This window comes from Ranitomeya variabilis, chromosome 4, assembly GCF_051348905.1.
Source record: "Ranitomeya variabilis isolate aRanVar5 chromosome 4, aRanVar5.hap1, whole genome shotgun sequence".
Classification (NCBI taxonomy): domain Eukaryota; kingdom Metazoa; phylum Chordata; class Amphibia; order Anura; family Dendrobatidae; genus Ranitomeya; species Ranitomeya variabilis.
In genome coordinates, this window is record NC_135235.1 from 491,259,074 (window position 1) to 491,331,162 (window position 72,089).

A 72,089-nucleotide genomic window follows, 5' to 3' on the forward strand; every position below is an offset into this window, starting at 1 on the left:
AAACAATGCTTTATTGAAAACAGGTGATGACAGGGGTGACAGAACAATGATAAAACATGTTAAAATTGTACATAAAAACAGGCATGCACAACCAGGATTATAAATTCGTCCTGAAAAGAGAACCAGCAGGGCTAGCACAATGTAGCCATAATCATTTAAGGTACATAAGAATAGGCACAGTAAAGTGCATAACCAGATAACAACAATTATATATAAATTATATAGGGGTAGATAAAGTGCAAGTGCAATTGATGATGGTGTAAATCAGTATACATTAAACAAATGAAGAAAGGTCCATGTGCTGTAAGTTCAGAAGTAGCTTAAGAAATGTATGAAAACAGTGCTCATATTGTACTGTGAACCTATTGTAGTAAATCACCTTGCAGTGTAAGTCATGAGATAGTCAAGTAGTAGGAACAGTGGACTTAGGGTATGTGCACACGTCCGGATTTCTTGCAGAAATTTCCTGAAGAAAACCGGAAATTTTCTGCATGAAATCCGCATTTTTTTTGGCGTTTTTTTCGCGTTTTTTTTAGCATTTTGCAAGCGTAATTAGCTTGCAGAATGCTAAAGTTTTCCAAGCGATCTGTAGCATCGCTTGGAAAACTGACTGACAGGTTGGTCACACTTGTCAAACATACTGTTTGACAAGTGTGACCAACTTTTTACTATAGATGCTGCCTATGCAGCATCTATAGTAAAAGATAGAATGTTTAAAAATAATAAAAAAAATAAAAAAATGGTTATACTCACCCTCTGCAGCCTCCGTTCCTATAGATGCCGGTGTGGTTCAGGGCCTTTGGTGACGTCACGGCTTGTGATTGGTCGCGAGCGGTCACATGAGCGGTCACGCGACCAATCACAAGACAGTGACGTCACCGCAGGTCCTGAACCACACCATCTATAGGAACAGAAGCGGCAGCATGCAGCGGTGAGAGGCGGGAACACTCCGGGGACATCAAAGGTGAGTATATGACTATTTTTTATTTTAATTCTTTTGTTTTTGACCAATTATATGGTGCCCAGTCCGTGGAGGAGAGTCTCCTCTCCTCCACCCTGGGTACCAACCGCACATAATCTGCTTACTTCCCGCATGGTGTGCACAGCCCCGTGCGGGAAGTAAGCAGATCAATGGGCTCCTAGGTGTGCGGAATCCCCGCAATTCCGCATTTTTAATGAACATGTTGCTTCTTTTTCCGCAATGCGATTTTTTCGCAGAAAAAATCGCAACATTTGCACAAAAAATGCGGAATACACTGTAAATAATAGGAGGCATAGGTTAGCGTTTTTTTCGCGTTTTTAGCACGTTTTTATAGCGAAAAAAACGCGAAAAAAACGCGGAAAATCCTGAACGTGTACACATGGCCTTAGACTAGCAGAGGAGCTCCTTCATCCGAGTGACGTCCACCCCGACGTTTCGGCTTCCACCTTCGTCCTTTCAGGACGACTTTGTAATCCTGCGTGTGCGTCCCTGTTTTTATATACAATTTTAACATTTTTTATCATTGTTCTGTCAACCCTGTTATTACCTGATTTCAATAAAGTATTGTTTGCAATCACCATTTTATGTACTGAGACTTTTATGGTCGGTTCTTCTCCTTTTTTACTTATATTGATGGCTGGATCATACAATACAAGCACTTTTTACTATTTACCTTTCGTAATTCCCCTATTTTCTCATAAATTGTAAGCTTGTGAGCAGGATGACCCTCACTCCTGTATTGTGTTTATTGTCTGTACAAGTCCACACTAAAATGTAAAGTGCTGAAGAATATGTTGGCGATATAGAAATAAAAAAAATATTATTATTATTATAAAAAAAAGTTGTAGACACTTGGAATTTTTTCCTGATATGGTATTGTATAATGTATAGAGTGTGATAAGCATTGTTAGTATAATAGGCATAGTGTTCAGCACGGCTATGGGGAATGTAAAGTATAAGATAAGTTATATAATATTATTTGGTTTTAAGACATAAGGTGGTTACCATAGAATAAGATAAACTCTGGTACGCATTATATATAATATGTTTAATGTGTGTAAATTTAATGTATAACATTTGTGAAGTAATTCTGTCCAGCCACATGGTGTAGTGACAGACATACCGTATTTTTCGGACTATAAGACACACTTTTTTCCTACAAAAATGTGGAGGGAAATGGGGGGTGCATCTTATAGTCTGGATGTACCTGTTTGGCTGAGGTGGGGGAGCGGCAGCGGGGAGCAGCGGGTCACAGAAGGTAGGAGCTGGCGGCTGCGGCTAACTCCTGTGCCCACTGCTAAAGAGAAATGAATATTCACTGCATTCCATGCCCATGGACGTAGAGGGCAGTGAATATTAATTTCTCTTTAATGGTGGATACACTGTTAGCTGCCGGCTTCCTGCAGCTGCTGAGCTTTTGCATGTCCCCGCTATTTAAGGCAATGAATATTCATTGCTCTCCACTCCCATAAGCATGGAATGCAGTGAATATTCATTTCCTTTAGTAGCTACACACGTGAACGCCTGACAGATGCAGGAAGCCAGCGTCTGCGGTTAACACTGTCCTCACTATTAAAGAGCAATGAATACTCACTACCCTCCATGCACATAGTCCCGACATGGGGAGCAGTGAATATTCCAGCAGCTGTCCTCGCCTTGTAAGCAGCGCATGATGTCCCTGTCATGCACTGCCTACAAGCATTAAGCAGCTGCTGGCTTCAAAACAAGACACTGCGAGGGAGCACAGGAAAGGTAAGTAGAATGGTTTATGTTTTATTTTTGTTTTTCTGATGGGGGCCATGCATACCAAGATGGGGATGGGGGCCCTGCATACCAAGATAGGGATGATGGAGATGAGAGCCAATGGTACCAGGATAAGGATGGGGCCATGCATACCAGGATGGAGATATGGTACCTGCATACTAGGATAAGGAGGAGAGGGCCATGCATAACAGGATGGGGATGGGGGCCAATCATACCAGGATAGGAATGAGGACGATCATGCCTACCAGGATAGGGATGAGGGGGCCATGCATACCAGGATGGAGATATGGGGGCCATGCATACCAGGATGAGGATGAAGGGCCATGCATACAAGGATAGGGATGAGGGGACCATGCATACCAGGATGGAGATGAGGGGCCATGCATACCAGGATGAGGATGAGGGAGCCAGGCATACCAGGATAGGAATGAAGGAGCCATGCACACCAGGATAGGGATGATTGGGCCATGCATACCAGGATAGGAATGAGGGGACCATGCACACCAGGATAGGGATGAGGGGGCCATGCACACCAGGATAGGACATATTAAGTATATAATTGGCCACATTTTTTGCTTCAATTGCCTACAGGGGATATGGAATTGCATAAAGGGAAAGTAATGGATCCCAGGTGCACTGCTGGGCTGGACAGGAAATACCTGAGAGGAACAGGACCTGTAAATATAGGAATAGTCCAGGAAGAATGTTGAAGATGTCCTTTACTAAGGAAACAAGGACTAAGCATTTTTATGCCCTATACAATCTGAAGAACTTGAACTCTCCAGTAAACGTTTGCTTGTTGAAACAAACTGCGTGACCCCTGAGCTATGTGCAGCAGTTCCTGAAGATGGAGGCTGGAGAAAGCGGATGCCTGCGGCCTTCAAGTGCGTGTGATGCACCCCACACCTGGTAGCACATTGGAACTGGGACCCGATTTTCCTGTAATGTGCCAAGGTGTTTTGGAGCAGCAGGTTGTGCACAGCTAACACCCCCAGTCACTTTACACAAGGATGATCATTCTCTAAAAACTAGTTATCTCTTATCTGACAACAAAATATTTCCACTGTGCATTTTCCACTATAATTTAAATAGTGCTTATGCCATTTCTTTCAAAGCTGTCATGGTCTTCTTGAATTTGGGACCACAATGGTATCTTCATTTCAGGGGTTTATGGCAGCAGCCAACAGGGCTGCCAAATGTAATTGAGAGAAAATAGATCATGTTACACTCATTACTTTACAAATTCATCTAATAAATACACTGCTCAAAAAGCAGTGAATGAAATATTTCAGTTGCAAATCTTACATAGTGGAATGTGTTGAGAACAATAAAACCTAAAAATTATCAACATAAACTACAACTAATATTCCATGGAGGTCTGGAGTTGGAATCATGATCAAAATCAAAGTGGAAAATGAAGTTACAGGCTAATCCAACTTCAGAGAAAATGCCTAAAGACAGGGAAATGATGCCCAGTAGTGTGTGTGACCTCCACGTGCCTGTATGACCTCCCTACAATGCCTGGGCATATTCCTGATGAGGTGGCAGATGGTCTCCTGAGGGATCTCCTCCCAGACCTGGACTAAAGCATCTACCAACTCCTGGACAGTCTGTGGTGCAACGTGACGTTGGTGGATGGTGCGAGACATGATATCCCAGATGTGTTCAATCGGATTCAGGTCTGGGGAATGGGCGGGCCAGTCCATAGCTTCAATGCCTTCATCTTGCAGGAACTTCTGACACACTCCAGCCACAATAGGTCTGGCATTGTCCTGCATTAGGAGGAACCCAGGGCCAACTGCACCAGCATATGGTCTCACAAGGGGTCTGAGGATCTCATCTCGGTACCTAATGGAAGTCAGGCTACCTCTGTGCGGCCCTCCAAAGAAATGCCACCCCTCACCATTACTGACCCACTGCCAAACCAGTCATGCTAAAGGATGTTGCAGGCAGCAGATCACTCTCCACGGCATCTCCAGACTCTGTCATGTCTGTCACATGCGCTCAGTGTGAACCTGCTTTCATCTGTGAAGAGCACAAGGCGACAGTGGTGAATTTGCCAATCCTGGTGTTCTTTAGCAACTGCCAAGCGTCCTGCATGGTGTTGGGCTGTGAGCACAACTCCCATTTGTGGATGTCGGGCACTCAGACCATTCTCATGGATTTGGTTTCTAACTGTTTGTGCAGACACATGCACAATTGTGGCCTACTGGAGGTCATTTTGCTGGGCTCTGGCAGTGGTCCTCCTGTTCCTCCTTGCACAAAGGCTGAGGTAGCGGTCCTACTGCTGGGTTGTTGCCCTCCTACGGCCCCCTCCACGTCTCCTGGTGTACTGGCTTGTCTCCTGGTAGCGCCTCCAGCCTCTGGACACTACGCTGACAGACACATCAAACCTTTTTGCCACAGCTCGCATTGATGTGCCATCCTGGATGAGCTGCACTACGTGAGCCACTTGTGTGGGTTGTAGAGTCCGTCTCATGCTACCATGAGTGTGAAAGCACAACCAACATTCGAAAGTGACCAAAACATCAGCCAGAAAGCATTGGTACTGAGATGTGATCTGTGGTCCCCACCTGCAGAACCACTTCTTTATTGAGCCAATAATTTCCATCTGTTGTCTATTCCATTTGCACAGCAGCATATGAAATTGATTGTCAAACAGTGTTGCTTCCTAGGTGGAAAGTTTGATTTCACAGAAGTTTGATTTACTTGGAGTTATATTCTGTTGTTTAAGTGTTCCCTTTATTTTTTTGAGCAGTGTATATTTCATATGTAATTATTATAAGCTCCACCCTTGTTACTGAACAGAAAAATAACTAATAAATGAACACAAACAATCCACCTGGGTTGTCCTGCAAGCCAATGAAGGTCATCTTATTATAGTTTGCCCTTGACTTGGCCAGACATCATACCTGCCCATTCTGTCGCCATAATCAGTTCTGCCACAACCTGGAAGAGGAGATGCACTGTCTGAGTCTGAACATAATGATTTCTAAAACAATTCCCCTTCAAAAGTAGGAGATTGAATTTAAAAATTAGCCACAAAAATTAATTCCAATGCTGCATACCGCCTGACAGTAATGTTCCCAAGTACCAAACAATCTCTATTAATGGAAATTACAGCCATAGGTCCCACAAGGAGCTATATAGCAGAAAATAGATTAGGAAAATATACTGTTCTATACTATCTCTTTGTTCACTTATAGGTGGCAGTGAGTGACATTGAATGACCCTGTACAGCAGCAGCTGATAACAACCAAGCATTAAAATCAAATTGTGTAAAGTCGATTCGGTGGATACAGTCTAGCTGAAGCAGATGGAACTGTGTCCTGTACATGAACTCCAAGAGCTAGTAATAACTAGACACAAAAACGACAAAGATAGAAAACAAAAAGGTTATGAGGGCATATCAGGAAATGGAATAGATTCCAAGTTAGCATTGGCAGATAGGTTGTTATTTGCAAGGTGTAAAAGACAGAAAGTGGAAAATAACAGGCCTAACAGTCTGGATGCTATTGAGGAGGTAACCTGAGAGGCCAAATACAGATTAGGTGTTCCTCTATATAATACTTTCATATCAGGTCAGGTTTTTGGCATCATTTCATGCATCCGGTAGGCATAGTAACACTGTCTACAAGGAGTTAAGATGACGCACAGTCCCACTTATTTTGGTGTGCTGTAAACAGCTTGTTGTGTCTGTAGGGGTGAGAATCACAACGACCTTAGCTTCTAGGCTTCAAGGACACCGGGGATGAGCCATCTGTTAATGCTGCCCACCACTCCTACATGCTGCATGGCATATGCATATGGCAGAAGCCCAAGTACATGGGGGCAGAAAGATGGCCATTGTAACTCTTGCTGTCCTGGTCTTACTATATCATTACCTTTTCTTTTCTTCTATAATTAAAGCTAGATCACCAGCAATATGTGTCAACTTAAAACATAACTCTTAATCTATTTAGTTTAAAACTGTATGTAAGTAATACATTTCTGTAAGTAATGTTTCCATATAGATGTAAATACAGGAACAAAACTGAAAAAGAAGCCTTGCCTACACAAGCCATTAGTACACTAAAATGCAACCTGTCTGATATAAATGAAGCAAACTCAACAGTTTGGCCTTGTTTCAACTTGTCACATATGTAGGGTTCCAGGAATCACAATGGAGTGTAGAATTTTGTATCTTTTGCATCGACGTGTCTCGACGCTTGCTAGCCAGCAGGCAGGGACTTACCCTATTGTGCTTTTATAACTTGCAGGGGCGGACATATCATTAGTGCAACCAGTGCGGCCGCACACGGATCCAAGAGGTATGGGGGCCCATTTCTACATCGAAAGCAGGTGCAATTTAGCTATTTTGTATATACATACCATATATATAATAGCATATATTTTTGTTGCACAGGGGACCTTTTCTGTTTGTGCATACAAGTGACTTGCCCTACCCCTCAAATACCCCAGAAAATGTTTACACCCTGAATATGGCAGTATTACACTAAGGCCTCTTTCACACTTCCGTCTTTCTGTTTCCATCACAATGCGTCATTTTGTGAAAAAAACGGATCCAGCGAATTTGCCCGCTGGATCCGTCTTTTTCTCATAGACTTGTATTAGCGACGGATTACGATGGACGGCCACACGTTACGTCCGTCGTGCGCTGGATCCATCTGAATTTCTTTATCCGTCTTCTGGAAAAAACGAATAAAGAAACTTTTTTTTGTCTGTGTCGAAAAAACTTACAGCGATGGATTCTTTGGCGTCCGTCGCTTGACTAGAATGGAAGCCTATGGGCGCAGGATCCGTTGCTGTCCATCAAATGACGGAATCCAGCGACGGATTCTGTTTTTTTACACTGAGCATGCCTGGAAGAATTTCTATTCCTTTAATTTAACCCATTTTTCCTGCAGCTGCTGCATTGACAGATCCGTCAAAAAACAGGATCCAGTGCATCCATTTTTTACAATCTGCATAGGATCCGTCTTTTCAACATTTTGACGGATTGTGACTGATTCTAAAAGACGGTGTCCTTCCACATGTTCCTAACATGTTTTTGCCTTAATGGACAAAATACATAGTTGGAACATCAACCAGGATAGGAAATTATTAGACACTGGAGGTGGCCCGATTCGAACACATCGGGTATTCTAGAATAAGTATGTAGTTTATTTATGAAGATTTAAGAATAATGCAATGAATACACAGGATTTTCCGGGTAAAATATATACATTATCATTAAATTTTATTGCTCATAGAACTTAATACAACTGATCGAAATTATTAAACAGATCATCAAAATATATAAACCATTACATGAATATCTAACTGTTTTTAAATAAATCATCGGACGAAAGAAGTACATTGACACTATAATATATTTGTGCGTGGAACTGACAGAACTTGTTCAGTAAACGTAAGTGAACTATGTGGCACTGTGACTGACAGAACTTATTCAGTAAACGAGACTGAACTACGTGGCACTGTGACTAACAGAACATGTTCAGTAAATGTGAGTGAACTATGTGGCACTGTGACTGACAGAACTTATTCAGTAAACGTGACTGAACTACGTGGCACTGTGACTGACAGAACATGTTCAGTAAATGTGAGTGAACTATGTGGCACTGTGACTGACAGAACTTATTCAGTAAATGTGACTGAACTACGTGGCACTGTGACTGACAGAACTGCAGCTGTAACTGATTGGTCGAGGGCGGCTGGTGCGACCAATCAGCGACGCAGGATTTCCGTTACAGACAAACAGAGAGAATTAGATGATTATATAGTAGATGGGTTTAACCTACATTATATGCTCCCGGAGTGTCAGATAGCCTTGTACCTAATGGTCAGGGACATATTGTCTTTGGGCACATGATTGTCAGTGTAAAGCTATGTTCACACGTTGCATTTTTGTGGCTTTTTTATGCAAATTTTAAGCTGCGTTTTACAGTACCAGCAAAAGCTATGAAGTTTCAGAAATCTCATGCACATACATTGTTTTTTTTTTCTTGACTGAATTGGAAAATTGCTGCTTTTTCGCAGACTGCAGCATGTCACTTCTTTCAGCATTTTTTCATCGTTTTTACAGAGTTGTTACACCCATAGAAAGCAATGAGTAACTGAAAAATGGAGCAAAAAACGGAGGTATCATGTTTTGCTGCGTTTGAAGTACAAAAATCTAAGGAAGTTACATCATGCTTTTCTGGGGGGCACTAAACTTTATCAACATGCACAAGAGACATTAAAAATGCAGCAAAACCAGTAAGGCCATACTGGGCCCTGGCCTTGAAGGGAGGCCGACATGACAGGGTTGAGGTGGGAATATAGAGAGCGGGTGAAACATCTGGAAGTGTGGGGGTTAACTTAGTTGTACAGAGGTGGAGCTGGAGTTAGGTCTTGAGGGAGGAGGGGTCAGAGGTGGGGTTAAGGGGCAACAGTATAAAAGGGGTAGCTATTTTAATTGAGGTAGTCATTTTAGGTACCCCTTACAGTGGTAAGAAGCTTTATAGGGTATTTACATTATGGACATTGAGGCTCTGCTTCAGCAGTTGAGGAGCGCAGCAGGCCCGCATGGCACAGATTGGCTCCAGTCATCTGTGTATGACCTTCTGCAAGGGGTGGTGGCCGGAGTTTCCCAGACTCTGCAAGATGGACATCGGCCATGGCGAACTAGGCCTCCGGCATAGCTAAGTCCAGAGGTCACACCCCGGATCCACCGCCGAGTCAGGAGCCCCTCTGGGGACCCTCCTGTGAGGGTCGCAGGGCGGCTGCCCAGCGCTCAAGAGTTGAGAGGAATCCTACCATTCGGCGGGGCCTGCAGCAGGGAGATGAGTCTTCAGGGAAGCTTCCCTCTCTTCTATGGCAGCGCGGGAAGTACCGGGAGCAGGAGCAGCGGATGTCCTGACTGGAGCAGGACCCGCTCAGCAGAGACGATCGAAGAAGGTGAGGAGACGGGGGCTTTACCAGCCGGCCCCTCAGCGGGGAGTACATTGTGGGCAGCAGTCGGCCGGCTCTGCCCTAGTACATTGGAGGCGGCAGCGCAGGATGATGGCAGGCAGCGCCGGGTTGGCCTGGGAGACGCGACCGGGGAGGGGTTAATAGAGATGGATGGGCAGCAGGCGGCTGGCTCAGGCGGCGGAGTGGGGGATACAGCAGTAGGCACAAGGAAGGCGTCCCAACACAGCAGCAGATGTCTGGCCATGGTCAGAGCATCGCAGCAACAGCAGCGCAAAAGGTACCTGCACAGACGGCTAGCCTAGCTTAGCATCATAGTCAGCTGTCTGTGATGCAGGGAAGCCCAGGAGCTGCAGAAACAATGTCAGAACAGCACATGAGCGGATCGGGTTCTGGAACGCACCAGCAGGACTCCGGATTTCCAGCTGCTAGCATCACAGTGCCCAGGCAGATAGGTGAAACAGCTCATTTATTTCCTGCTAACCCTTTGTTATCCTCCCCTAAAATTAGGAGTCAGGATGAGTTTTCTGGGGAGTTAGCGGGGGCATGGGGATAATCTTACATGGTTTAAGAGATCTAGCCATGTTATGGGGGTCTGGACCTCTCAAGGAGGGGTTTCGCCATCCTCCGCATGGCTGAGGAATTATGGGGCAATTCTACGGTATCAGGGAGAAATTAGAATGCATGGTACCTCCGGTATGGGGGTAGGTGCTTCAGCATTCAATATGGGAAGTGGCGGGTCATTGGGTATTAGTATGACAGCTGAGAGGGCATCAAGGCCAGGACAATCTATGGGTGAAGTTGGGGAAAAAGAGGAGGATTAGGTACGCTTAGATGATGCTGCAATGAGGGAGGTGTATGTACAGTATGTTTTGAGGGTCCATTGGGGTCACATCTAAAGCAAGAATTAAGAGAAAACATTTGGAAGTGAGAATATGTGTTTCTTTGCTGCCATTGGAGCATTTTAATCTGGATAGGACAAGAAAAGAGGATTCTAAAAGGTAGGATTAGGAAAAGAGGAGGTATCAGTTAATTCCCAGAATCTTCTCTTATTGATTGCAAGTAGTGATGAGCGAACGTGCTCGCCACTACTCGGTACTCGCTCAAGTATCACTATGCTCGGTGCACTCGGCGAGCACCGAGTATTTCCGGGATTATTCATCGGGAGCTCGGGTCTCCGCCCTGCAATTTTGGTGCTCTTTAGAGTGCCAATGACCATGCAGGGATTGTCTGTAGTGATGAGCGAATATACTCATTACTCGAGATTTCCCTAGCACGCTCTGGTGTCCTCAGAGTATTTTTTACTGCTCGGAGATTTAGTTTTTTTCGCCGCAGCTGGATGATTTACAGCTACTAGCCTGCTTGATTACATGTGGGGATTCCCTAGCAACCAGGCAACCCCCACATGTACTTAGCCTGGCTAATAGCTGTAAATCATTCAGCTGAGGCAGTGAAAACGAAATCTCCGAGCACTAAAAAATACTCGGAGGACACCCAAATGTGCTTGGGAAATCTCGAGTAATGAGTATATTCGCTCATCATCACTAATCATCTGCCATGCACTGTAATGCAGCAGCCATCTTTGTTGTGGTATTACAGTGATTGGCTGGCCGCACAGCGTCATCAGGTCTATAAGAGACCTGGCGCCGCCCTGTTCGCCGCATTCTGCTCCAGAGTCAGCTAGTGTAGGGAGAGCTGCTGCTGAGATAGGGTCAGATTCGTTCTTTTAATAGTTAGTGTGGGTCTGCTAGTGTTCAGTCAACAAATCCTGATAAACCAACAGTCCTTTTTAGATATAATTCGGCGGTACAAAGATTGCATGCCTCAAAAAGCTCCATTACTGTCTGCTGCTGCTTATTTTATATGTACCTAGCTGCAGTTATCCGTGGCAATTTTTTATTTTTTTGCAGCTTATACCTGCTCATTTTAATTATACAGCAATCCATAGCCCCTTTTTTCTACATTTATTTGCTTGGTCACGCTGCAGACTACAGCCAGGTCATTGCAATACAAGAACGTGCAAATCTAAGAATTTAGAAATAAAAATTTTGTCTCAGGTATCAGATGTGAGTGCATCTAAGAATCTGTCCTTGTTTTTGGTACTTTCTAATATTTTGTAATATTATGTACATGTTCATACATACTTACAACATTTTGGACACCATTTTGCTGCAAAAATATTTAGCTACAGTTGTTATATTTATCACCGTGAGTTGTACGCCACACGCATCGTATATCATTGCGCTAAATATTTTACAATTTTAGTACTCCAATTTTTTTTTAGTGTCATAGCCAATTTATTGACACAATTTTGGTGTGCCCAAAAAATTAAGGCCACATTTTGATCAGTCGTTATCTCTGGCTGACGCCTGGTGTATCTGTGGTGTCAAAATCCTTGCTTTGCAGGCATACATTGCACTGTTCTGTCTGCTAGCCTTAGTCTACTCAGTATTTACTGTAGTGTTTTCAAAAATTACTAAAAAATTACAAAAATGTATACAGTCTGTTATCTGTCAGACGCCTGATGTATCTGTGGTGTAAAACTCTTCGCTTTGCAGGCATACTTTGCATTGTTCTGTCTGCTAGCCTTGGTCTACTCAGTATTTAGTGTTTTCAAAAATTACAAAAAAATAAATAAAATTTATAGTCTGTTATCTCCGTCAGACACCTGGTGTATCTCTGGTGTAAAAATCTTCGCTTTGCAGGCATACATTGCATTGTTCTGTCTGCTAGCCTTGGTCTACTCAGTATTTAGTGTTTTCAAAAATTACAAAAAAATTAATAAAATTTTTACAGTCTGTTATCTCCGTCAGACGCCTGGTGTATCTTTGGTGTCAAAATCTTCCCTTCGTATGCATACGTTACATTGTTCTGTCTGCTAGCCTTTGTCTACTCAGTATTTAGTGTTTTCAAAAATTACAAAAAACATTAAAAAAGTATGCAGTCTGTTATCTCCGTCAGATGCCTGGTGTATCTGTGGTGTAAAAATCTTTGCTTCACAGGCATACGTTGCATTGTTTTATCTGCTAGCCTTGATCTACTCCTTATTTAGTGTTTTCAAAAATTACAAAAAAATTAAATAAAATGTATAGTCTGTTATCTCCGTCAGACACCTGGTGTATCTGTGGTGTCAAAATCTTCCCTTCGTATGCATACGTTGCATTGTTCTGTCTGCTAGCTTTGGTCTACTCAGTATTTAGTGTTTTCAAAAATTACAAAAAATGTAAAAAAATGTATACAGTCTGTTATCTCCGTCAGACATCTGGTGTATCTGTGGTGTCAAAATCTTCGTTTCGCAGGCATACGTTGCATTGTTCTGTCTGCTAGCCTTGGTCTACTCAGTATTTAGTGTTTTCAAAAATTTGGAAAAATTTTTTAAAAAATTTATACAATCTGTTATCTCTGTCAGACGCCTGGTGTATCTGTGGTGTCAAAATCTTCACTTTGCAGGCATACATTGTCTGCTAGCCTTGGTCTACTCATTATTTTTTGCTTAAATTTTTTAAAAAAATATATATATATGTATATATATTTTAGCTGTCTGTTATCTCCGTCAGACACTCGGTAAATCTGTGGTCTCCAAATACTTGTTTTTCAGGCATACTGATCACATATACTTTTTCGCCAAATAAATCCATTTGTATAGAGCTTTTCAAATATTTCATTAGTCCACTTAAAATGGGCAAGGCAAGGGGCAAGGGATGGGGAAGTGGACATGATGCTGATAGTGTATGCAGAGGACGAGGCCGTGGCCAAGGTGAAAGTGGGCCACAAAAAAAACCCACATTGACCGTCCTGTCCCAGTTTCTAGTGGACCGCAGCACACCACTATTGAAGCCAGAGCAGTGTGAAACAGTTGTTGGTTAGATAGCAAATAATGCTTCCAGTCACTTAGCCACTACTACCACCACAATGTCTTTCACACGGTCAAATCTGAGTAGCCGTGAGTGTGGACCAGATATTACTCACCCTCCTCCTTCCTCCCACCATGTCGAGTGCCCTGAGACAACTGATTGCACACTTGGACACTCCGAAGAGCTGTTCAGTTTTCCCTTTAAAGATTCTGGACTCTCGGCCGGTCAACTTGAAGTGGGGCCAGATGAGATTGCATGTAGCGATGTCCAAAGATTTGAACAGCCACAGTCACACGAAGGTGATGATGTTAAAGTGTCACAAAAGGTAGACGATGATGAGACACAATTGCCAGAAAGTCAGGAGGAGGAGAAGGGTGCAGATGTGGAAGATGAGGTGGTGTATGACATAGTGGCTGACCCAACCTGGCAGGAGGACATGCAGAGCGAAGACAGCAGCACACATGGGGAAGGAGGCATATTACCCAAACAGGAAGGAAGAAGCAGTGTGGTGGCCACAGACAGAAGGCGTGCATTCGTTGCACGTAACACAATCATGATGGAAGTTGCCATTCCAACTGTTAGATCTTTCCGAGTAATTTTTTAAAGGCTCTGCTGACACCCCTAAACAGGCCATTTGCAGCACCTGCCATGCCCGCATCAGCAGGGGTAGCAAAACTACCAGCCTGACCACCGCCAGCATGATTAGACACATGGCAGCAAAGCACCCGACTTTGTGGGCTGAACCCCAGTCTCCAGGAACACTGTCTGCAGGTGATACCACTGCTTCTTCCACTGTTTTGCGTACAAGCCAATCCCCAGTTCACCATGCCTGTGAAGATGCCTCGGTCCTGCACCTGTTGTTGTCCACAGTCAACCTGCACCATCATCAAGCCCATCCACATCCTAGTCCCAGAGCAGCCTTCTCCTCGTGTGCCGTGCCGGCATTACACTAGGATGTGTCCCACAACATTACCCATGCCCTCAACAATGCTGTTACTGGGAAAGTCCACCTAACCACGGACAAGTGGACAAGTGCTTGCGGGCAGGGACAGTACATCTCACTGACGGCACACTGGGTTTAACAAAGTGGAAGCCGGGACCCAGTAAGACCTTGGGATGGAACACATCCCAAGTTTCCAGACTGTCGTTACACAGGTGGGTGCCATGGGAAGGGGATTACAGCGTTCAAGTGGGCTCATTGTACCAGACAAGCTGCTAGTGAAGGTGCAGGAGTCAAGGAATAAATGGAGAAGGACAAGGAAGAAGAGGTGATGGACGCGCAACAATCAGGAGATGAAAAGTATAATATTCCTCTCTCTTTTGTCCATGGTTGGTGGAATAGGACAGATGAAGCATCCTTGGGTGTCACCCCGCCACACACACACCATGGACTTGGACCTTATGGAAGCACCCAACACATGAGCGCCTTCTTGCTGCACTATCTGCAACATGATGCCCGTTTTCTTAGGGTTAGAAGTAGTGCTGACTACAGGGTTGCTACTCTGTTAGATCCACGGTACAAGAGTAAATTTAGAAATTTAGGATCTCCAATGACTTTTGCACCCCAGTTGCAGACTGGGCAGACTAGTCGATGGTGTTTTTAGTGTCACTCATTGATCTCGTGTTATTTCAGCCTGTGACACCTTTGTCATAGCTTCTATGCCTGCTGTTGCTACTACTGCTAATTTTAAAAATAATTTTTGGAAATGTGGAGACTCCAAGTTGGGTCTCCATCTGGTGGATTGCCTGTAGTGGAAGGTGTGTCAGAGTTAATATTTCTACTCTGTGCAAATTGATGCCACTTTAGTGGTGTGTGACAATAATTTTTTGAAATGTGGAGACTCCAAGTTGGGTCTCTATCAGGTGGGTTGCCTGTTTAAATAGGGCTCCCAGACAGGAAGGCCTGCACTTGCTTTCAGTCAACTACCTGTATTACTTCCTTACATTTTTCTGCCAAGTGCATGAAACTAATGTTTGTGCCATCTGAGTGTGGCTGGAAAAAAAGAAAAATTGGAGATGATGCATGAGGTATCAGGGCACATAGATAAAAAGGCTTACACCACTCCCTAAACCACTAGGTCCTCATTGAAACTTCAATTCAAAGTGGTAAATGACCCTGATACCTCATGCATGGCCAATGTGGGTCAATTTATGCCACTTTTTATGGTGTATGCCCCTAATTTTAGCTGTTTGGGAAGCTTTTTGTCACCCCTTAAGGTGTTTTGTATACATTTCGGTTCGGGTACGTTCGTCGAACTGTTCATCAAATATGTTCGGGGAATCGAACCGAACTGAACCTTGAAAGGTTCACTCATTTCTAATTAACAGCTTTCCTGTATTGCGATTTGCACACATTTATTCACTGCAAATCGAGTTGTTTGGGATTTTTTTTTTAAGCTCATTAACTTGAATGTCAACAGATCCTCTCATGTCTACTAAATATAAAATAGTAAAGAATATATCATGACTTCCTTCAGTCATGGAATAAAAAAGTCACAAATCCACACATGTACATTGAAAATTATGGAAATCCAGGACTCATATACAGCAAAATGAAATTAAAAGCATATGTAAACATATACAAATAATTCATGATTGAGTAAATTCTAAGTCTAAATTAAACATTTGATGTCTATAAGGAGTGTTAGGATAAAGCTACTGGATTGTTAGAACATAGGTGGAGCATTATCCCAGGTGGGAGTCTGCAAGAAGACATATAAAAGCTGTTAGTAGCAGAAGTCTAGAAGCTTAAATTTGTAAAACATTGATTGATCAGATGGGGATTTTAGATGTCACAGCAGCAGGCAGCTGGTAGGATGACATATTAAGGGAGGCCGATGACTCCTTATCTGCTGACACTTTGTATGTGTCTGAGATATTGACTGCGCAGAACAGAGTCCACCAGCAGTCAGATCCCATTTAAATCCAGTTGCCCGCATTAGATCAACCAAACAGTATGGCAGTATTCCTTATATCAGCAGTATCCACTCCACTTCTGTATATACTCATAATTGATGCTTTACATGAGAGGCAATTAGAGGACCTCCAAGGTTAACCCTTAAATTTACATAGCGCACAATAAAACTACTAGAAGAAATCTATTTACTAAGCACATTAACCAGAGATGAGTGAATCAGGAAAAATATGAAATTGACTGTTTTCAAAGATTTTCTTGGGAAGTTCCATTTGCAGCCATGTTTTTCTCCAAGAATTTAAAGGAAATCTGTCAGTAGGATCAACTGTTCTAAGCTGTTTAATTGACATGCAAGTCATAGAAAGCTGAATAAAAAGATACATTGATATCTGCGATCCGATGTCTTATTCCAGAGAAATCCACATTTTTCTTATATGTAAATTAGCTAGTAAGATCTATGGACCGGACATAGATAATTTTAAGAAGAGCTTATTTTGAATAGGTTGGAGGGGTTAGCGGTGTAAGACATGTACAGTAATGGCTGCTCTCCTGATCCCATGGCAGAATTGTGTATGATTATAACTGACACATCTGCAGATTCCTCTCATAGGGCCCAATTCATCATAGCTTTCACTGTAGAATTCTGCCATAGAAACTTTGAAAAGTAGCAAAAAATTTGGCGCAACTGAGAGTTGCATCTAAATTTTTGCAACTTTTGGTGTCTTCACTCCAGTTTCACCCAGCTCTGCTAAAATGGGTGGAGGTGGAACAGGAGGGGGCCCCGCAGGGGTGTGATGCCACAGCCCATCTAAGTCATGACAAGCTGTAGAATTCCCTGCTCCAGAATTGTCAATCCGGTACCTGACTGGAATGAGATTTCTGGCTCAGCGCACAGAGTAGCATGTCACTCATTAGATGCTCCAGATTCATAAAGAGGCATGCAACTCTTTATGAATCAGGAGAGTCTGACTCCAGCACACCCACTAAGTCCGGCATGAACAACACCAATTTTGATTAATCGGGCCCATAGGCCCATAGTGTTTGTGCTTCTATCTTACAGCAAACCCTAAGAGAAAAACCCAAACAAAAGGTCAAATAAAATAGGACAATAAAAGATATTACGGTTAAAATACCTTTATTTAATAGCTGTACCTAGCATTAAAGCACAAAAGGTGCCCGTACAAATAATAACACATGATTTATATAGTTAAAAAAATAAAAGATATAGTTAAATATATCACCATATATTTAAATTAGAGACCACCAGACCAGGTAAAATTGCTAAGGAGATTATACTAGCAAAATATGTATTGTCATAACATAGCCACAGAGAGCATATGCCACACATAACAGTAAAAAATCATATATAACAGCATAAATAGCTTAAAAAAATGGACTAGGAATATTAAAATAAATAATCAGTGATAAAGAACGAAAGTTGAAAAATGTGAAAAAAATGCCAAACACAATGACTTCCCACTAGGTGCCAGTGCAAGTACTATGTGCAAAAATAAATGACTAATATAATAACGTCAAACAATGTGTATATAACAATAGTGATGACATATAAAGCATAAGAAGTGACAATGAAATGATGGGTGTGAACAAATCCAGAAGCAAAAAAGGGGAGGGGGGAAGGGAAAAGAGAAAAAGGAAGAAAGAAATGAGAGGAGAAAAAAGAAACGGAGCGGAGGGAGAAGGGGAGAAAGAAGAAGAGGAGAAGGGGAGAGAAGAAAAAGGAGAGGAAAAGAAATGGAGGGACAAAACTGAAAAGAGAAAGGAAATGTGATTATATTAGAAAAAATATATATATAATATACAAAACAATAATATTAAAAAATAAAATTAAAATATATTTAATGAGGAATACAGATAAATCTATAATAAACAAAAATATTATATCTCACATCATTATGAATAGACAATATTATTACATATATAAGAACATATATGAACATGTGATTTTTTTCAGGATAATTTCAACCACAGCTGGATATCTGGTCATTTCCCCAGTGGAAAATCCAAAAGACCCTACTCGACAGTCATCGGAACCTCTGAGAAGACAGATCACATCAGGTAAGAACTGGAAAATCAATAAAAAAATAATAAAATATACTGTATAATAAATACAGCAATATAGAATAGGCATATATGTATCATATTAAACATTAAATATTTGAATAGATAAAAAAAAAAAATAGATAAAAACCGCTATGAGAGGCTGAGACGGTTTACATAACAAAGCTGAGATTTTCATTGAGACCCAGGTGGGACACTGTATTAAGGGTCCAAATCCATTTAGTTTCATGTTTAGCTAACGCATTACTGATGTCACCACCGCTAATAGTGGGTTTGATCACATCAATTCCGTTCACACGTGAAAGTGAGGCATCACAATTATGATGTATTTTAAAGTGTCTAGGCAGGGTTTTAAGGAGTGATAGATCTTGAACCTCCTTAGCTGCAATAATGCCTAATACATGTTCTAGTACATGTATGTCACAGGGGAACTGGGTAGACTAAGGCTGGTTACCCGGGCCCCTGCGATATCCCTCAGGCTAGGGAAACCCTGTCTGTCCCTTTCCCAGAAGTTACACTAAAGGTCTGCATGTCTGGGCCGCCAGGCCTGACCCTGACTCCTGTTTCAGCCCTAAGCTGAAACCACCACCCGCCACCCAGTGAAGAGTCCACACACCAATCCCCACAGAAAGCACAGACAGGGGAAACTGAAAAACGCACCACGCCGCAGACACACAGGAATACACTATAATGTGCACAGGGCAAAACAAATACAAATAGGAAGGAGGAATATGACAAAGGATAATACACCACCAGATACGATATTCCTACAACAAGACCACCACTCCAGACCGAGATCACTAGGCAAAAAGCACAAGTTGTAATCGGCGACGCCCAAAGTCCAGCACGACTATTTAAAGGCCGTGGGCGTGACCCAACCTCCAACCTGATTACCAGCTAGATTAAGCCTGAGCAAGCTGGATAAAGTCTAGCCAACACCACTGAGCATGTAGTGGACGTATGTGGAATTACCGCTGTCTGTCGGACGCCCTAGTGTGAACAGCGTCCGACATGACAATGTATTTTAAATTGCAGAGTTGTTAACCGTACATAAATAAGCTGACAGGGAGAGGTGGCATAATACACAACGGCTTGTATATTACAGGTGATAGGGTGTGTGATTAGGAATGAGGGAGCATATTTGTTAGGATTCAGTACTTGGCGAGTAATGCGGTACTCGTGGTACTCGAATCTCAGCAAGTATTTCACTACTCGCCTCACAATATTCGTATCTCCCGCCCAGCATTAGCCAGTCACAGTAATGCCGCAACCTTCTTGGTTGTGGGTGGCATTACTGTGATTGGCTGGCTGTGCAGCGCCATAGATGAGTCATCATAGTAGGCTATGACTCATAAGCTGTATACATGCCCTGCTGACGCCATTTTCTGCACATTACATCCGGAACACAGCTATTGCTAGCATAGTGAGAGCATGAGCAGCTGCTAGGGAGAGTTGTGCTTTTGGTAATCGTTCAGAAAATCATTAAAAAAAAACAAAAGCTCTTGTGAGAGCTATTCTAGTAGTAGGTGACTGTAGTAGTACAGGGAGACAGGCAGGAGAGTTACAGTACATACATAGTACCTCAGTATCTCTGCTCTTGCTGAAAGTACTGTATAAGGTCAGGGAGTAGTGACAGTTTTCCCAGCAATTTTTGGGGTCACATTTACCCCTGCAGGACAATTTTTTTGCCTTTACGGTGCTGTATGCACACCGAATAGGATGCACGTTACTGCACAACTGACACGCATCCAGCTCCGTTGTCTTCTGTGGTGACTGGCGAGCAAAATATTCGGCTTTAAACTCAGGTCAATTTTTTTTTACATTGCAGACAGTCCTCCTGTTTTTAAAACACAAAGCAGTACTAGGCTAGTGTAGTGCTACCTTCAACAAAGCACAAACTGTTCCTTGCTTCCCAATATCTGCATCTGAACTTCTGCAACTATGTCATAAAAACCTCAAATTCCCAAAAAGCCTGTTGTGGAGGGACAGGGACGTGGACATGGGGTTGTCAGGGGTGCCCGACAAAGTGCTGAGTCAGGGAGACAGAAGACGGTTGATGCATATATGTCCCTGAGGAAAATTCCCGGTCTGGAACGTAAACGTGTCTGGAAGCCAGAAGAGCAAGAGCAGATACTGTCTTGGATGGCAGATAAGGCCTCAATAAAATTTTCTAGTATCACCCAATCCTCCACGACCACACAGTCTACTGTCGATACACATAACTCTGGGTTATCCAATCCTCAACCTGTTCCTACTTCCTCCCCCCCTCAGCAGTCACAGGAAACATTTGACCCCATGCTTGGCCACTCTGATGATTTGTTTGATACATATGATCCTTCGGTTGCCTCTGGCCTCTCAATGCGCAACATTGAAGAGGAATGTGAGGAGGTATTGTCTGTTCATGGCCAAATATTTGAAAACCCACTGACAGAAGAAAGACACTTTCAGCCATGTAATATACCAGCTCAATAGGTGACGGCTGACAATGATGAGACACAGTTGCCATCTGGCCAGCCGACAATATCAACACGGAAGGAGGATGACTTGGATGATGAGGTGGTCAATGAGTTCACTGATCCAACCTGGACCAATGGTACGCATAGCCAACACAGCAGCACAGAGGAAGAAGGTGGATACATAGCACTAACAAAGACACCAAGGGTTACTATTTTGAGCAGAGTGTGCAGTGTGTCAAAGGTTGCCAAGAGCAATCCCTCAGTGCCCCAAGTCAAGTCAAGGGGGCATTCATCCTCTGTCTGGAATCTTTTTTCGGATAGTCCTTCTGAACCAAACATGGTCATCTGTAGCATCTGCCATACAAAGCTGAGAAGAGGCAAGGGCAAAGGCAACCAGAGCACCATCAGTATGCGTAAACACATGGCAGCCAAGCACCCTAGTCGGTGGGCAGAACAACAGAGTACCAAATCAGTGCTGCAGGTCAAACCACTGCCATGTTGCCTGTGATCCGTCCTTCCCAATCTGCTGGTCAGGAAGCAGATGCTCATACTTCCTGCTCACAAGCTGCGGTTGCAGAGACACAGGACACAATCCCATGCACTTGTTTGTCCCAGCCAAGCGTCCAGTTGTCCGTGCCCCAGATCTATGAAAGGAAGCATAAATGCCAACCCACGCACTCAGAAGCACATACTAAACGCACACATTGCCAAGTTGCTAGCCATGGAGATGTTGCCATTTAGGCTTGTGGGGACACAGTCTTTCCATGATCTATTGGCTGTGGCTGCCCCACGATACTCTGTTCCCTGCCGGCACTATTTTCCCCTTGTGCATTCCCTGCATTACACCAGCACGTGTTAAACAATCTAAAGCGTGCTCTCACCAACGCCGTAACCGGGAAGGTCCACCTAACAACAGAAACGTGGACAAGTAGTTGTGGACTGGGATGATACATTTCTGTCACGGCACACTGGCTGAACCTGGTGGAGGGTGGGACAAAGTCGCAAACTGGAACATCAGTTATCCTACCCACGCCACGTATAGCGGGCCCAAACTTAGTCATGGTTTCTGCATCATCATATACGTCAAGTCTCCCCTCTTCCTCCTCCTCCTCCACCTCCTCATCCTATGCTGAATTACACTCCACATCACTCCCAAGTTTGGAATTGTGCAGCAACGCATCGGCAAAGCGGCAACATGCTCTGCTGAAGCTGATCTGTTTAGGTCAAACACCACACACTGCAGCAGCAGAGCTGTGGCAAGGAATAAAACAACAGACCGATCAGTGGCTCTCCCCACTGCAACTCGAACCCAGTCTGGTTGTTTTCAATAATGGGCATAACTGTTGTGTATCCGCTTTTTGGGCTCCCCTGGTGGTTGCTGGTGGTACTGGTGACTTGTTTGCACTTTGCTTCTTCTGTTCACCTGCTTCCATCAGTGTTTGGGAGTTTCCTATTTAGCCTTGCTCTCCAGTCATTTCCTTGCCGGTCATCATTGTAACCAGAGCCTTCGGTTGCATGTTCCTGCTACTAGTCTGCTGATCAGCTAAGTGGACTTTGTCCTTTTGTTTTGTACCTTTTGTCCAGTTTGCAGTTTTTGTAATTCTCTGTAGCTGGAAGCTCTTGCGGGCTGAAATTGCCACTCCTGTGTCATGAGTTGACACAGGAGTCTTAAAGTAATTTCAGGATGGTTTTTGAAAGGGTTTTCAGTTGACCGTGAAGTCCTCTTTTGTATCCTTCTGCTATCTAGTAAGTGGACCTCTCTTTGCTAAATCTACTTTCATACTGTGTATGTCTTTTCCTCTTAATTCACCGTTATTACATGTGGGGGGCTGCTATCATCTTTTGGGGTATTTCCCTAGAGGTAAGCCAGGTCTGTTTCTTCCTCTACCAGGCGTAGTTAGTCCTCCGGCTGGCACGTGGCATATAGGAAGCCGTAGGTATGCTCCCTGGCTACTGTTAGTTGTGTGGTAGATTTAGCTCACGGTCAACTCGTGTTTCCATCACCCGAGAGCTCGTTCGTTACTTATGTGTTTTTTACGTTCCCTTGCCATTGGGAACCATGACAGTATGACCGGCCAACAAAGTGTTAATTGTTTGGGCTGAAGCAGGAGAAAAAGAAGTGTTAAAGGGACATTTTTTTTTTTTTCTTTCCCTCAGAGTTTTGCTGCCTAGCCCTTAATTGCTGTCTAGCTGCTTCTTACCTCCTCTTAACCTTTGAATGGCTCTGACCTTAGCTGTTTAACATGGATGTCCAGAGTTTGGTTGCAGGTTTAAATAATCTTGCTACGAAGGTTCAAAATTTACAAGATTTTGTTATACATGCTCCTATTTCTGAACCTAAAATCCCTACACCAGAGGTGTTTTCCGGAGATAGATCTCGGTTTTTGAATTTCAAATATAATTGTAAATTATTCCTTTCTCTCAGACCTCACTCCTCAGGAGATCCTGTCCAGCAGGTTAAGATTGTAATCTCTTTGCTGCGAGGTGACCCTCAAAATTGGGCATTTTCATTGGCACCAGGGGATCCTGCGTTGCTCAATGTGGATGCGTTTTTCCTGGCTTTAGGGTTGCTTTATGAGGAACCTAATTTGGAGATTCAAGCTGAAAAAGCTTTGATAGCCCTATCTCAAGGGCAAGATGAAGCGGAGATATACTGCCAAAAATTTCGTAGGTGGTCTGTGCTTACTCAGTGGAATGAGTGCGCCTTAGCGGCAAATTTCAGAGAGGGCCTTTCTGATGCCGTTAAAGATGTTATGGTCGGGTTCCCTGCGCCTACAGGTCTGAATGAGTCCATGACAATGGCAATTCAGATTGATCGGCGTTTGCGGGAGCGCAAACCCGTGCACCATTTGGCGGTATCTTCTGAAGAGACGCCAGAGAAAATGCAATGTGACAGAGTTATGTCCAGAAGCGAGCGGCAGAATTATAGGCGTAAAAATGGGTTTTGCTTCTATTGTGGTGATTCTGCTCATGTTATATCGGCATGCTCTAAGCGTACTAGGAAGGTTGACAAGTCCATTTCAATTGGCACTTTACAGTCCAAATTTATTTTGTCTGTAACCTTGATTTGTTCATTATCAGTTATTACCGTGGATGCCTATGTGGACTCGGGCGCCGCTCTGAGTCTTATGGACTGGTCCTTTGCCAGGCGCTGTGGGTTTGATTTAGAGCCTCTGGAAGTCCCTATACCTCTGAAGGGTATTGATTCTACACCTTTGGCTTGTAATAAACCACAGTTCTGGACGCAAGTGACTATGCGTATGACTCCAGACCATCAGGAGGTGATTCGCTTCCTTGTGTTGTACAATTTACATGATGTTTTGGTGCTTGGATTACCATGGTTACAATCTCATAACCCAGTCCTTGACTGGAAGGCTATGTCTGTGTTAAGCTGGGGATGTCGGGGGGCTCATGGGGACACTCCTATGGTGTCCATTTCGTCATCTATTCCATCTGAGATTCCGGCATTTTTGTCTGATTATCGTGATATTTTTGAAGAGCCTAAGATTGATTCACTCCCTCCTCACAGGGATTGTGATTGCGCCATAGATCTGATTCCTGGCAGTAAATTTCCAAAGGATCGTTTGTTTAACCTATCTGTACCTGAACATGCTGCTATGCGCGAGTATATTAAGGAGTCCCTGGAAAAGGGACATATTCGTCCTTCTTCATCACCTTTAGGAGCCGGTTTTTTCTTTGTCTCTAAAAAGGATGGCTCTCTGAGGCCTTGTATTGATTATCGTCTCCTGAATAAAATTACAGTCAAATATCAGTATCCGTTGCCTTTGTTGACTGATTTGTTTGCTCGCATAAGGGGGGCTAAGTGGTTCTCTAAGATTGATCTTCGTGGGGCGTATAATTTGGTGCGAATTAAGCAGGGGGATGAGTGGAAGACCGCATTTAATATGCCTGAGGGCCATTTTGAGTATTTAGTAATGCCTTTCGGCCTTTCTAATGCACCTTCTGTCTTTCAGTCCTTAATGCATGATATTTTCCGGGAATATTTGGATAAATTTATGATTGTGTACTTGGATGATATTTTGATTTTTTCTGATGACTGGGAGTCTCATGTTCAGCAGGTCAGGAGGGTTTTTCAGGTTTTGCGGGAGAATTCTTTGTGTGTAAAGGGTTCAAAGTGTGTTTTTGGGGTTCAAAAAATTTCATTTTTGGGGTATATTTTTTCCCCTTCTTCTATTGAGATGGACCCTGTCAAGGTTCGGGCTATTTACGACTGGACGCAGCCTACTTCTCTGAAGAGTCTCCAGAAATTCTTGGGCTTTGCTAATTTTTATCGTCGATTTATAGCTGGTTTTTCTGGCGTTGCTAAACCTCTGACGGATTTGACTAAAAAGGGTGCTGATGTTGCCAATTGGTCCCCTGCTGCCGTGGAGGCCTTTCGGGAGCTTAAGCGCCGCTTTTTGTCTGCCCCTGTGTTGCGCCAGCCTGATGTTTCTCTTCCCTTTCAGGTTGAGGTCGATGCTTCCGAGATCGGAGCGGGGGCGGTTTTGTCGCAGAAAAGTTCCGACTGCTCAGTGATGAGACCTTGTGCGTTCTTTTCGCGAAAATTTTCGGCCGCCGAGCGAAACTATGATGTTGGTAATCGGGAGCTTTTGGCCATGAAGTGGGCATTTGAGGAGTGGCGTCATTGGCTTGAGGGTGCCAGACATCAGGTGGTAGTTTTGACTGATCACAAGAATTTAATTTATTTGGAGTCTGCCAGGCGCCTGAATCCTAGACAGGCACGTTGGTCGTTGTTCTTTTCCCGGTTTAATTTTGTGGTCTCGTACTTACCGGGTTCTAGGAATGTGAAAGCAGATGCTCTTTCTAGGAGTTTTGAGCCTGACTCTCCTGGGAATTCTGAACCTGCTGGTGTCCTTAAGGATGGAGTGGTTTTGTCTGCTGTCTCTCCAGATTTGCGACGTGCTTTGCAAGAATTTCAGGCGGATAGACCTGATCGTTGTCCGTCTGGTAGACTGTTTGTTCCTGACGAGTGGACCACTAGAGTCATCTCGGAAGTTCATTCTTCTACTCTGGCAGGTCATCCGGGAATTTTTGGCACCAGAGATTTGGTGGCTAGATCCTTCTGGTGGCCTTCCCTGTCTCGAGATGTGCGTGTTTTTGTGCAGTCTTGCGATGTGTGTGCTCGGGCCAAGCCTTGTTGTTCTAGGGCTAGTGGGTTGTTGTTGCCCTTGCCTATTCCGAAGAGGCCTTGGACGCACATCTCTATGGACTTTATCTCGGATCTCCCTGTTTCTCAGAAGATGTCTGTCATCTGGGTGGTGTGTGACCGTTTTTCTAAAATGGTTCATTTGGTGCCATTGCCTAAGTTGCCTTCCTCATCTGAGTTGGTCCCTCTGTTTTTTCAAAATGTGGTTCGCTTGCATGGTATTCCGGAAAACATCGTTTCTGACAGGGGTACCCAGTTCGTGTCTAGATTTTGGCGGGCAGTCTGTGCCAGGTTGGGCATTGAATTGTCCTTTTCGTCTGCATTCCATCCTCAGACCAATGGCCAGACGGAGCGAACTAATCAAACTTTGGAGACTTATTTGAGGTGTTTTGTGTCTGCGGATCAGGATGATTGGGTTGCCTTTCTGCCGTTGGCGGAGTTTGCTCTTAATAATCGGGCTAGTTCTGCCACTTTGGTTTCTCCTTTCTTTTGCAATTCAGGGTTTCATCCGCGTTTTTCATCTGGTCAGGTTGAATCTTCGGATTGTCCTGGAGTGGATGCGGTGGTGGATCGGTTGCATCGGATTTGGGGACAAGTGGTGGATAATTTGGAATTGTCCCAGGAGAGGACTCAGCAGTTTGCTAACCGTCGTCGTCGTGTTGGTCCCCACCTTCGCGTTGGGGACTTGGTGTGGTTGTCTTCCCGTTTTGTCCCTATGAGAGTTTCTTCTCCCAAATTTAAGCCTCGGTTCATCGGTCCTTATAGGATTTTGGAGATTCTTAACCCTGTTTCCTTTCGTTTGGACCTCCCGGCATCTTTCGCTATCCATAATGTGTTCCATCGGTCGTTGTTGCGGAGATATGAGGTACCGGTGGTTCCTTCTACTGAACCTCCTGCTCCTGTGCTGGTGGAGGGTGAATTGGAGTACGTCGTGGAGAAGATCTTGGACTCCCGTATTTCCAGACGGAGACTTCAATATCTGGTTAAATGGAAAGGCTATGGTCAGGAAGATAATTCTTGGGTAACTGCCTCTGATGTTCATGCCTCGGATTTGGTTCGTGCCTTTCATAGGGCTCATCCAGATCGCCCTGGTGGTTCTTGTGAGGGTTCGGTGCCCCCTCCTTAAGGGGAGGGTACTGTTGTGTATCCGCTTTTTGGGCTCCCCTGGTGGTTGCTGGTGGTACTGGTGACTTGTTTGCACTTTGCTTCTTCTGTTCACCTGCTTCCATCAGTGTTTGGGAGTTTCCTATTTAGCCTTGCTCTCCAGTCATTTCCTTGCCGGTCATCATTGTAACCAGAGCCTTTGGTTGCATGTTCCTGCTACTAGTCTGCTGATCAGCTAAGTGGACTTTGTCCTTTTGTTTTGTACCTTTTGTCCAGTTTGCAGTTTTTGTAATTCTCTGTAGCTGGAAGCTCTTGCGGGCTGAAATTGCCACTCCTGTGTCATGAGTTGACACAGGAGTCTTAAAGTAATTTCAGGATGGTTTTTGAAAGGGTTTTCAGTTGACCGTGAAGTCCTCTTTTGTATCCTTCTGCTATCTAGTAAGTGGACCTCTCTTTGCTAAATCTACTTTCATACTGTGTATGTCTTTTCCTCTTAATTCACCGTTATTACATGTGGGGGGCTGCTATCATCTTTTGGGGTATTTCCCTAGAGGTAAGCCAGGTCTGTTTCTTCCTCTACCAGGCATAGTTAGTCCTCCGGCTGGCACGTGGCATATAGGAAGCCGTAGGTATGCTCCCTGGCTACTGTTAATTGTGTGGTAGATTTAGCTCACGGTCAACTCGAGTTTCCATCACCCGAGAGCTCGTTCGTTACTTATGTGTTTTTTACGTTCCCTTGCCATTGGGAACCATGACACATAACCTGGTGGCAGCATTAGAACTCGGGAAGCTGGTATACGTGCCATGCATGGCTCACGTGCTGAACCTAGCGGTTCAGAAATTTATCAAAACATACCCTGACTTGCCATACCTATATGAGAAGATGCGCCGTATTTGTGCCTATTTCTGCCTTTTCTCTACCGCTGTTGCAATTTAATTTGCCAAATCACTGACTCATTTGCGACCTGCCCACATGTTGAAACTCAACATATCATATGTAGGCAAGGATAAGTGAGCAGCAAAGGGCACTTTCTGAATATCAGCTTACACATGCCCATCAGACTGTGACTCAGCCAAAATACATAACAACTGTCGAGTGGGTGTGAATCACTGACATTTGTGAAGTGTTTGATAGCTTTGAGTACTGCACCAACCTTGTGAGCGGTGATCAGGCTATTATCAGTATTATCATCCCAATGCTATGTACGTTGAAAGAATCGCTACATAATCTAAACATGGAATCTTTGAGTACCCATCAGCATTTTATTGAGCAAGATTTCACACTGGGTGATCCTACCCAGCCCAGCCAATATCATGATGAGGCAAGATTGGGTGATGAAGATGAGGAGGGAGAGGACTTATTTTTATATGGTACTGAGGGGACCCATGATGCTACAGAGGTGACTCCCAACCCCAGCTTCAGGTCTGTCCAGCATGGGTAGGCTGGAAAGTAGGAAGAGGAGGAGGAGAGTCAGTGTGAGGAGAGGATGGGTATTGTTCCTCCTTCTAGGGCCACAGAACATTTGCCTCAGTGCAGCTTGGCACACATGGCACAGTTCATCATGTCTAATTGTTTGTCCCAAGAACCTCACGTGATAAACATTTTCATCAGTTACCTATACTGGTTGGCCACCTTTCTTGACCCAGGGTAAAAGGACAAATTTCTTTCGCTACTGTTGCAGTCACCAAGTAATGTCACAATTGAATCCATCAAGAGGGCTGTTGTAGATCATTTGATGACAATGTCAGACTCAGAAACCACTGGTAGCAGAGGTACCAGCTCTTTGCAACAGCATGCATTAATGGGGAGAGACACACCCAGCATGTCCAAAAGAGGTGGGGGAAAATGTCCACAAACTGGACCATTTTCAATAAACCGGCTCATCAGCAAGGGCTATGTGGATCGGTAACAATGTCAAGGAGGCAGAAGTTGAACAACATGATCAACGAGTCTCTTAGTGACCGTACCTGCGTCCTTCCTGATGCTTCTGTTCCATTTAATTGCTGGGTATCTAAGCTGCACAGTTGGCCAGACCTCTGCCTGCCCTGCTGCTAGTGTGCTGTCAGAGCGTGTTTTCAGTGTCGATGGGGCGATCATCACAGATACATGCACATGGCTGACTACAGAGAATGCAGACAGGCTGACTCTGGTAAAATTTAACAAGGACTGGATTTTGCCTTAGTTTTAAAGCCCTCCAGATGACATCATCACAACCTAAATTCACCCAAAACGTTCTTTTATGCTACTGGTGATCACGTCCATCCCTTCCCATACAAACACCTTTTCTCCTTCTAATTACTTGTGTATCCTACTCCTGCTTCTGCCACATGTACCTCGTGGTCAACAAGCTAGAAACAATGTTACATTCATTAATATTTCCCATCGGAGGCAATTGTGATGAGACCTCCTTCCTGCATCAACCATGGTATCATGCCCCTTGGGCTAATTTTTAGAAACACTATGTCTATGCCTGTGCATAGTAGTATTGTTTCATAATTGTCTGGCTCTCGAGGCATCCTTCCTGCATCAACCATGATACAGCTCCTAGGGCTAATTTTTTGAAGACACTATGTATATGCCTGCATATTGGGCACTGGAACTACCGTGCTAGTAGTCTAGTGTCATAATTGTCTAACCATTGATGCTTCTTGAGGCATCCTTCCTGTGTCAACCATGATACAGGCCCTTGGGCAATTTTTTGGAAACACTATGTGTATGCATGCACATTGGGCACTGGAACTACCGTGCTAGTAGTCTAGTGTCATAATTGTCTGGCTCTTGAAGCATCCTTCCTGCATCAACCATGATACAGCACCTAGGGCTATTTTTTTGAAGATACTATGCCTGCACATTGTGCAGTGGCAGTGGAACAACAAGGACAGTAGTCCAACCTTTAGAATTGTGAACCCCTTGTGATGATGATGGGTGGTTTCTTCCTGCGTTAACCAACACACAGCTTTTTAACACCTGCTTTTAAATAACCATTCACCCATTTCAGCGTTTTCCTCAGGCCCCCAGAGCGCTTTGTAGGGTCCAGCATAAAATTACTTGCTTTTCCCATTGACTTGCATTGGACTCGCTACTCATGAATACCCGAGTATTAAGACATACCGTATTTTTCCGACTATAAGACGCACTTTTTTTCCTCCAAATTTGGGAGGAAAGTGTGGGTGCGTCTTATAGTACGGATATAGCATGTGGGGAGGGGGGCAGCAGCGAGTGGGATCCCAATTATATCCCACTTCAGGATGTCCCCGCTGCCGGAATCAGCTGCTGGAGAAACCACATGGCCCCGCTGATTAAGTGCAGTGAATATTCATTAGCGGCTCCCCGCCCACCGATCAGCTGAGCGGTGAGCGGGGAGCAGCAAATGAATACTGTACTTAAGCAGCGACACACAGTTTCCCCAGCACTGATTCTGGGGAGAATCTGTGTGTCCGGGGGAGGAGGCAGCAGCAGCAGGGGCCAGGAGATCGCTGCATACCTGCCTGTGCTGGACGCTGAGCTGTCTGTGGTGCACAAGGAGGACCTGTGTGATGTCAGAAGTGGGCGGGCTGGAGCATCACATGGCAGCTCAGAGCCCTCCCTCTTCTGACATCATCATAGGTCCTTCAGACTCCCACCTAGAATCTGCAGCTTCCTCTTATATCCTGCGCGTGCGCTGTGGAGAGGCAACAAGAGAGAGGGCTCTGTGTGTGCAGCTATGGGATGCTCCAGCTTTTACCTCACCACAGGCTGGCTCCCACAATTAAGAGGTTAGTCTTTACAAAACACAATAAAGCACTCTGCCACTCCTTTGGTGAACTATAACTCCCAGCATGTCATAGGATCTGCAGGACATGCTGGGAGTTATAGTTCTCCCATGGGATTTTAAAGCAGCACTCCAGTGTTATTTTGCAGTGCTGGAGTGGTGCTTTCACTATAAGCCCTGTGCCCCCATTCTTATACTCACCCTCCAGTGTCTTCATATAGTACTTTACAGACACCAAACTGGTCCCGCAGCTTCCAACATAATAACATACTATTATATATAATAACACCACATATAATAGTATGTTATTTATGTTATTAAATATTTTACCACATTTTTTTTGCTTCAAATATTTTTTTCCCTATTTTCCACCTCTAAAACCTGGGTGCGCCTTATAGTCCGGTGTGTCCTATAGTCCGAAAAATACGGTACTCGTTACAAGTATAGCGAGTCTGAATATTTCACTACTCGCTCATCCCTATGTGTGATATTAAAAGTCTTGGAGTTGTCTGAGTTGGTAAAGGTTTGGCCCTATCTATATTGGGGCATGCGACACAATTGCCACATGGTTTATAACCCCATGGTGGTTTAGTTGCCGAGAGAAAGGTGACAGGTTGGTTAGTATAGTGGCTCTTCACTACTGTGTCACCTAGATTTTTTGATCTCCTTAAAGTGATATTTGGCTTCTTGCCAATATAATGTGATATCACAGGATCAGCATGTAATATTAACCAGGATTTTTCAAGGTACTGTCGCATAAGGTGAGTTTGTCCATGATACTGAGTAACTAATCTAATAGGCTGGTTTATTGGAGGTAAATTAGAGGTATAAAGGGCCTCATGTCTTGCTGTATGTTTTGCGTGTTACAAAATCTATTTTTGGAGCGGCAACTACAGCCTCGATCTAAAAGTCTAGATTTAAGATCGTCAGCTTGGCGCTCAAAATCCTGGTTATCTGAGCAAATTTTGCATAGTCGCAGTCGTAGGTATTGATTGAGTTAAAGCTGGGGGTGACATGAGGAGGCTAAGAGAAGGGCATTTACTGATGTGGTTTTCCTAAACAAATCAGTTTGTAGACAGTTATTTTTGTCCTTTTTGATGGTAAAATCCAAGAAATCAATAGAATCTTTGTCAGAATGGTATTTAAGTTGAACCCCTTTCTGACATCTGACGTACTATCCCATCGAAGTGGTATGGGCCCATATGACCACCGACGGGAAGGTACGTCATTACCGATCAGCCATGCTAACGGGGGGAGCAAGGCCGATTGGGGTCGGGTGTCAGCTGACTATCACAGCTGACATTCGGCACTATGTGCCAGGAGCGGACACGGACCACTCCAGGCACATTAACACTCGGAACGCTGCGATCAAACATGATCGCAGCATTCCGGCGGCATAGGGAAGCATCGCATGTGATCGCATTGCTCCGAGCGTCTCCTCCGTCCTCCTCCCTGCAGGCCCTGGATCCAAAATGGCCACGGGACCCCTTCCGGGTCCTACAGGGAGGTGGCTGGCATGCGCCTGCTCAGAGCAGACGCCAGCAAGCCTCCTGCAGTGCCTGTCAGATCGCTTTATTATGATACCGCCGAACAAAATGTGGAATAACACGCAATCAAAAAGAGGGATATAAAAAAAACCGCTACCGCTAAAAACGTCATCTTGTCCCGCAAAAAATGAGCTGCCATACAGCATCATCAGTGAAAAAATAAAAAAGTTATAGTCCTCAGAATAAAGCAATGCAAAAATAATAATTTTTTTATATAAAGCGTTTTTATCGTATAAAAGCGCCAAAACATAAAAAAATTATATAAATGAGGTATCGCTGTAATCGTAATGACCCAAAAAATAAAACTGCTTTATCAATTTTACCAAACGTGGAACGGTATAAGCGCCACGCCCCAAAAGAAATTCATGAATTGCTGGTTTTTGGTCATTCTGCCTCACAAAAATCGGAATAACAAGCGATCAAAAAATGTCACGTGCTTGGAAATGGTACCAATAAAATTATCAACTCGTCCCACAAAAAACAAGACCTCACATGACTCTGTGGACCAAAATATGGAAAAATTATAGCTCTGAATTGCAATTTTTTGCAATACAAAAGCGTCTTTTAGTGTGTGACAGCTGCCAATCATAAAAATCTGCTAAAAAACCCACTATGAATAGTAATCAAACCCCCTTCATCGCCCCCTTAGTTAGGGAAAAATAATAAAATGAAAAAAATTATTTATTTCCATTTTCCCACTAGGGTTAGGGTTTGGGTTGGGGCTAAAGTTAGGGTTAGGGCTAAAGTTAGGGTTAGGGTTGGGGCTAAAGTTAGGATTAGGGTTTGGATTATATTTATGGTTGGGAATAGGGTTAGGGGTGTGTCAGGGTTAGGGGTGTGGTTAGGGTTATGGTTGGGATTAGGGTTAGGGGCATGTTCGGGTTAGGGGTGTGGTTAGGGTTATGGTTAAGGTTGGGATTAGGGTTAGGGGTGTGTTTGGGTTAGGGTTTCAGTTAGAATTGGGGAGTTTCCACTGTTTAGGCACATCAGGGGCTCTCCAAACGCGACATGGCGTCCAATCTCAATTCCAGCCAATTTTGCATTGAAAAGTCAAACGGTGCGCCTTCCCTTCCGAGCTCTGCCATGCGCCCAAACAGTGGTTTATCCCCACATATGGAGTATCAGCGTACTCAGGACAAATTGCACAACAACTTTTGGGGTCCAATTTCTTTGGTTACCCTTGGGAAAATAAAAAATTGGGGCAAAAAGTTCATTTTTGTGAAAAAATTAGATTTTTATTTTTACGGCTCTACATTATAAACTTCTGTGAAGCACTTGGTGGGTCAAAGTGCTTACCACACATCTAGATAAGTTCCTTAGGGTTATACTTCAAATGTGATGTGGTCCCTAAAAAAAATGGTGTTGTAAAAATGAGAAATTGCTGGTCAACTTTTAACCCTTATAACTCCCTAACAAAAAAAATGTTGGTTCCAAAATTATGCTGATGTAAAGTAGACATGTGGAAAATGTTAGTTATTAAGTATTTTGTGTGATATATCTCTGTGATTTAAGGGCATAAAAATTCAAATTTGGAAAATTGCAACATTTTCAAAATTTTTGCCAAATTTCCATCTTTTTCACAAATAAAAGCAGGTAATATGAAATAAATTTTACCACTATCATGAAGTACAATATGTCACGAGAGAACAATATCAGAATCATCAGGATCCGTTGAAGCAGTCCAGAATTATAACCTCATAAATGGACAGTGGTCAGAATTGTAAAGATTGGCCCGGTCATTAACGTGCAAACCACCCTTACGGGTAAAGCGGATAATATTGAGGAAATTTTGATTTAACTCAAATATGAATTGGTGAAGTGATTCAACCGTACCCTGCCAGAATAAAAATATGTCATCTATGCACCGCTTCCAAAAAAAAGGACGCGGTCCATTGATGGCAGTCTGTCTGACATGAAGAGGTCCCTCACCCACAGCCCCAGGAACAGATTAGCAAAGGCTCGTGCAAAGGATGCTCCCATAGCTGTTCACTGAAGCTGTAGGCAGAAAGACCCTGAAATAGAAAAAAAATTGTGAAATAATGAAAACTCCAGAAGTTGGATAACAAATTAAACCATAGTTGGCGTGATGGACAAAATTTGTAGAAAAAATTGGGTTTCTTTTATACCATCCAAGTGACGAATGCTGGTATATAGCGACTCAACATCGCAAGTCACTAGTAAGGTATCAGCTTCAATGTGAAGTCCATCAATTTTTTTCAAAAAAATCACTGGTGTCCTTAGTAGTGTTGAGCGATACCTTCCAATATCGGGAAATATTAGATCGGATTGGATCAGACCGATACCCAAAAAATATCGGGTATTGCTGATACCGGAAACCAATGCAAGTCAATGAGACACAAATATCGGAATGAAAATAAGCCCTTTCTTTCCTTTGCACATCCAGTTCTGGAGGGGGGAAGAGTGTGGGCGGTGGGTGGGCGGAGACTGCGTGTCTGTGTGTGCGGGCAGGGTCTGTGCGGGACCATGGGGGGGTCTGTGCAGGCCTCTCGGGGATCTGTACGGGCCTCTCGGGGGTCTGTGCAGGCCTGCCAGGGGTCTGTAAGGGCCTCTCAGTGGTCTGTGTGGGCCTGCCGGGGGTCTATGTGGGCTGCCGGGGGTCTGTGCGGGCCTGCAAGGGGGTCTGTATGGGCCTCTCGGGGGTCTGTGTGGGCTTCCGGGGGTCTGTGCGGGCCTGCTGGGGGTCTGTACGGGCCTCTCGGGGGTCTCTGTTTCTGTGTGCAGGCATCGTCTGATGGGACTACAAGTCCCATCGGGCTATGCCTGCTACAATGACAGTGATTGACACATTAGCCAATGATGGGACAGTAGTAGTCCCATCATCTGGTTAATGTGTTGAATGTAAAAAAAAACACAAACATACATACTACATACTACATATATACTACATACATACTGTACATACATACAACATACTACATACATACACACATACAACATACTACATACATACTACATACATACAAACTACATGCATACAACATACATACAACATACTATATGCTACATACATACATACTACATACATACATACGTACAACATACATACAACATACTATGTACATACTACATACATACAACATACTACATACATACATACAATATACCACATACATACAACATACATACTACATACATACAACATACATACAACATACATACATACTACATACATATATACAACATACTACATACATACAACATACATACTACATACATACAACATACATACTACATACATACAACATACTACATACATACTACATACTACATACATACTACATACATACATACTACAAACATACATACATACTACATACATACTACATACAATACATTCATACATTACATACAATACATATAGACATACAGTACATATAACATAGAGTACATACTCACTATCACTTGTCACTTTGATCCCTGAAGCCAGTGTCATCTGTAAAAAATATTAAAATAACAAACAAACAATATAATCCCTGATCCGCAGAAATCCACGAGTGTCCCACAACGATCTCCCGTGGAGAACAGCAGCATCAGCTGATGCGACCACTCTCTAGAGGCTCCAGGAATACAATGACGGGAGGAAGGTATCCTTCCACACTGTATTCCTCCGCCGCTGTAAAAAAACAGTCCCTAGCTTCACTTTTGGCATTGCTGTGTGAGAAATTTCCCATGCAGCAAATGCCATAAAGTGAGACTCTGAACTATAGTAACCTCTCAGTGATGCACTGCAGGAGCCATTGTCTCCTGTCAGTGTGTCACTGAAGGTACTATAGAGCAGTGACATCACCCGATGTCACTGTTCTATAGAGGAGATCAGTCGTCAGACACTCGTTATTAATTGGACTATGGCGGACAGGTAGTATACGGTTTATTATTTTACATTTTTTGCAGGCACTGAAGTATGGTAAGTATGGTTAAATGAAGAATATTAAAATTATTTTTTCTGGCTTTGTCTTTATTGTTTTTCTTTACTCTTTCACTACACTAGGATTAATAATGGATAGGCGTCCTATTGACGCCTCTCCATTATTAACCCGGCATAATGTCCCACTGCTACACGGGAGTGGGAAGAGAGGGGCTAAGTGCTGGAATTGGCGCATCTTACAGATGCGCCATTTCTGGGGCGCCTGCGGACTGGAATTTGTAGCCGGGGGGGGCAATATCCATGGCCAATCTCTAGGCTATGAATATCAGTCCGCAGCTGTCTGCGTAGCCTTTCTGGCTTTAAAATATAGGGGACCCCACATCATTTTTTTGGGGGGTCCCCCTATTTTAATAGCTAGTAAAGGCTACGCAGACAGCTGCGGGCTGATATTCATAGCCTGGGAGGAGCCATGGGTATTACCCCCTTCCCAGGCTACAAATATTGGCCCCCGGCCGTCGACTTTCCCCCTCTGGCGCAGGAAATTGCGCGGGAGCCCATGCCGTTTTTTTCTGCTTTCTTTTCAAATTAAACGCTCATTAAGGCCTCTTTCACACTTGCATCGGTACGGGTCCATCGCTATGCGTCGGGCCGACGTAGCAACGCACGTTGTCAAATTTGTGACCGACGTGGGCAGCGGGTGCAGTTTTTCAGCGCATCTGCTGCCCATTCTGAAGTCCGGGAAGGAGGGGGCGGAGTTTTGGCCGCACATGCGCGGTAGAAAATGGCGGACGCGACGGACAAAAAAAGTTAATTTGAACGTTTTTTCGTGCCGACGGTCCACCAAAACACGACGGATTCGTTGCACGACGGACGCAACATGTGGCCATCAGTCGTAATCCATCGCTAATACAAGTTTATGGGTAAAAAACACATCCTGCGGGCACATTTGCAGGATCCGCTTTTTCCCAAAACGATGGATTGCGACGGATTGCTAAAAACGCAAGTGTGAAAGTAGCCTTAGAAACATCGGCCTTTCTATTATATATCTATGGATATATCTATCTATAGATATATTTATAGATAGATATATCTATAGATACATAGATATATCTATCCATATATCTGGCTGCTTTCACACTTTAGGTTTTTGCCATCAGGCACAATCCGGCGAGTCTTGGGGTGAGTTTTTTTCCGCCGGATCCATTTTTTTCTCACTGAGTTGTATTGGATTGCAACTGATGGCCACACGTTTCGTTCATTTTTTGCCGGATCCTTCAAAAAAGCTGTTTCCGCCGGACGGAAAACACATACAGAGGAACAGTTTTTCTGTTTGGCGAAAAAACGCACAGTGACGGATCCGGTGAAAAATGTATGAAACTGAGATGTGAAATGATGAATCCGGCCTCCGAAACCATTTTTTCATGCATGTTTCCATTCAAATCATGCACATTTTCCGTTTATTTATTCATTTATTTCCAAAAACTGCATCAAAACCGCGCAAAAAACGCACCAAAAACTGCATCAAAACTGCACCAAAACTGCATCAAAAGCGCATCAAAATGGCACCAAAAACTGCAGGAATGTCGTGAGACACTCGTGGATTTCTGCGGATCAGGGAGTATATTGTTTGTTTGTTATTTTCATATTTTTTATAGATGACACTGGCTTCGGGGAACAAAGTGACAAGTGATGGTGAGTATGTACTCTATGTTAGGGTTGAGCGACTTTTATTTTTATAGGATCGGGTCAGGTTTCACGAAACCCGACTTTCTCAAAAGTCGGGTCGAGTGAAATCGGCCGATCCTATAAAAAAGTCGGGGTCGGCCGAAACACGAAACCCAATGCAGTGCAATGGGATACTATGGTTCCCAGGGTCTGAAGGAGAGGAAACTCTCCTTCAGGCCCTGGGATCCATATTAATGTGTAAAATAAAGAATCAAAATAAAAAATATTGATATACTCACCCTCGGACGCGCCCTGGTACTAACCGACAGGCTTCCTTCCTAAGAATGAGCGCGTGAATGACCTGCGGTGACGTCGCGGCTTGTGATTGGTCGCGAGCGGTCACATGGACAAGCCGCGACATCATCTAAGATCCTTCACGCGCTCATTCTTAGGAAGGAAGGCTGCCGGAAAGAAGCAGGGCGCGTCCGAGGGTGAGTATATTCCTATTAGGTATATACTCACCCTCGGACGCGCCCTGCTTCTTTCCGGCAGCCTTCCTTCCTAAGAATGAGCGCGTGAAGGACCTTAGATGACGTTGCGGCTTGTCCATGTGACCACTCGCAACCAATCACAAGCCGCGACGTCACCGCAGGTCATTCACGCGCTCATTCTTAGCAAGGAAGCCTGCCGGTTAGTACCAGGGCGCGTCCGAGGGTGAGTATATCAATATTTTTTATTTTGATTCTTTATTTAACACTGAAATATGGATTGCGATACCGATTCCCGATATTGCAAACATATCGGAACTCGGTATCGGAATTCCGATACCAGATTCAGAAGATCGCCGACCTCATGGCCGACCCCACACAGGGGTCGGGTCGGGTTTCATGAAACCCGACTTTGCCAAAAGTCGGCGACTTCTGAAAATGGCCGACCCGTTTTGCTCAACCCTACTCTATGTTATATGTACTGTATGTCTATATGTATGTATTGTATGTAATATATGAATGTATTGTATGTAGTATGTATGTAGTATGTACAGTATGTATGCAGTATGTTTTATGTATGTAGTATGTACTGTATGTAGTATGTATGTATGTAGTATGTATGTTGTATGCAGTATGTATGTATGTAGTATGTATGTATGTTGTATGTATGTATGTATGTATGTATGTAGTATATATGTAGTATGTTGTGTGTATGTAGCATGTATGTAGTATGTATATATGGTGTATGTATGCAGTATGTATGTTGTATGTATGTAGTATGTATGTTGTATGTATGTATGTAGTATGTATGCAGTATGTAGTATGTATGTTGTATGTATTTAGTATGTAAGTATGTAGTATGTATGTAATATGAATGTAGTATGTATGTAGTATGAATGTAGTATTTTTTTTACATTCAACACATTAGCCGGATGATGCGACTACTACTGTCCCATCATTGGCTAATGTGTCAATCACTGTCATTGTAGCAGGCATAGCCCGATGGGACTTGTAGTCCGATCAGACAATTGCCTGCACACACACACAACCCCCGAGAGGCCCGCACAGACCCCCGGCAGGCCCGCACAGACCCCCGGCAGCCTGAACAGACCCCAGGCAGCCCACACAGACCCCCAGCAGGCCTGCACATACCCCCAGCATCCCACACAGACCCCCGGCAGGCCCACACAGACCCCCGGCAGCCCACACAGACCCCCGGCAGGCCCGTACAGACCCCTGGTAGGCCCACAAAGACCCCCCATGGTCAAGCACAGACCCCGCCAGCACACACAGACACGCAGTCTAAGCCCACGCACTGCCCACACTCCATTATAGTGCATCATTGCACTATAGGAACTTCCGATTCCGGTATTTGATATCGTAAAAGTATCGGAACTCAGTATTGGAACTCCGATACAGTGAATATCGGCCGATACCCGATATTTGCAGTATCGGAATGCTCAACACTAGTCCTTAGTGATAGATGACAATGTCCCCGCTAATGGTTGGAGTTCGGAATCTACAAACTTATTTATGTTTCCCAAGTAATTGCAACATCCTGATATAATTGGTCGACCAAATAATTCCTTGGAAATTACCTCCCTATCTTTTGCTGTTTGCAAAATTGTAAGGAGTTCAGTCTGTTGAAAGGGGTATAGGTAAATTTTTTATAACAGTTAATATCCCTTAACTGACGAAATGCCTCTGCTTCATACATGCATTTGGGCCATACGACCACGTTGCCACCCTTGTTGGCTGGTTTAAACACGACATCATTAAGGTTTTGCAATTTTTTTATGGCAAGTTTCTCTTCATAATCCAAATTATTGGAGGAGGGATATCTGTTATGACCCCAATGGCGAGGGTCTCAGAGGAACAAGTAAGTCTGCGACGTACAAAAATCTAGCTCATAGGGCAGTGGTAACTGGGTTGACCATATAACTACTCCTAACGCCAACACTAGAAGTAGCCGGGGAACATGCCTACGTTGGTCGCTAGATGTCTCGCGCCAGCCGGAGGACTAACTACCCCTAGAAGAGGAAAACAAAGACCTCTCTTGCCTCCAGAGAATAGACCCCAAAAGTCGGATACAAGCCCCCCACAAATAATAACGGTGAGGTAAGAGGAAATGACAAACACAGAGATGAACTAGGTTTAGCAAAGAGAGGCCCACTTACTAATAGCAGAATGTAGTAAGATAACTTATATGGTCAACAAAAACCCTAACAAAATTCCACACTGGAGATACAAGAACCCCCGAACCGTCTAACGGCCCGGGGGGAGAACTCCAGCCTCCCTAGAGCTTCCAGCAAGGTTAGGATACAGATTATGTACAAGCTGGACAAAAATGCAAACAAAAACAAATAGCAAAAAGCAAGAAAGCAGACTTAGCTTAATTTAGCAGGAACCAGGATCAGTAGACAAGAGCACAACAGATTAGCTCTGATTACAACGTTGCCAGGCATTGAACTGAAGGTCCAGGGAGCTTATATAGCAACACCCCTGACCTAACGACCCAGGTGAGCATACAAGGGATGAATGACATACCCAGAGTCAAATCACTAGTAACCACCAGAGGGAGCCAAAAGGTAAATTCACAACAGATATCTAGGAATTTTATCAAATTCTTTGCTCACCATTTTGACAAAAATGTCAATTATGGGGCATGTGGACAAAGGGGGAAATTTGCGTGACCGGGGGTTGTATTTTTTTTTTTAGGTATTTTACCTGATGCTGTAGTATTATGCCCACTGTTGCAATATTAAGGCAACACAGCAAAGCTGTGAGAGGCAGATTCTCATGCAAATCAATGTATCAATGTATTTCTACGTTTTTTGTGTATAGACTGTCTTTTTATTTGTCAATTTATTTACATACTGTAAATACTTTGTAATGTGTTAGCCAGTAGATAGAAAAATATTTAGTGTTACACTATGTCTGATGAAGAGACCTGAGTAGTGCCAAATGCTTGCTATTTATCATAAGCTAGTCATTGAAAGGTATCAGCCACTGAGGACTCTCAAAATGTTACATTTTTCAATTAATTTAAATTTCAAATCTGAAGTGTTTTTTCCATCCATTCAAGCAGAAACACCAGAAGAATTAATGTGTTGTTTCCTTTTCCACATTGAAAGCAACAGCACCAAATGCATTATAGGCTTTTTTTCTCATTGAAATGAATAGAAAGATTTTCCACAAACTATTTGAAGTGGCTTTTCATGTGGATTTTGGAGCAGAATAAAACATTCTGTGTCAACATATCCTAACACACCAGGGCCAGGGCCATAAAGCTCAACTAACCTGTCAATAACCTGTCAATAAGTTTTTGGAATGTTTAAGAAACTTGGAAAGAATACACACATGCCATACAGACATTGCCCTGATCAAATTATTGCACAGCACCCACTGAGCCATCATATTGCCCCATAATGTTAGCTATCAATTAGTAGAACAAGCATCTTTTTCATAGTGCCATGATTTTCTTACTTTTGTTCCTGTGTCAATACTAAGTACAGCATGCATTTTAGCTAATGTAGCAACATATCGTATGTGGTTTAGCCAGGGACAATTAAATGTAAAGCACCCAGTAAAAAATATGATGTTAGGTTTGACACATTTTTTATGTATTTTACAAATGTATTTATGTAGCGTAATACAATAATGTTGAATATTCATTGCATTGTCCATTCTCTATATATCAGTCTTTCACCTTGTCCATTTCATCAATGTTCACACACCCTCACTAGGTTGTACGAGATTTTTGAAAATCAAGAAATGTGGCCTCTTTATTCTTACGATGTCATAACTTTTAGGAGAGTATTATATCGGTTGAAATAGCAAGGCATAACCGTGAGTTTCAGACATTGATTTTGACCATAAATTTTGCAGATATCCGGACATTTATGGAAGATACCATCATGAAGAGCATCCATCCATTGCTCAGGTGAACAGGCCATTAGCAGCCTTTCTAACAGGCAAAATCTAGAGGACACTAAAAAAATCTTTAAGAAAAATAAAATAAAGGTTATCTGCACGTAAAACAAATATAAATTCCAGTTTAGAAATCAATGAGCTCTTTCGAAAAAGCCAAGATTTAGATCATTTCCACTATTATTAGTCGCTACTGATTGTGCTATAAGTGTTTAGATCCATATCTTTTACTAACAAGGTGTAAGGTCATCACAGCATAATGAAATTTACAAGATTGGGATTGACCACACTCCCTAAATGGCTATACAAATGATACATTTCCATTGTTTTAATTTCCCTTTGGCGGTGGACGAGTTAAACTGGTCATCATTGAAGACACTCAGATTATTGACAATGAGGAGATGCTAATTACTGGTCAGACGAGGTCAAACTCAGCACAATTGGACTCTAAAGTGATTGATTAGGGCTCATTCTGCAAACGTTAGGACTTCTAGTCTGTGGGGAACAGAAAACCTTGAACCAGCAGATCCCTGATTTACTTCAATGTCTCATCACCAAGGGACATGTAAATAGACTGGAGACTGAAGCTGTCTAATAAAATGATGCAGCTTCTTCAGGGAACATCACTTTTTCATTAGCTTTATTCATGTCACGTGTTATGATACATGCATGATTTGAGGTAAGGCTCCCTGGTAAACTGCTGTATGGCACCTCCGTAAGGCACCATATCCCCCCCTATTGTGACAGCTGACATAAGATGAGGTTTTAATACTATAGTTAGGACTGTCCTGACACCTTGTCATGGTGAAATGAGAATGGCTTTTACGTTTTTTTAATCAAAATAGTGTTGACTAAGTATCCTATGTTATTTATATTTATTTCCATCTACTATTAAATGTATTATATGTACTATTATTATTTACTTATTTAATTATTACAGGGTATATGCTCATTTTGTTTTTTCTTAGATTTTGATAGTACTCTCCCCTATCAGTATTGCATATCCTGCTAATATGATATTTCTTTCTTGTACTCATGAATCAGCATAAAGGACTTCTTTGTGCCTTCATATGAAATCTGAATGAAGTTTCTATGCTTTCCTTAGGTATGTGTAGATTTCTCCTAGATGCCTCGGTTTTCTTCCATATGTAAATTAATAAAGATACTGATAAATGAATTGGCTTCCTATGAAATTCACCTTGGTCTTTGTCTGAGATAGAAAACTTCATTGCCAGCCCCATTAGAGATGAATGAACATGATGATTATTATCCCTGTGGAGTGCTACAGTATATGTAGCAGGAAATACAGTAATTGGAGACTCAGGACCTTTTTGTATGGGCCTACATATGGTATCGAGCTACAGATCCATACCACACAGATCTGAAATATGATTGGTGGATAAGGCCATGAAATCACATTTACAGTTCCTCAAATCTGCCAATCTGCCTTTTTCTAGCACTTATATACAGTTGTTCGCATAGACCTGCCCTCCGATACCATTTTACTGCTTCATAAATGGCGCTGAATGCTTCATTTTTTATTCGATCGTTACACCTTTTGCATTTTTTTGTAATACCCTTTAATTAACCTAATATAAATAATCCTACAGAATTTGCTATAATCATATTTATAACTATGGCTATAAATAATGTTTTAAACTTGGCAAGTATCCGGTGCCCCAGGGCTTTTCGGTTGCTAGCAATGCCTTCTGTTTCCCCTGCGCTACAGCAGCTTCTGTTGCCTTCAAAAACACATACTGTGTGCAAATGTGTCCATAGTAAAATAACAAACTGCACATTTTTTGGTAGTTAATGAGTTAACGTACGACAAAATGTACACCATTCCACAACCATGAGGCTCAGCTTGTCTGAGGACACAAAATACACAGGTCTCCTTAAGTGAAGAGTGAAAGGAGGGGGCAGCAGGAGGCAAGGCGCAGCGAGAGTGTGGAGAGATAATTATGTTTGTCTTGGGCTGGAGACCTGCAAGCCTCATTTATCATCCATAGCTCACAGGTGCAGTCTTGCATCTTCTGTTGCCTCGATAGGAAACTGACCATATGCCCAAATTGAAAACCCAAAATTTACACTGGATTATATTTTTTTCAGAATTAAAAAGGGTTTTTTTTCTGCAAGTAGCTTGTAAATACAGTGCCTGGAATAAACAAATGAATCTGAGCTGAATGTCGCTATATCTTCGTATGCTACATGCCAATGTTTGTAGGACTCGGTGTTAAAATTAATTGATTACTGTCTTGTAGATTGTGAGCCCTCGCGGGCAGGGTCCTCTCTTCTCCTGTACCAGTTGTGACCTGTATTGTTTAAGATATTGTACTTGTTTTTATTTTGTATACCCCTCCTCGCATGTAAAGCGCCATGGAATAAATGGCGCTATAATAAATAATAATAATAATAATATTAATAATAATACTGTACGTTATATGCGGGCACTGTGAAGGTATGTTGGGTTTCTAGTCAGCCATGATATGGGCTGCAAAAATGAAATTGTCAAGCACCTCTCAGCAAAATAAATGTACAGGTGCGGGCTGCATTGGGCAAGCATATCATTTACCATTTATACAAATAGGTACAACAGCACTCTGAGCACATTAAGGTATATGAATATATACATTTTTAAATTTTAAACTAAATCACTGCTATATAGGCTTTGGCTATGTATTTTGATCAAACTGCCCTTGTGGCAGCAACAAAGCAAATTCTACAGTAAAAAAAACTCTACACTAAGGTGCCCCATACACATTAGATACACATTAGATAGCTTTCTGCTAACTGATAGTTCGTCGAATCGTCGATCATTCAGACACCAGCCATCTGTCTCGATTCCTCCATGCACATGAGAGCTTGCTCTGCAATCACTTGGACAGCAGCTATCTCTCCCGATTCATCTATGTGTGAGGGTGGTGGATTTTGCTGCTGCGTTCCTACCCCTGAAGACACCATTCAAGTAATTGTGTCATATATCTTTATATATGTAATGTCATGTGAATTGTATAGCAATGTTATGAGTAATGTACAGTATAGGATGTAATTATGTATAGAATAATTTAGCTGATGGATAGGTAGTTGAAGGTAATTTAGGTAATGACATTAGGAGAAGATAGAGTTAATGATTGAGACTAGCCCATGGTGAGAGGGACTTAGGGTATTGTCACACTCTGCAACTTTCCAACGATCACGACCAGCGATACGACCTGGCCGTGATCGTTGGAAAGTCGTTGTGTGGTCGCTGGAGAGCTGTCACACAGACAGCTCTCCAGCGACCAACGATGCCGAAGGCCCCGGGTAACCAGGGTAAACATCGGCTTACTAAGCGCAGGGCCGCGCTTAGTAACCCGATGTTTACCCTGATTACCATCGTAAAAGTAAAAAAAAAAAAACGGTACATACTCACATTCCGGTGTCCGTCAGGTCCCTTGCAGTCTGCTTCCCGCTCTGACTGAGTGCCGCCGTAAAGTGAAAGCAGATCACAGCGGTGACGTCACCGCTGTGCTCTGCTCTTACTTTCCGGCCGGCAGTCAGTCAGAGCGGGAAGCAGACTGCAAGGGACCTGACGGACACCGGAATGTGAGTATGTACTGTTTGTTTTTTTTTACTTTTACGATGGTAACCAGGGTAAACATCGGGTTACTAAGCCCGGCCCTGCGCTTAGTAACCCGATGTTTACCCTGGTTACAAGCGAACGCATCATTGGATCGGTGTCACACACACCGATCCAACGATGACAGCGGGAGATCCAGCGACGAAAGAAAGTTCCAAACGATCTGCTACGACGTACGATTCTCAGCAGGGTCCCTGATCGCTGCTGCGTGTCAGACACAGCGATATCGTATGGATATCGCTGGAACGTCACGGATCGTACCGTCGTAGCGACAAAAGTGCCACTGTGAGACAGTACCCTTAGTGTTAGGGTAAGTGACTGCTTCCTCTAGTTAGTGAGATAAGATTTGGAGATTGAAGAGAGTGGGGTGATCTACAGTAGAAGGAGACCCAAGGACAGAGATAGCAAGATCCTGAGGAGAAGAAACTGACTACTTTTAGTGGCCGATAATACCAGTGTGTCCAAAATTAAATAGCTGTTAGACACTTCCAATAATATACATCAAAAAATGTCTGTGGGTTTCATAGTTGCCCCTAGACAAGAAGAGATTCCAACCAAAAATAAATATCAATTTTTATTAATGCATAATTAAAATAAATAGATAAAACAGACAGGTCTAAAATAACCTCCAAATATGGAGGGAGAGGCACAGAAAAATATCAGATTACCAGAGTGGAATTAATATAAACCAATGAATCCCTGAAAAATTGCTGAAAAATTAATATGAAATTATAGCCCATGCAACAACTCTATGCTACTAGTACAAAATCAATGTATTGTCCCTGTGGAGGACAGTAATCAAAATGCAGTGATTCATATAATACTAATGTATATAGTCACAAGTCACATAATGCAAGTTGTCTGGCAAGTGATGCAACATGATAACTGATGCATAAATGTCAAAATATTAAAGTACCACAGTATCTAATGTATCAATCCTGTAATCATCAGTAAGTATGCTCAAATAGGTCAAAACATGAGACGTTCATTACCTCAAAGTGGCAAATGTTGCTGGCCAGTCGCATGGAACAGGGATCACGCTCAGGGACCGTGCTCACCCTCCCGCCCAACGGGTGCCATTTTGCTGCTCGCTTCTTCTGGGGTCGTGTATAGTGCGGGGGGCCTAAATATGTGACGTGTGATGGTGATAGGCAGGCTCCAAGAAAATGGTGGTGCAAGCGTCCAGGCAACTCCACTGTAGCCAAAGGGTCTTCCAGAAAGTGCTCCCTGGAATGCAGTGGAATGCACTACGGGCATGTGATGAAGCACCTCTGGAAGTCCAGGGGAATCCAAACCAGCACATGCGTCTATCATGGAGATGCCGTAAAGGCAGAGGATCAACATCCATATTATTAATTTCTTTTTGCCAGGAAATTGATATTTAAAAAGCTACATTATAAAGGAGATATCTTTACCTCGGCTGAGGAAAGAGAGGCTCTTATAGCCCTAGAACCTCTATTGGAAGGAAACTCCACAGCCACTGGGGTGAGTAATTTTCCGGAAAATCTATTTGGCAAATTAAAAAAGTTTCCACCACTTGGTACATGCCCAAACATAGTAGTGTTTACTAAAATAGTAACCACAGAATTCAAGGAATTGAATTCAAAACCTTCCTGTAGGTCCAATATCAATAAAAAGGAGAGGCAGGCATTGGCTGAACTACAATCCCTTACGTATGTAGTATTTAAGGAAGCTGACAAAGGTGGGAATTTGGTCATTTGGCCTACCAAACAATATGAAAAGCAGGCCTATAAGCTGTTAAATGTTGCTCAGTGCTATAAGAAACTAAATTTTAACCCTTCCAACAATTTCCAAACTGAATTGATAAGTATTTTATTTTTCCCAAAAAGATGGTAGATTCCATTGGCAGCTTACATTCGAAATTGCCCACTTTTTATCTTATATCAAAACTACACAAAAATTCAACAGGTCCCCCAGGTAGACCTGTTGTGGCTGGAAATGGTGGCCTTAATGAAATAATATGTAATTTCAAAGATTGGTATTTAAAACCACTAGTGGCATCCCTCCATTCATACAAGACACTACTGCCGCTTTACAATGACTAGACAATCTCTGTTTAGATGATTATATGATTATGGTCACAGCCGATGTAGAAGCCCTGATTGATGGACTTAGGGCAATGGCTTTATACCTGAGAGCCAGCAACCTCACACTAGCATTGGTTGACTTGATTCTTATCCACCTGGAGTATGTCCAATCCTGACCAATAATATCTTTACTTTTACTAAGCATACCAACCTCCAATTGCAGGGCACTGCTATGGGGTTTTCCTGTGCCCCCTCTTATGCCAATCTGTTCTGGGGGGCCTGGGAGAGGGACATATTCCAGGAGGACATGATGCCCGAGATGAGCAAGGTGCAGGGGTGGATGCGGTATATTGATGATATCTGGTTTCTATGGGAAGGGATAGTTGATAAACTTTCCACCTTAATGGAGAAAATAAACACCAAATTAACTTATAAATATGGAACAGACCTTGACTTCCTGAATCTCCAGATAGGAGTAACGGATGATGGAATAACAATGGACCTCTTCAGGAAACCAACCGCTGCCAACTCGTTACTCCATTTCACATCATCACACCCCCCAGCTACTATAAGGGGCATACCTGTTGGTCAATTTCTCAGGCTCACAGAATTTGCTCTAGGGATGATACTTTTTAAAATCCAACCGTAGGTCTGTCACAGAGATTTTCCAATAGAGGTTACAGCAAAAGATCTATCAGACATGGATACAGGAGAGCAAAAAACATTGGCAGAGATAACCTCATTTACCCAGTCATCAAAAAAGATCATGTAGTGAACAAGGGCCTGGTATGATTTCGCTCAACATACAACAACCTGTGGGATAACCTGAAGACTATTCTAACTAAACATTGGGATATCCTCAAGACGGATCCCATTTTACGTAAAGTCATTCCACCATCCCCTTCACTGGTCGCTAGACGTTGTCAAAATATTACAGATTTACTGGTCCACAGTCACTACGATCCAACATGGCACAGTAGGAGAGAATTATTACAACCAGGATTTTTTCCTTGTGGAGTCTGCAAAGCCTGTTTTAATTTACGCAAGGCAACATCTTTTGAGAACTGGAATGGATCAAAGACCTTCGAAATTAGGAAACATCTCACATGTTCCTCACAGGGGGGTCATCTATTATGCCAAATGCACATGCAATATATACATTGGCCTAACTACCCGTGAGCTCAAGGTAAGGGTGAGGGAACATGTCAGAGACATCGAAAATGCTTTAACGAGTGAGGACATATCTACTCTCAAAACCTTACCAGTCATTTTAAGACCAGCCGCAACTGCAACTCTAGGGAATTAACTGTTAGTGGCATCGATCAGGAAGACATAGGCCTTAGGGGTGGTGGTATTAGTAAGGTCCTGGCACAAAATGAAAGCAGATGGATCTTTTGTTTGGGTACCCTCAGGCCACAAGGCCTTAATGAGAGTTTTGAGTTTGGTTCCTTTCTGTAATTTTTTCCTTCCTTTGTTACAGTTACTTACCATTAGGGTTCCCTTAGTGTGGGGTTTTTTCTCGTTTTTATTGTTTTATATATTTTATGCTTTGGTTGTAATGTTTTTATTTTTCATACCTACCTAGGAGGTGTTTATCGCTCAATACCATTCCTGGTGTATTGTGGATCCTTATTTTGATATTATGAATATTTCTCGATTTGGGGATGAAGGCGAATGAAAGGCTAGATATTCTCTACATACAGACACATATTGGACTCTTATTAACAATTTTCTCATTAATAACCCTTTAGGGGTTTACACCCCTTTTTCCTCCTTCATCTTCACCCCTTCCCTCCCCTCTTTTTCCTCCCTTTTCCCCCCCTTTTTTGTTCTAATATCATCATATATAGTTACAGTACAGACCAAAACTTTGGACACACCTTCTCATTTAAAGATTTTTATGTATTTTCATGACTATGAAAATTGTAAATTCACACTGAAGGCATCAAAACTATAAACTAACACATGTGGAATAATATACTTAACAAAAAAGTGTGAAACAACTGAAAATATGTCTTATATTCTAAGTTCTTCAAAGTAGCCATCTTTTGCTTTGATGACTTATTTGCACACTCTTGGCATTCTCTTGATGAGCTTCAAGAGGTATCTCTTCTTGTCTAGGGGCAACTATGCAACCCACAGACATTTTTTGATGTGCTTATAGTGTCCTTCTGGAGAAGGGTCCATGGATAGGACAGCAAGTCACGAAACCCCTGATCTTGAAACACTGAAGGTAATGTGCCTAAATACAGGACTGAGTTTCGTGAGACTTTTTGGGGTCCCCAGGGGTAGATCCAGGGTGACAGTAGTGGAAGAAAAAGGATGCGGAAACGCTGAGCAAGTAGAGAGACTTGCTGCTTAGGACTGTAGCATTGAAGCTGGGTTGTGGTGAAGTAAGGCAAAACAGCGTGCCTCACTAGCCCTCTAATAGACTATAGATGAAGAATACTGTGTGAAGGACAATGCTCTATGCTTTAGAGGAAACAACTAGTGATGATGAGTGAGCGTGATCGCCACTGATCGATATTCAATTGAGCATCGGGGTACTCAGGTACGCTTGTTACGCAAATCGAGGATCGTGGGTGCTCAAGAGCCATGCTCGAGTCTCTGCTCTGCATGTTTAGCTGCTGTTAGACAGCCATTAAACATGTGGGGACTGTCTGCCATACACGAAAATGCCGTAGCCATGTTGGCTACTTGCATTACTGTAATTGGCCAGCCGCACCGCGTCATGGGTCTGATATAAGATCCCATGACTAGGGTTGAGCGAAACGGATCGTTCATTTTCATAAGTCGCCGACTTTTGGCAAAGTCGGCGTCTCATGAAACCCGACCTGATCCCTGTGTGGGGTCGGCCATGCGGTACGCGATCTTGGCGCCAAAGTCGCTTTTCGTATGACGCGTTTAGCGCCATTTTTTCAGCCAATGAAGGAGTGTGGGCAGAGTGATGACATAGGGGTTAGGGGCGTGCACGTCTATCATAATGTTATCGCTTGTGCGCAGTAGTGCTGGGACGGAGGATATATATATATATATATATATATATATATATATATATATAATATATCATCCCCATTGACGTGCATAGGGTTTCGTGTTCCGGCCGATCCTCGACTTTTCGCAGTAATCGGCCGATTTCGCCCGACTCGACTTTTCAAAAAGTCGGGTTTCGCGAAACATGACTCGACCCTAAAAACAGTCAAAGTCGCTCAACCCTACCCATGACGCGATGCTCCGCACATTCTCCTCTGAAAGCAGATCATGGAGAGTTGATCTTGGAAGGAGAGCTTAGAAGAGAGCAAGCATATAGGCAGTCTTTTTCAGGGCTACATATTTTCTTTTTCCTATTAAGGCTGTGTGCACACGTTCAGGATTTTTTGCATTTTTTGTATAAAACCGCTAAAAAAACGTTTACATTAAGCATCCTATTATTAGAATGCATTCCGCATTTTTTGTGCACATGCTGCATTTTTTTCCAGAGCGGAAACGCATTCTGGAAAAAAAACGCAGCATGTTCATTAATTTTGCGGAATCGCGGCAATTCCGCACACATAGGAATGCATTGATCCGCTTACTGCTTACTTTCCGCATGGGGATTTTAGTGTTCCTTTTATTTTTTTGAGCAGTGTATATACACTGTACATATATATATATATATATATATATATATATATATATATATATATACACTGCTCAAAAAATAAAGGAACCACTATACCGCATTCTAGATATCACTGAATGAAATATTTCAGTTGCAATTCTTTATTCATTACATAGTGGAATGTGTTGAGAACAATAAAACATACAAATGATCAATGTAAATCAAAATGAATATCCCATGGAGGTCTGGATTTGGAATGATACTCAAAATCAAAGTGGAAAATCAAATTACAGGCTGGTCCAACTTCAGTGGAAATGCCTCAAGACAAGGAAATTATGTTCTGTTGTGTGTGTGGCCTCCATGTGCCTGTATGACCCCCCTACAATGCCTGGGCATTCTCCTGATGAGGTGGCGGATGGTCTCCTGAGGGATCTCCTCCCAGACCTGGACTAAAGCATCCGCCAACTCCTGGACAGTCTGTAGTGCAAGGTGACGTTGGTGGAGTAACATTCTGACAACATTGTTCCAAACAGCGTTATGGGAGTCAGAGATGTGTCTGTGTGTCTTCCCTATGCTGTTCCTATTCCATTTGAGCACTGTTTCAATCCATTTCAGCTATTTTCCTGCATCCTCAGCCCTTCTGTTAGGGTCTTCCAGAAAGATACTCGAGTTTCCCACTAACTTCCATAACACTAGGTATTCGAGTAAAACCCGCACAAGCGTCTGCCCTGATCTTTTTGAGTACAAGGCACTAGAGCATTTTAGTACTCGATAGTGTTGAGCATTCCGATACCGCAAGTATCGGGTATCGGCCGATACTAGCGGTATCGGAATTCCGATACCGGGATTCCGATACTTGGCGCGTATCGGATACCGGAATCGGAAGTTCAATGATTCAAAATTCAGAAATTCAGCCAATGAGAAAGATTCCAAGTGTGGGCACATCCTGTTTAGCATGGAGGGCATGAAACTACTGGCAAGGCTGTGATTGGCTGCTGAAATGATGTCATGATGCAGTTTAAAAGTCGCTGGCGCCATTTTGCGATCACTCTGCTGTGAATTCAGTTAGTGACAGGACGCTGTTTGCTGACTGAGGGACAGTTTAGAGATAGCGATTTGCTTCTTTGTGCTTTCCAAAGGCTAATTTAGCAACCGCTGTGTTCACCTACTATTCACCTTCCTTTTGCCTTGTAGCGCTGTTTTCACAGCGATCTGCAAGGTCTCTCTGTGTGTGTGTGTGAGTGCAGCCCACTCTCTAGTCTGAGTGCAGCCACATAGGCCATCCATAGCTGGTTGTATTCAGTTCAGGGAGGGTGGTTCATTGCCTCATACTGTCCTTTTTTTTTTTTTTTTTGAAGTAGTGCAGGCTGCTGCACATTTTTTCCAAAAATTCCTATTAGTGTCTTTCCACCCGTCTCCAGCTAATTTGTGGAAAAACACTACATAGGATAAAGTAGAGGAGGGTTTTTGGGCCTTGCAGCGCCATTTACGGCTGTCTGCACGGTCTCCGTGTGACTGCAGCTCGCCCTGTAATCTGTGAGCAGCTATAGCCTGGTTGTCTCCAGCTCAGGGTTTTTCACTGCGTCATACCGCCAAATCAATTTTCTTTTTTTTCAAAGTAGTGTAGTCTGCTGCTAATTTATTTTAAAAAATCCTATTAGTGTCTTTCCACCCGTCTCCAGCTAATTTGTGGAAAAACACTACATAGGATAAAGTAGAGGAGGGTTTTTGGGCCTTGCAGCGCCGTTTACGGCTGTCTGCACGGTCTCCGTGTGACTGCAGCTCGCCCTGTAGTCTGTGAGCAGCCGTAGCCTGGTTGTCTGCAGCTCAGGGTTTTTCACTGCGTCATACCGCCAAATCAATTTTCTTTTTTTTCAAAGTAGTGTAGTCTGCTGCTAATTTATTTAAAAAAATCCTATTAGTGTCTTTCCACCCGTCTCCAGCTAATTTGTGGAAAAACACTACATAGGATAAAGTAGAGGAGGGTTTTTGGGCCTTGCAGCGCCGTTTACGGCTGTCTGCACGGTCTCCGTGTGATTGCAGCTCTATCCGTTGTCAGTTCAGCCCCAAAAAAATAAATAAATAATAAAGTTCACCAAACACACCAGTTACACCACTTTACATTTGTGTAGGCCACATTAGCTCATATTCAAGTCTAGTCCACACTTTAGAAAATTAGTGTGTCTTATACCTGTTAGGAGGAGTTGCTCAGGAATAAGCACACAAAGCCGTTAGTACTTTTCTGCTTATCTTTATCAGTCAACCAAGATGAAGAAGGCAGTGAGTAAGGCACGTGGGCGTGGGCGTGGGCGCGGAGCAGGGAGGGGACGTGGGGATTCTGTGCCTGCTGCGGGCACCGGTGACTCATCAGCACCCACTTTCACAAGGGAACAGTCGTTCATGCGCAGCTTTGTCGCCGAGCGCCGTACACCGCTGCTGCGTGAAGACCAAATTGAAGCCGTTGTGGGATGGATGGCAGCTAATGCATCAACTTCCATTAGTGCCACATCCTCTCAGACACAGAGCACTGGAGAGCAGCCATCTGTCTCTTCACCACCTGCAAAATTGCCCAGGCAGACAGAGATCCCAGGACAGGAGCAGTCTCTACTTCTGTTCTCTGAATCATCTCTTGGCTTGGAAACAGGGGGCCAGCCAAGCAGCATTGGAGAAATGGAAGAAGAGGCAGGGTGCAGTGATGCCCAACAGCTTTTTCTGTCTTCCTCTGAAGAGGCGGGTGGGCCAGTGGCTCCGGTCACCACCTCGCAGGCCGCATCAGCTGATGATGACACTCAGGTGCCACTTACTGGTGCGTGCTCTGCTGCTGAGACTACCCAGGAGGAGCAGTTGGGGGCAGAGGGTAGTGTAGATGATGAGGTCCTTGACCCATCTTGGCGTCAGGGACAGGAAGGTGGTGGGAGCAGCTCTGAGGAAGAGATTCCCCGTACGGCCCAAAGAGGGAGAGGGAGGGGGAAGACTGCGGATCCTGCAGCCTCCGCTTTGGCACCCGTAAGGAGCATGTCTCTTCCAAAAGTCAAAAGGGGGGCTCCCAAGACTTGCAGTGCCTGGTCCTTTTTTGACACAGTTGCAGATGACATTTGCTATGTCAGATGCAAGGTGTGTCATCAAAAAATCAAAAGAGGTCAAAAAGTCGCCAACCTCAATACCTCCAACATGTGGAAACATGTGCGCAACAGGCACCCGGCGGAGTTAGACAAACACACTGAAGAGCTAGGCCAACCAACAGCGGCAGCTACCACCTCTTCAGCTCGTGTTGCCTCTTCCTCTAGCTCACACGCAGCTGGTTCGGCTTCCTCCCAGGATCGCCGTGGAAGAACCTCTGGCCCTGTTGTCCAGAGACCCGCTGTCATTCCACCCGCAGCACCACTTTCCCAGTCAACCACACACTCCCAGCCCAGTCTACAGCCATCGGTAGTACAGGCATGGGAGAAAAGGCGGCCTTTCTCGTCAAACCACCCACGAGCACAGGCTCTGACTGCAGGCATTGCCAAACTTCTGTCACTGGAAATGCTGTCATTCAGGCTGGTGGAGACTGACAGCTTCCGTGACTTGATGTCATTGGCAGTCCCACAGTACAGTGTGCCCAGCCGCTTTTACTTCAGCAGGCAAGCCGTCCCTGCCCTGCACAAGCATGTGGAGGGACACATAAAACACGCGCTACTGAACGCCGTCAGTAGCAAGGTCCACCTCACCACCGATGCGTGGACCAGTCAACATGGACAGGGGCGATACCTTTCCCTCACTGCCCATTGGGTTAATGTCGTTGAGCCGGGTACAGACCGTGCGAGTGGCGCAGGACGTGTCCTGCCCACTCCAAGGATTGCAGGAATCCATTCTGTACGCATTGACTCCTCCTCTTACACCAGTTCCTCAGAATCATCGCTGCAGGAGCCGTCACAGTCCACCTCCACATGGACCCGTGATGAACGTGTACCTGTTACGACCGACATGAGCACAGCCGTGGCCAAACGTCAACAGGCCGTCTTGAAATTAATTTTTTTGGGGAATCGTAGCCACACAGCGCAGGAGCTCTGGAATGCCATCAAGCAGGAGAGCGATGTGTGGTTTGAGCCAGCGAATCTCCAGCCAGGCATGGTAGTGTGTGATAATGGCCGAAATCTGGTGGCAGCCCTGGGCCTCGGCAACCTCACTCACATCCCATGTCTGGCACATGTGCTCAATTTGGTCGTGCAGAGTTTTTTGAGGGACTATCCGGATCTTGATGCACTGCTGCACAAGGTCCGCCTAGAGTGTGCTCACTTGCGGCGTTCCAGCACGGCAAAAGCGCGCATTGCGGCTCTGCAGCGCCGACACCGCCTGCCGGAACATCGCATCATATGTGACCTACCTACCAGGTGGAATTCCACGTTACATATGTTGGAGCGGTTGTGTGAGCAGCAGCAAGCTGTAATGGAGTACCAGCTGTATCAGGCGCAAAAAAGTCGCAGTCAGCGCCGTACAGACTTCACAACCACAGAGTGGGCCACTATGAAGGATGTCTGCCAGGTTTTGCGTCCCTTTGATTATTCCACGCGGATGGCGAGTGCAGATGATGCACTAGTCAGCATGACTGTCCCCCTTATCTGCCTGCTTGAAAAATCACTGCAAGCGCTAAGGGATGATGTTGTGGAAGAGGTGGAGGATGAGGATTCACCACTTCCATCATCTTCTGGACAGTCAGCGCCACGTGGTTCCTCACAAACGCGTAGGCAGGGGACAGTTTGTGAGGAGGATGAGGAGGAGTCAATGGAGGAGGAAGACATCCGTCCAGAGGAGGGAGTTCCCGAATTGTCCAGTACTCAGTGTGTACAGCGAGGGTGGGGTGATGACGAGCGGGCAGAGATCACGCCTCCAGCTGGGGACAGCGTTTCTTGGGCAGTTGGCAGTCTGCAGCACATGGTGGATTACATGCTGCAGTGCCTGAGAAACGACCGCCGCATCGACCACATTCTCAACATGTCTGATTATTGGGTGTTCACCCTCCTCGATCCTCGCTACCGGGACAACGTAGAAAGCCTCATCACACCGTTGAACCGGGAGCGAAAAATGCGGGAGTACCAAGACACACTGGTCAGTTCCATCATCTTCTCCATTCCAACTGAGAGAAGTGCTGCTACTGCATTCCAAAGCAGCTCAGTGCGTCCAGGCAGTGGTGGAGGCTCTGCACAAAGAGGGAGCAGAAGCAGTGCCTCTGCCCAAGGCAAGACCAGTATGGCCGAACTGTGGCACAGTTTTCTGTGCCCGCCACAAAAGTCTACACCATCACAGACGGCTCCAGTCAGCAGGAGGCAACGGTTCCGTCAGATGGTGACAGACTACATGTCTTGCCCTCTTGCTGTACTCCCAGACGGCTCTTCCCCTTTCAAGTTTTGGGTCTCAAAGCTGGATACATGGCCAGAGCTAAGCCAGTATGCATTGGAGGTGCTGTCTTGCCCTGCGGCCAGTGTATTATCGGAACGTGTCTTTAGTGCTGCAGGTGGTGTACTAACTGACCGTCGCATGCGACTATCCTCCGATAACGTTGACCGGCTTACTTTCCTGAAAATGAACAAGGCCTGGATCTCGCAGGAATTTGCCACTCCTCCTCCTGATTAAATAATTAGGTCACTGTATACGTTATCCAGGTCTCCTGTTGTGTTCATCTTTCTACCACCTGAACTTAAATTCCTGGGCTCCAACACCGCCAGTTGAGGCTCAGATGTGCCGTCTGCACAGTCAAAACATACGACCCAGTGTTATTGGGTTTCAGTAACGTCAGCTGATCCCCAGCTGTGTAGCCGGCAATGTGTCATGCGACCGCCACGCTGACACAACAACTGAAATGTAAGGGAATCTGTCCCCCCCCCCCCCAAGGCGTTTGTTACTGAAAGAGCCACCTTGTGCAGCAGTAATGCTGCACAAGGAAAAAGGTAGCTATTTTGGTTTTGCTCCTTGCACACGCAAAACTTAACACTTATAAAATGTGTCCACTGATACCGTAAAACCGTCCCGGAGGTGGGACTTTCCTTCGTAATATGACGCAGCACAGCCGTCATTCCTACCCCCCCGGCGCCGCGCCCCGGCTCCTCAGCGTTGTTTGATTCCGTCCCGGAGCCTGCGCTGTTATGTTATCCCGTGGCCAGGCACACTTAGCGCTGCCCGTCTTCTGGCATCATTTGGTGTCAGGCTGGCTGCGCCTGTGCGGCCACGCTGGCCGAGAGCCCGCCTCGCAGTGTCTTCTGATTTAATCCCACTGGGGGCCTGGGATCTATGGACATGCGCAGTGCATATCTGAACCTCCACCTCTCACTCATCTCCCTATGGCTTCTTCAGACTGTTCGGTGTCAGCTGGTCCCTAATAGCATGCCACGGCCGTGACACCGCACAGTCTGAAAAAGAAGCCGTAGGGAGGGGAGTGAGAGGCGAGGATATGCACTGCGCATGGCCATGGATCCCAGGCCCCCAGTGGGATTACATCAGAAGACACTGCGAGGCGGGCTCTCGGCCAGCGCGGCCGCACAGGCGCAGCCAGCCTGACACCAAATGATGTCAGAAGATGGGCAGCGCTAAGTGTGCCTGGCCACGGGATAACATAACAGCGCAGGCTCCGGGACGGAATCAAACAACGCTGAGGAGCCGGGGCACGGCGGCGGGGGGGTAGTAATGATGGCTGTGCTGCGTCATATTACGAAGGAAAGTCCCACCTCCGGGACGGTTTCACGGCTTCAGGGGACACATTTTAAAAGTGTTTAGTTCTGTGTTTGCAAGGAGCATGATGAAAAGAGCCACCTTTTCCTTTTGCATCTTTTGTGCTGCACAAGCTGGCTCTTTCAGCTACAAACGCCTTGGGGGGGGGGGGTTAAAGGTTCCCTTTCGACTTTCTCAGGCTTCGGCCTACATTGTGTTCCTCTGCTTTTCCACCTGCCCCTGGGCTCCAACACCGCTAGTTGCCGTCCAGAAGTGCTGTACGCACAGTCAACAGTCGCTCCTCTGTTATTGGGGTTCAGTAACGTCAGCTGTTCCCCTGCTGTGTGTGTGGCAATCCCTCCTACCTCCTCCAACCTCCTCCAACCTCCTCCTCCTCCACCTGTCCCTGGGCTCCAACACCGCCAGTTGCCGTCCAGAAGTGCTGTACGCACAGTCAACAGTCCCTCCTCTGTTATTGGGGTTCAGTAACGTCAGCTGTTCCCCTGCTGTGTGTGTGGCAATCCCTCCTACCTCCTCCAACCTCCTCCTCCTCCACCTGTCCCTGGGCTCCAACACCGCCAGTTGCCGTCCAGAAGTGCTGTACGCACAGTCAACAGTCCCTCCTCTGTTATTGGGGTTCAGTAACGTCAGCTGTTCCCCTGCTGTGTGTGTGGCAATCCCTCCTACCTCCTCCAACCTCCTCCTCCTCCACCTGTCCCTGGGCTCCAACACCGCCAGTTGCCGTCCAGAAGTGCTGTACGCACAGTCAACAGTCCCTCCTCTGTTATTGGGGTTCAGTAACGTCAGCTGTTCCCCTGCTGTGTGTGTGGCAATCACTCCTACCTCCTCCAACCTCCTCCTCCTCCACCTGTCCCTGGGCTCCAACACCGCCAGTTGCCGTCCAGAAGTGCTGTACGCACAGTCAACAGTCCCTCCTCTGTTATTGGGGTTCAGTAACGTCAGCTGTTCCCCTGCTGTGTGTGTGGCAATCCCTCCTACCTCCTCCAACCTCCTCCAACCTCCTCCTCCTCCACCTGTCCCTGGGCTCCAACACCGCCAGTTGCCGTCCAGAAGTGCTGTACGCACAGTCAACAGTCCCTCCTCTGTTATTGGGGTTCAGTAACGTCAGCTGTTCCCCTGCTGTGTGTGTGGCAATCCCTCCTACCTCCTCCAACCTCCTCCAACCTCCTCCTCCTCCACCTGTCCCTGGGCTCCAACACCGCCAGTTGCCGTCCAGAAGTGCTGTACGCACAGTCAACAGTCCCTCCTCTGTTATTGGGGTTCAGTAACGTCAGCTGTTCCCCTGCTGTGTGTGTGGCAATCCCTCCTACCTCCTCCAACCTCCTCCTCCTCCACCTGTCCCTGGGCTCCAACACCGCCAGTTGCCGTCCAGAAGTGCTGTACGCACAGTCAACAGTCCCTCCTCTGTTATTGGGGTTCAGTAACGTCAGCTGTTCCCCTGCTGTGTGTGTGGCAATCCCTCCTACCTCCTCCAACCTCCTCCTCCTCCACCTGTCCCTGGGCTCCAACACCGCCAGTTGCCGTCCAGAAGTGCTGTACGCACAGTCAACAGTCCCTCCTCTGTTATTGGGGTTCAGTAACGTCAGCTGTTCCCCTGCTGTGTGTGTGGCAATCCCTCCTACCTCCTCCAACCTCCTCCAACCTCCTCCTCCTCCACCTGTCCCTGGGCTCCAACACCGCCAGTTGCCGTCCAGAAGTGCTGTACGCACAGTCAACAGTCCCTCCTCTGTTATTGGGGTTCAGTAACGTCAGCTGTTCCCCTGCTGTGTGTGTGGCAATCCCTCCTACCTCCTCCAACCTCCTCCTCCTCCACCTGTCCCTGGGCTCCAACACCGCCAGTTGCCGTCCAGAAGTGCTGTACGCACAGTCAACAGTCCCTCCTCTGTTATTGGGGTTCAGTAACGTCAGCTGTTCCCCTGCTGTGTGTGTGGCAATCACTCCTACCTCCTCCAACCTCCTCCTCCTCCACCTGTCCCTGGGCTCCAACACCGCCAGTTGCCGTCCAGAAGTGCTGTACGCACAGTCAACAGTCCCTCCTCTGTTATTGGGGTTCAGTAACGTCAGCTGTTCCCCTGCTGTGTGTGTGGCAATCCCTCCTACCTCCTCCAACCTCCTCCTCCTCCACCTGTCCCTGGGCTCCAACACCGCCAGTTGCCGTCCAGAAGTGCTGTACGCACAGTCAACAGTCCCTCCTCTGTTATTGGGGTTCAGTAACGTCAGCTGTTCCCCTGCTGTGTGTGTGGCAATCACTCCTACCTCCTCCAACCTCCTCCAACCTCCTCCTCCTCCACCTGTCCCTGGGCTCCAACACCGCCAGTTGCCGTCCAGAAGTGCTGTACGCACAGTCAACAGTCCCTCCTCTGTTATTGGGGTTCAGTAACGTCAGCTGTTCCCCTGCTGTGTGTGTGGCAATCCCTCCAACCTCCTCCAACCTCCTCCTCCTCCACCTGTCCCTGGGCTCCAACACCGCTAGTTGCCGTCCAGAAGTGCTGTACGCACAGAGCCAAACACCTCGCCAATGTGTTAGTGGGGTTCAGCACCGCCAGCTGTTCCCCTGCTGTGTATACGGCAACGTGTACTGCGACCGCCACGCAGGCACAACAAGTTAAATGTAAGGGAACCTGACCCCCCCCCCCCCCAGGCGTTTGTTACTGAAGGAGCCACCTTGTGCAGCAGTAATGATGCAAAGGGAAAAAGTGCCTCTTTTCGTGATGCTCCTTGCACATGCTGAACCAAACACTTATGAAATGTGTCCCCACACAGCGTTAAACCGTCCGGTAGGTGGAACTTTCCTTTGTCGTGTGACGCAGCACAGCCATCATTTTTACCCCCTTGGCGTCGTGCGCCCCCTCCTCAGCGTTGTTTGAATCTGTCCCGGAGCCTGCGCTGTTAGGTTAGCCCTTGGCCATGCACACATGTTGCGCTGCCCGTCTTCTGACCTCATTTGGTGTCAGGCTGGCTGCGCCTGTGCGGGTGCGCTGGCCGAGATCCCGCCTCGCAGTGTCGTCTAATGTAATCCCACCGCGGGCCTGTGATCCGTGCCCGTGCGCAGTGCATATCCTCTCCTCTCACTCCCCTCCCTACGGCTTCTTCAGACTGTGCGATGTCAGCTGGTCCCTAATAGCATGCCACGGCCGTGACACCGCACAGTCTGAAAAAGCCGTAGGGAGGGGAGTGAGAGGAGAGGATATGCACTGCGCACGGGCACGGATCACAGGCCCGCGGTGGGATTACATTAGACGACACTGCGAGGCGGGATCTCGGCCAGCGCACCCGCACAGGCGCAGCCAGCCTGACACCAAATGAGGTCAGAAGACGGGCAGCGCAACATGTGTGCATGGCCAAGGGCTAACCTAACAGCGCAGGCTCCGGGACAGATTCAAACAACGCTGAGGAGGCGGCGCACGGCGCCAAGGGGGTAAAAATGATGGCTGTGCTGCGTCACACGACAAAGGAAAGTTCCACCTACCGGACGGTTTAACGCTGTGAGGAGACACATTTCATAAATGTTAGGTTCCGCATGTACAAGGACCACAATTAAAAGAGCTAAGTTTACCTTTTCCAGCATTAGTGCTGTACACAATGGCTCTTTCAGCTACAAACGCCTGGGGGGGGGGGGGTTAAAGGTTTCCTTTCAACTTGCTCTAGTGCAGGCTTCGGCCTACACTCCGCTCCCCCTGCTCCTCCTGCTGACCCTGGGCTCTAACACCGCCAGTTTTTGCCCAGATGTGCTAGCTGCACAGAGAAAAACACCAGCCAATGTGTCAGTGGGGTTCAGCACCGCCAGCTGTTCCCCTGCTGTGTAGCCGGCAACGTGTCCTGCGACCGCCACGCAGACACAAGAACTGAAATTGAAGGGAACCTGTCCCCCCTCCCCCAGGTGTTTCTATGTTTTACAGCTACCTTGAACAGCAGTAATGCTGCATGTGTTCAAGGTGGCTCAGAAACTTATTCTCCTTGCCCATGTTGAAGTGAACACGTCTAAAATGTGTCCTCTGTGACCATTAAAACGTCCCTCAGGTGTGATTTGACTTTGTATTGACACACGCAACAAGCTCCTTGGTAACGCTGCCCGTCTTCTGGCATCATTGTTTGGCTGGCTGCGCCTCTGCGGCCGCCCTGACCCACACAACAGCCCTCGTTGTCTTATTTAATGGGACTGCGAGGGTGTGATTGATGGGCAGGATCAGTGCATCAGTTCGCCTGTCCCTCCTCTCCTTCCGCCTTCTTCGGACTGTGCGGCTTCATGGCCGTGGCATGCGATAAGGGATCAGATGACGCCGCACAGTCTGAAGCGGGTGTAAGGACCCGAGTGTGAGAGGCGAACATATGTGCTGCGCCAGGCCCTGAATCCCAGCCCCGCAGTGTTTTAACAATGTTAAGACACTGCGGGGCTGGGATTCATGGTCATCGCGAACCGCACCGGCCGACATTACATGATGCCAGAAGATGGGCAGCGCTAACGGCGCTAGGCCAGGGGATAACACGACAGCGCAGACTCCTGTACAGCAAATAACAACGCTCGGGAGGCTGCACCCAGCACCAAGGTGGGATTCTTGACACCTGTGCTGCGTCTCATTACAAAGGGAACTCTCGCCTCCATTACACAGTTTGACTGTATAAAGGGCTAAATGTTATACGTGTTCCATTCAGCGTGTGCAAGGAGAAAAATTACAAGAGCAACCTTTGACTTGCGCAGCACTGCTGCTGCATAAGCTGTGGCTCTTCTACTTTGTAACCCCTGAGGGGGGGTTAAAGGTGACTTTTGAAATCGGTTCAATTAGGCTTCGGCCTACACTCTGCTCCACCTGCAGAGCCCGGGCTCCAACAACGCTAGTTGCTGTCCGGAAGTGCTGGCTGCACAGAGCCAAACACCTCGCCAATGTGTCAGTGGGGTCCAGCACCGCCAGCTGTTCCCCTGCTGTGTAGCCGGCAACGTGTCCTGCAAAAGCCACGCAGACACAACACACCCAAAGCTGCCGCCTGTGCAGGCTTCGGCCTACACTCCCCTCCCCCTGCTCCTCCTCCTCCTGCTCCTCCTCCTGCTGTCCCTGGGCTCTAACACACCGCCAGTTGGGGCCCAGATGTGCTAGCTGCACAGAGAAAAACACCAGCCAATGTGTCAGTGGGGTCCAGCACCGCCAGCTGTTCCCCTGCTGTGCAGCCGGCAACGTGTCCTGCAAAAGCCACGCAGACACAAGAACTGAAATTGAAGGGAACCTGTCCCCCCTCCCCCAGGCGTTTTTACGTTATCCAGCCACCTTGTACAGCGGTAATGCTGCATGTGTGCAAGGTGGCTCAGAAACGTATTCTCCTCGCACATGTGGAACTGAAAACACGTCTGAAATGTGTCCTCTGTGTGACCATTTAACCGTCCCGGTGGTGTGACTTTCCTTTGTAATGACACGCTGCAACCCCCTTGGTAGCGCTGCCCGTCTTCTGGCATCATTGTTTGGCTGGCTGCGCCTCTGCGGCCGCCCTGACCCACACAACGCCCCTCGGTGTCTTATTTATTGGGACTGCGAGGGTGTGATTCATGGGCAGGATCAGTGCATCAGTTCGCCTGTCCCTCCTCTCCTTCCGCCTTCTTCGGACTGTGCGGCTTCATGGCCGTGGCATGCGATAAGGGATCAGATGACGCCGCACAGTCTGAAGCGGGTGTAAGGACCCGAGTGTGAGAGGCGAACATATGTGCTGCGCCAGGCCCTGAATCCCAGCCCCGCAGTGTTTTAACAATGTTAAGACACTGCGGGGCTGGGATTCATGGTCATCGCGAACCGCACCGGCCGACATTACATGATGCCAGAAGATGGGCAGCGCTAACGGCGCTAGGCCAGGGGATAACACGACAGCGCAGACTCCTGTACAGCAAATAACAACGCTCGGGAGGCTGCACCCAGCACCAAGGTGGGATTCTTGACACCTGTGCTGCGTCTCATTACAAAGGGAACTCTCGCCTCCATTACACAGTTTGACTGTATAAAGGGCTAAATGTTATACGTGTTCCATTCAGCGTGTGCAAGGAGAAAAATTACAAGAGCAACCTTTGACTTGCGCAGCACTGCTGCTGCATAAGCTGTGGCTCTTCTACTTTGTAACCCCTGAGGGGGGGTTAAAGGTGACTTTTGAAATCGGTTCAATTAGGCTTCGGCCTACACTCTGCTCCACCTGCAGAGCCCGGGCTCCAACAACGCTAGTTGCTGTCCGGAAGTGCTGGCTGCACAGAGCCAAACACCTCGCCAATGTGTCAGTGGGGTCCAGCACCGCCAGCTGTTCCCCTGCTGTGTAGCCGGCAACGTGTCCTGCAAAAGCCACGCAGACACAACACACCCAAAGCTGCCGCCTGTGCAGGCTTCGGCCTACACTCCCCTCCCCCTGCTCCTCCTCCTCCTGCTCCTCCTCCTGCTGTCCCTGGGCTCTAACACACCGCCAGTTGGGGCCCAGATGTGCTAGCTGCACAGAGAAAAACACCAGCCAATGTGTCAGTGGGGTCCAGCACCGCCAGCTGTTCCCCTGCTGTGCAGCCGGCAACGTGTCCTGCAAAAGCCACGCAGACACAAGAACTGAAATTGAAGGGAACCTGTCCCCCCTCCCCCAGGCGTTTTTACGTTATCCAGCCACCTTGTACAGCGGTAATGCTGCATGTGTGCAAGGTGGCTCAGAAACGTATTCTCCTCGCACATGTGGAACTGAAAACACGTCTGAAATGTGTCCTCTGTGTGACCATTTAACCGTCCCGGTGGTGTGACTTTCCTTTGTAATGACACGCTGCAACCCCCTTGGTAGCGCTGCCCGTCTTCTGGCATCATTGTTTGGCTGGCTGCGCCTCTGCGGCCGCCCTGACCCACACAACGCCCCTCGGTGTCTTATTTATTGGGACTGCGAGGGTGTGATTCATGGGCAGGATCAGTGCATCAGTTCGCCTGTCCCTCCTCTCCTTCCGCCTTCTTCGGACTGTGCGGCTTCATGGCCGTGGCATGCGATAAGGGATCAGATGACGCCGCACAGTCTGAAGCGGGTGTAAGGACCCGAGTGTGAGAGGCGAACATATGTGCTGCGCCAGGCCCTGAATCCCAGCCCCGCAGTGTTTTAACAATGTTAAGACACTGCGGGGCTGGGATTCATGGTCATCGCGAACCGCACCGGCCGACATTACATGATGCCAGAAGATGGGCAGCGCTAACGGCGCTAGGCCAGGGGATAACACGACAGCGCAGACTCCTGTACAGCAAATAACAACGCTCGGGAGGCTGCACCCAGCACCAAGGTGGGATTCTTGACACCTGTGCTGCGTCTCATTACAAAGGGAACTCTCGCCTCCATTACACAGTTTGACTGTATAAAGGGCTAAATGTTATACGTGTTCCATTCAGCGTGTGCAAGGAGAAAAATTACAAGAGCAACCTTTGACTTGCGCAGCACTGCTGCTGCATAAGCTGTGGCTCTTCTACTTTGTAACCCCTGAGGGGGGGTTAAAGGTGACTTTTGAAATCGGTTCAATTAGGCTTCGGCCTACACTCTGCTCCACCTGCAGAGCCCGGGCTCCAACAACGCTAGTTGCTGTCCGGAAGTGCTGGCTGCACAGAGCCAAACACCTCGCCAATGTGTCAGTGGGGTCCAGCACCGCCAGCTGTTCCCCTGCTGTGTAGCCGGCAACGTGTCCTGCAAAAGCCACGCAGACACAACACACCCAAAGCTGCCGCCTGTGCAGGCTTCGGCCTACACTCCCCTCCCCCTGCTCCTCCTCCTCCTGCTCCTCCTCCTGCTGTCCCTGGGCTCTAACACACCGCCAGTTGGGGCCCAGATGTGCTAGCTGCACAGAGAAAAACACCAGCCAATGTGTCAGTGGGGTCCAGCACCGCCAGCTGTTCCCCTGCTGTGCAGCCGGCAACGTGTCCTGCAAAAGCCACGCAGACACAAGAACTGAAATTGAAGGGAACCTGTCCCCCCTCCCCCAGGCGTTTTTACGTTATCCAGCCACCTTGTACAGCGGTAATGCTGCATGTGTGCAAGGTGGCTCAGAAACGTATTCTCCTCGCACATGTGGAACTGAAAACACGTCTGAAATGTGTCCTCTGTGTGACCATTTAACCGTCCCGGTGGTGTGACTTTCCTTTGTAATGACACGCTGCAACCCCCTTGGTAGCGCTGCCCGTCTTCTGGCATCATTGTTTGGCTGGCTGCGCCTCTGCGGCCGCCCTGACCCACACAACGCCCCTCGGTGTCTTATTTATTGGGACTGCGAGGGTGTGATTCATGGGCAGGATCAGTGCATCAGTTCGCCTGTCCCTCCTCTCCTTCCGCCTTCTTCGGACTGTGCGGCTTCATGGCCGTGGCATGCGATAAGGGATCAGATGACGCCGCACAGTCTGAAGCGGGTGTAAGGACCCGAGTGTGAGAGGCGAACATATGTGCTGCGCCAGGCCCTGAATCCCAGCCCCGCAGTGTTTTAACAATGTTAAGACACTGCGGGGCTGGGATTCATGGTCATCGCGAACCGCACCGGCCGACATTACATGATGCCAGAAGATGGGCAGCGCTAACGGCGCTAGGCCAGGAGATAACACGACAGCGCAGACTCCTGTACAGCAAATAACAACGCTCGGGAGGCTGCACCCAGCACCAAGGTGGGATTCTTGACACCTGTGCTGCGTCTCATTACAAAGGGAACTCTCGCCTCCATTACACAGTTTGACTGTATAAAGGGCTAAATGTTATACGTGTTCCATTCAGCGTGTGCAAGGAGAAAAATTACAAGAGCAACCTTTGACTTGCGCAGCACTGCTGCTGCATAAGCTGTGGCTCTTCTACTTTGTAACCCCTGAGGGGGGGTTAAAGGTGACTTTTGAAATCGGTTCAATTAGGCTTCGGCCTACACTCTGCTCCACCTGCAGAGCCCGGGCTCCAACAACGCTAGTTGCTGTCCGGAAGTGCTGGCTGCACAGAGCCAAACACCTCGCCAATGTGTCAGTGGGGTCCAGCACCGCCAGCTGTTCCCCTGCTGTGTAGCCGGCAACGTGTCCTGCAAAAGCCACGCAGACACAACACACCCAAAGCTGCCGCCTGTGCAGGCTTCGGCCTACACTCCCCTCCCCCTGCTCCTCCTCCTCCTGCTCCTCCTCCTGCTGTCCCTGGGCTCTAACACACCGCCAGTTGGGGCCCAGATGTGCTAGCTGCACAGAGAAAAACACCAGCCAATGTGTCAGTGGGGTCCAGCACCGCCAGCTGTTCCCCTGCTGTGCAGCCGGCAACGTGTCCTGCAAAAGCCACGCAGACACAAGAACTGAAATTGAAGGGAACCTGTCCCCCCTCCCCCAGGCGTTTTTACGTTATCCAGCCACCTTGTACAGCGGTAATGCTGCATGTGTGCAAGGTGGCTCAGAAACGTATTCTCCTCGCACATGTGGAACTGAAAACACGTCTGAAATGTGTCCTCTGTGTGACCATTTAACCGTCCCGGTGGTGTGACTTTCCTTTGTAATGACACGCTGCAACCCCCTTGGTAGCGCTGCCCGTCTTCTGGCATCATTGTTTGGCTGGCTGCGCCTCTGCGGCCGCCCTGACCCACACAACGCCCCTCGGTGTCTTATTTATTGGGACTGCGAGGGTGTGATTCATGGGCAGGATCAGTGCATCAGTTCGCCTGTCCCTCCTCTCCTTCCGCCTTCTTCGGACTGTGCGGCTTCATGGCCGTGGCATGCGATAAGGGATCAGATGACGCCGCACAGTCTGAAGCGGGTGTAAGGACCCGAGTGTGAGAGGCGAACATATGTGCTGCGCCAGGCCCTGAATCCCAGCCCCGCAGTGTTTTAACAATGTTAAGACACTGCGGGGCTGGGATTCATGGTCATCGCGAACCGCACCGGCCGACATTACATGATGCCAGAAGATGGGCAGCGCTAACGGCGCTAGGCCAGGGGATAACACGACAGCGCAGACTCCTGTACAGCAAATAACAACGCTCGGGAGGCTGCACCCAGCACCAAGGTGGGATTCTTGACACCTGTGCTGCGTCTCATTACAAAGGGAACTCTCGCCTCCATTACACAGTTTGACTGTATAAAGGGCTAAATGTTATACGTGTTCCATTCAGCGTGTGCAAGGAGAAAAATTACAAGAGCAACCTTTGACTTGCGCAGCACTGCTGCTGCATAAGCTGTGGCTCTTCTACTTTGTAACCCCTGAGGGGGGGTTAAAGGTGACTTTTGAAATCGGTTCAATTAGGCTTCGGCCTACACTCTGCTCCACCTGCAGAGCCCGGGCTCCAACAACGCTAGTTGCTGTCCGGAAGTGCTGGCTGCACAGAGCCAAACACCTCGCCAATGTGTCAGTGGGGTCCAGCACCGCCAGCTGTTCCCCTGCTGTGTAGCCGGCAACGTGTCCTGCAAAAGCCACGCAGACACAACACACCCAAAGCTGCCGCCTGTGCAGGCTTCGGCCTACACTCCCCTCCCCCTGCTCCTCCTCCTCCTGCTCCTCCTCCTGCTGTCCCTGGGCTCTAACACACCGCCAGTTGGGGCCCAGATGTGCTAGCTGCACAGAGAAAAACACCAGCCAATGTGTCAGTGGGGTCCAGCACCGCCAGCTGTTCCCCTGCTGTGCAGCCGGCAACGTGTCCTGCAAAAGCCACGCAGACACAAGAACTGAAATTGAAGGGAACCTGTCCCCCCTCCCCCAGGCGTTTTTACGTTATCCAGCCACCTTGTACAGCGGTAATGCTGCATGTGTGCAAGGTGGCTCAGAAACGTATTCTCCTCGCACATGTGGAACTGAAAACACGTCTGAAATGTGTCCTCTGTGTGACCATTTAACCGTCCCGGTGGTGTGACTTTCCTTTGTAATGACACGCTGCAACCCCCTTGGTAGCGCTGCCCGTCTTCTGGCATCATTGTTTGGCTGGCTGCGCCTCTGCGGCCGCCCTGACCCACACAACGCCCCTCGGTGTCTTATTTATTGGGACTGCGAGGGTGTGATTCATGGGCAGGATCAGTGCATCAGTTCGCCTGTCCCTCCTCTCCTTCCGCCTTCTTCGGACTGTGCGGCTTCATGGCCGTGGCATGCGATAAGGGATCAGATGACGCCGCACAGTCTGAAGCGGGTGTAAGGACCCGAGTGTGAGAGGCGAACATATGTGCTGCGCCAGGCCCTGAATCCCAGCCCCGCAGTGTTTTAACAATGTTAAGACACTGCGGGGCTGGGATTCATGGTCATCGCGAACCGCACCGGCCGACATTACATGATGCCAGAAGATGGGCAGCGCTAACGGCGCTAGGCCAGGGGATAACACGACAGCGCAGACTCCTGTACAGCAAATAACAACGCTCGGGAGGCTGCACCCAGCACCAAGGTGGGATTCTTGACACCTGTGCTGCGTCTCATTACAAAGGGAACTCTCGCCTCCATTACACAGTTTGACTGTATAAAGGGCTAAATGTTATACGTGTTCCATTCAGCGTGTGCAAGGAGAAAAATTACAAGAGCAACCTTTGACTTGCGCAGCACTGCTGCTGCATAAGCTGTGGCTCTTCTACTTTGTAACCCCTGAGGGGGGGTTAAAGGTGACTTTTGAAATCGGTTCAATTAGGCTTCGGCCTACACTCTGCTCCACCTGCAGAGCCCGGGCTCCAACAACGCTAGTTGCTGTCCGGAAGTGCTGGCTGCACAGAGCCAAACACCTCGCCAATGTGTCAGTGGGGTCCAGCACCGCCAGCTGTTCCCCTGCTGTGTAGCCGGCAACGTGTCCTGCAAAAGCCACGCAGACACAACACACCCAAAGCTGCCGCCTGTGCAGGCTTCGGCCTACACTCCCCTCCCCCTGCTCCTCCTCCTCCTGCTCCTCCTCCTGCTGTCCCTGGGCTCTAACACACCGCCAGTTGGGGCCCAGATGTGCTAGCTGCACAGAGAAAAACACCAGCCAATGTGTCAGTGGGGTCCAGCACCGCCAGCTGTTCCCCTGCTGTGCAGCCGGCAACGTGTCCTGCAAAAGCCACGCAGACACAAGAACTGAAATTGAAGGGAACCTGTCCCCCCTCCCCCAGGCGTTTTTACGTTATCCAGCCACCTTGTACAGCGGTAATGCTGCATGTGTGCAAGGTGGCTCAGAAACGTATTCTCCTCGCACATGTGGAACTGAAAACACGTCTGAAATGTGTCCTCTGTGTGACCATTTAACCGTCCCGGTGGTGTGACTTTCCTTTGTAATGACACGCTGCAACCCCCTTGGTAGCGCTGCCCGTCTTCTGGCATCATTGTTTGGCTGGCTGCGCCTCTGCGGCCGCCCTGACCCACACAACGCCCCTCGGTGTCTTATTTATTGGGACTGCGAGGGTGTGATTCATGGGCAGGATCAGTGCATCAGTTCGCCTGTCCCTCCTCTCCTTCCGCCTTCTTCGGACTGTGCGGCTTCATGGCCGTGGCATGCGATAAGGGATCAGATGACGCCGCACAGTCTGAAGCGGGTGTAAGGACCCGAGTGTGAGAGGCGAACATATGTGCTGCGCCAGGCCCTGAATCCCAGCCCCGCAGTGTTTTAACAATGTTAAGACACTGCGGGGCTGGGATTCATGGTCATCGCGAACCGCACCGGCCGACATTACATGATGCCAGAAGATGGGCAGCGCTAACGGCGCTAGGCCAGGAGATAACACGACAGCGCAGACTCCTGTACAGCAAATAACAACGCTCGGGAGGCTGCACCCAGCACCAAGGTGGGATTCTTGACACCTGTGCTGCGTCTCATTACAAAGGGAACTCTCGCCTCCATTACACAGTTTGACTGTATAAAGGGCTAAATGTTATACGTGTTCCATTCAGCGTGTGCAAGGAGAAAAATTACAAGAGCAACCTTTGACTTGCGCAGCACTGCTGCTGCATAAGCTGTGGCTCTTCTACTTTGTAACCCCTGAGGGGGGGTTAAAGGTGACTTTTGAAATCGGTTCAATTAGGCTTCGGCCTACACTCTGCTCCACCTGCAGAGCCCGGGCTCCAACAACGCTAGTTGCTGTCCGGAAGTGCTGGCTGCACAGAGCCAAACACCTCGCCAATGTGTCAGTGGGGTCCAGCACCGCCAGCTGTTCCCCTGCTGTGTAGCCGGCAACGTGTCCTGCAAAAGCCACGCAGACACAACACACCCAAAGCTGCCGCCTGTGCAGGCTTCGGCCTACACTCCCCTCCCCCTGCTCCTCCTCCTCCTGCTCCTCCTCCTGCTGTCCCTGGGCTCTAACACACCGCCAGTTGGGGCCCAGATGTGCTAGCTGCACAGAGAAAAACACCAGCCAATGTGTCAGTGGGGTCCAGCACCGCCAGCTGTTCCCCTGCTGTGCAGCCGGCAACGTGTCCTGCAAAAGCCACGCAGACACAAGAACTGAAATTGAAGGGAACCTGTCCCCCCTCCCCCAGGCGTTTTTACGTTATCCAGCCACCTTGTACAGCGGTAATGCTGCATGTGTGCAAGGTGGCTCAGAAACGTATTCTCCTCGCACATGTGGAACTGAAAACACGTCTGAAATGTGTCCTCTGTGTGACCATTTAACCGTCCCGGTGGTGTGACTTTCCTTTGTAATGACACGCTGCAACCC

At 46.4% G+C, this 72,089-nt stretch overlaps 1 long non-coding RNA gene across 1 annotated transcript; it reads left to right on the forward strand.

Annotated features, from left to right (window-relative positions):
* Positions 1 to 7,006: 7,006 nt before the first annotated feature.
* Positions 7,007 to 43,695, forward strand: LOC143769059 (uncharacterized). The gene is made up of 3 exons (XR_013214193.1): positions 7,007 to 7,087; positions 18,438 to 18,541; positions 42,498 to 43,695. It is a non-coding gene; the product is annotated as an uncharacterized LOC143769059 (long non-coding RNA).
* The last annotated feature ends 28,394 nt before the right edge of the window (positions 43,696 to 72,089 follow it).